Here is a 72089-nt window from a genome sequence, read left to right on the forward strand (position 1 = left end):
CAACCAGCACCCCCAGGTCCCTTTCTGCCTGGACACTGTCCAGCCACACCATCCCCAGACTATAACATTGCAGGGGGTTATTGGACCAAAATACACAACTCAGCACTTGGATTTATTAAACTTGATCCCACTGGACTCTGCCCATCCATCCAACCATTCCAGGTGTCTCTGCTGAGCCCTCCTACGCTCCAACAGATGGACACATGATCCCAGCTTAGTGTCATTGCAAATTTACTAATGAAAGACTCAAATCCTCATCCATGTCATCAATAAAGATATTAAACAGAGCTGGTCCCAGCACAGACCCCTGAGGGTCACCTCTGGTGACTGGCCACCAGCTGGATGCAGCACCATTCACCATCACCCTCTGGCCCGGCCATGCAGCCACTTCCTAACTCAGCACAGAGAGCTCCTGTCCAGGCCGTGGGCTGCAGCTTTTCCAGGAGTGTGCTGTGGGAGACAGTGTCAAAGGCCTTGCTAAAGTCCAGGTACACAACACCAACAGCCCTTCCCATATCCAGCAGGCAGGTCTGATGGTCATAAAGGGAGACCAGGTTGGTCAAACACAACCTGCCCCTCCTAAACTCCTGCTGGCTGGGCCTGGTACCTCATCCATCCTGTAAGTGCTGCATGATGACACTCAGTATAAACTGTTCCATCACCTTACCAGGCACTGAGGTCAGGCTAACTGGCCTGTAATTACCAGGGTCCTCCTTCCCACACATTTTATGAATGGCAGTCACACTGGGCAGCTCCCAGTAACCTGGAACCTCACCAGTGAGCCAGGACTGCTGGTAAATGATGGAGGGCGGCTTTGCAAGCTCATCTGCCAGCTCCCTCATCACCCTGGGATGGATCCCATCTGGTCATTATGGTTTGAAAGACCTTCAGCACCCATTCACCCATTCTGTCCTATAATTTTTCTTTTTCTCTCCAACCTATATCAAGAACATTCATGTCACTGAGATGTTGGAGGATAAATTATAGTTGAAAGATATTGCAATTATATTTCTTTTTGTTGCATATAAGAGGATAATAAAATTAACATCTAGCAGAGAGAATTACTTGGAAGAATAACATATGCCTTAAACACAGACTGAGAATGATGAAGATGGAGAATATTTCGAGGAACTTGAATAAAAGAATGCCCATCTCTCACTGAAGAGATATTTTTCAACAAGAACACCCACTATAAATCTAGGCAAAGGAGAGCAGAAGTGAATTCTCTCACCTTTTACTTGCCAGAAGAGTCTAGATACCTTTTCCCCCACAGATAAAAAACTTTCCTGTGTTTAATTTTGTCTATGCTATTCTAAATTTTAACAAGTAAAATTTTTGCCAAGCCAAAGATGAATGCTGCCATTTCATTCCAGTAAGTTTAGGATTCAGTTATTGTTTTTGAAGTGGGAAAACATGGTGAAAGCATACTGAAAGTCTTATTCTGTGCCCTAAAATAACTGCACCTTCATTTGCAGATGAAGTCCAAACTGCAGACTATTAAAAATATATTGTAAACCTTACATTATTATTGGGCAGAAATGCTTTAGATGCTTCTCCCGTGCAGAGAAAAACCACCTGTGAGAGAAGAAGGGAGTCTCAGCAAAAGCCTCTTATACAGACAGAGCTGCACTGAGCATGTTATAACTGAGTGGCAACAAACATCAAAACAAGGAGGTTTCATTCCTCATAAGCTCCCAGGTGCTCTGCAGAGCTAGGCGCACCTCCAAATTTAATGTGTCTCTTCTTTTTATAAAAGCATTGTTCTTTATAAATATAAATAAAATATAGTAAATGTATTCCTAATTTCAGGATTAAATTGGCTCTTTAACTGATTTCTCCATGTAAAAATTATTTACCTTTCCATAACAATATGCATCATGCACTTATAAGGTCTTGTACTTCAGAAAAGAAAAAGCACAAAGGTTTAGAAACTAAACACCTCCAAGGTAATGTGCTGGTAAAACCCAGAATAGCAAAATATTTAGTTATTGACAGCAATTCTTGTGCTTGAAATGTCAGTATTTTAGGCTTATTCACTGTAGGAACCAAAGAAATTGGCAAGTAGTTATTGTTCTTTGTTCCGTTTCCATAGCAGCAACAGTAATAAGTTGGGGTGGTTTTATAATTTTTTTTATTTCATCTTTACTCCTTTTTCCCTATACAATACTGGAAGTTTCTGGAAATTAGAACTTATCTATCCCCAAGCATACAGTTGCTCTACTTCTGCCTAGGAGGAGCTATGTTACAGCAAATATTGTCTTAGTATTTATAGGTATAGAGAGTTTGCCACTGTAATTTAATGATTTTCTGTAGTGACATGCTAAAGTTTGCTGTTTTTGAATCTACCACGATGCAAACATTCTCCCAGGTGCTAATTAATGTTCCAGCTTCCTTTTCCCCCTGTGGCAAGGAAGGAGCATTGTTGTCCCATATTGTATCACAGGAAGAAATGGAATGAGAATGTGCAGCTTTACAGCCCTCTCCAAAATGCCACCTGATGAAAGTCAACGTGTGACAGCAGTGTCCTCTGCTCAGCAGGGATCCTGGTCCACGTGGAGCTCCAAGGTGAGCCACATGCTCTGCCCAGACTTTCATGGAAAAGAATTCGGGCCACAGTGTTGTGTCTGGCAGTCAGATCCATTGGCACAGGGTAGAGTACAACAGAGGATTAGTATTTACAACAGCTACTGACATTAAAGACCCACTCAGGGATAACCTGCAAGTTAATATGTAAATAAATTAATCAAAACTGGGAAAAGAATAGGATGGGCCTCTGGATATAAATATTCTTTCTTTTCCAAATAGAACAAGAGATTCTGTGCTCCTCTCCAAAACCAGCTGACACAAATCTATGAATTTTTCTTATATTGACTAGCACATAATTATGTTAAAGAAATAAATAAACAACTGTGTCTGGATTAAAGGCAAGAACATAACTGCCTAGTTGTGGGAGAACAGTCTGTAATTAGGAAAAGATTTTGTATGATTTCATATCTCTGGTATATATTTCAAAACTTAAACCACATTATTAACTGTAGTATAACTTATTGAACCCCAGCATGTGCTTTCCTCAAAGCAGCCCTGCAGCTCTGAAGTGCTTCAAAACACAAGCTTAATACCAGCAGCTTAGGGAGTGGTATCAGGAGGGCTGTTTCACTGAAAAACAAGCAGCTCATATCTTCCCTTCCTCTGTGGAATCCAAAACACATCCTGCTTCAGTGAGTAATTTCCCTGAAGCTAATGGCTTTATTGACAGATGCAACTCCATCAATTCTTCTGGTTTATTGAAATGGCTCATATAAGCCAAATGTATTATATACACTTAAATTGAAAATTTCCTAGTTGTATTTGTGTAATAGCTTATACAAATGGCCACATCCTCTGTAGCCATGGTCTAAAAGGGGATCAGGAGAAGGCATTTGGCATCACTACCTTCAAAGAATCACGCTCTGAATGAAATCTGGGTAAGAGCTGATTGCTTGTAGAAAGAAGGAAAAACAAAGCTCAAGTCAAATCTCAAGTACTACTATTAAATACTGGTAACAGGTAACTTCAGATGTGTCCTGTTCATTGGGATGGGAACTGTCATGCAAATAATTCATCACCATGAGTATGAGTTCAACAGACTGCTCTAATTTCACATCAAGTGCTGGAGCTGTGCACTGGGGAAAACAACCAATGCTCCCTCATTCTTTTGAGAGTCAGACCTATGTAAAACATTTAACTCAGAGGTCTTCTTGACTTGATATTATTTACTCAAATTATTTTTTTTGCTTTTGTTGTGACATCTTTCTCTATCTTCTGTAAGCAACTTTACTATCATGGGTTATAATGTCAACACAAAAACCCTCAAACTACAATAAAAAAATATCTTTTAACTGACAGAGTTCAGTTCACATGGAAGTAATTGAATTCAGACAATGAGTGGTCAGATTTCCCCAGCTACCTCCTGCCTCATGCAATCATCAATCTAAAGAGAAAATCTGGTTTAGAATTTCTGACATTCCAGCTCAGAGATGGGAACTGAGAATTCATTTGCAATTCCTGATTGTGAAGCCAGGCTTTTCAGAGTGCTGCAGATGTGGAAGAAATATGACTGGGTTAAAGGCTTGTGAATATCTTGCAGGTAAAAAGGAGAAAAGCCATGTGTAAGCTATTCAATGAGCAGTTCTATTTTCAAGCAAGAGGTGTGTGTAATTAAAAAATAAATAGCCAATGCCTAGTCAGCTGTTCTTAGAAAAAATTCTAATCTACAAAAAAGGAAAAAAGCACAAGTTGGCACAGTAACACAACTATTCCAAAATTTCCTGACAAATTGTATTTCTTAATGTCTACAGTTTTGGTTTTGCATTTTTTTTCCTCTTTCATTAGCTTACAGGAGTATTTAATCTATTTATATTTCATAAAAACTTAGGAAAAATTGTGGAGAAGTTAATGCATTTCCACGTGTAAACTGATGATAATTTCAAAAATTATAACAAATATGCAGCTACCCAAAATTAAAAATAACATAATTCTGCAGATAATTTTAAATAGAATTAACAATAAACTCATCACATCCAGTCAATAGAAAGGCAAGGACAAAGAAGAGATATGCCTTGCAGGTAAGACCAAGTGCATGGGAAGAGAGCTCATCCCTTTGGCAACTCAACCCAGTCCCCACTCAAAACCTGCTTCTTGCTTTGTGATCGTATGCCTGGCTTGGCTTTTGCTGCTGTGCCCAGTTTGGCCTGCAGCAAAAGAACAGCCCACATTTTGCCCTCCTTCCAAGCCTTCCAAGGCTGTGCCTGAACCTCTGTGGCCTTACTGCTCTGCTCCATTGCTTATTTCATGCTCAGATATGAACAAAGTGACAGAAATGGTTGTTTCCTTGCTATAACAGGGCCCTACTCACATTCATATTTCACAGAAAAATTTCTCCCACTAGAGAAGATAAGATTAAATTTTTCCCATTTCTTTCAGCAATTTCATCACAAATGAAAAACTTTCTAATGCAGCAAAACTAAGAAATAAAACCCAAACCCTTTCACATGACAGGTGCTTTGGAGGCCAGACGTATGGCTAACATATTTCCTTGGTCTCATTTAGTCTTTAGCAATGAATTTCAATATCAAGCATTACTAAAATGCTGCCCTTACACAAATCAAGAAGAAGTAGGAGGAACATCCAAAAGGCTGAAGAATTCTTCTAGAGGAGGAAGTGCTGGGGTGAGACAGGACTAACAACAGCTGTGAAACAGAAAATGTAAGAGGAAGAAGGGGAAAAAAACCAATCCCACCCCACAAAGGAAAATAAAACAAAAGGCAATATTCCTCACTATAAATGTGACAGTAGATATACACTCCCTCTTCCTAGGAACCCTTCTGGTAAGAAATGTAAAGACATTTAATAATATTGATCTCAATATAAAAAAACAACTTGTCTAACAACACTGTCAGTTACATAAGCTCAGGGACTGTCCATCACAACCTTTCCTGATCACCCTGTTGGCATCCTCTGGCTTCAGCACAATTTTAACTGTATGTTTGTGCTCCCCAGCCCACAAGTCTCCCTGACTTGCACCAGATTTCTGGATTTATTTCACATTCAGTTACCCAAAGTAACCAAGCATGCAAAATTTACAAGCAGCTCTGGTAACTGGAATCCACTTTGGCAATTCTTACACATCCAAATAGACACATTAAAAGCAGCAATTGAGCCACTCACATAAACAAAGATTACACATCATTTCAGGAGATGCTGCCAAAAATCCTGAGAGGATGCAGGCATGTCCCTTTTTATTTCTAACTTCTACTTTTCAAATGAAAAGAACACAATGACAAAGGCAAGTGGGAAAATTAAGGCATTAGGAGGACTGTAAGGCAGTGAAAGAGAGAAGAATCTTGTCTAACGGAATAAATATCTCCAAATTAAGTGTTGTTTTCTCTTCTAACTACATCCTAAATTCTCTTTTAATCACATTGGAAATGATCCAGTCCATTTATTACTTTGGGTAAATGTTCTCATTGCTCTTTCTCTATTTTTTTAGGTTTTTTTTTTCCCTAAATACATAGCTGAGATTATTAATGTTTAGATTTTTTCCCCCTCAGCAGTGAAAGATTATATTAGAGAAACAAAACAAAACAAACCATACGAACAAACCAAAACAAAAAGTTCAACTACCGTGAAGCCATTACTAAGAACAGACTTACATTATTATCCAGTATGCAGCTCCTGAGTAAATTTTTCATTTATTTAGAAAACGTACTTTTTCATATTTGAAATTTCTTTGGAAATTTATTATTTGTGTCATCCATTCCAAACCATAGGCACCAGAAATCTCAAAGCTTTGCTGGGGAGACAAATTTGGTAAGTTTATGTAGCTTTGTATTTTTTAAAACATCACTGATATCAAATTATTTGGCAAGCTTTCATCAAAAAACCAATAAAAGTCTTTCAAGTTTCTCCAAAGTTTTAGAAGGAAAGAGAAGGAATTATTTTGGGACAGGTTAAGCCACATCATAGACTGAGTCAGAGAGAGGATCGGAACTCAGAAATCTTGGCTGTATTTCCCCATTTTTTCCATTGCTCTACCAAATGTTGCCTACAGAACTTCATAACCTCTGCAGGTTGTTTTTGGCTAAACACTGAATGAGTTCTTGATCACCTGTACTCAAGAACGACCTTTGTCTTCAACTAGATCACAAAGAAGAGAGACTTTTGCCTACAAACTACGTAAGGTTCTATCACTTTTTCCTCAAGCAAAATTCCTTTTTGGTATATTGAATGGGTGAAATGAAATGACAAGCCCATCTAGTCTTCAATATGTAGCCTCATGCTAGAGCAATGTGAGGCAAAAGCTGAGGGCTTACTGACAGCAGTACAATCTCCCTAATACTGAGATTGATCTGGTCTGCAGAGAGAGAGGTGGCTGTGGTGCATACAAATGAAGAAGCAATGCATTTGGAAAGGTTGCAATGAATCTGATCTCTCTGTCAGCAAAGCAGCGAGGCTGTTCACTAAACATCACAGTTTCAGCTTCAGAAAGCATGTATAGGAGGCAGAAAGAAGATAGGAGGAAAGATGAGTGAAGAGAAGGAGCAGCTGTGTTCTCTGTGACTGCTGTGATTAAAACACAATAGAGGAAACCCTTCACAGGCCAAAACTGTGACAGAAACTGGGTGCAAATTAAGCAATATGGACAATTGTGTTTGTGCTCTAGTGTGCCCTTGCTTCATGTACTTTAGCTCTAGACTTGAACTGAATTTATTCAATACAGTTAAAAATTCACGAAGAACTGCTTTGCCTGAAGTCCCTCCTGAAATTCCTTCCTCTTTTCCAGAAACAGAACTGGAAGAGATAGAGCAACATTTCCAGTTCCGGCAAATTGTCACCATTTTTGGGCTACCACATTTCAAAACATAAAACTGATCTCTTTTTAAAAGACATATCTTGTGGATATTTCTCTAGCAGAGCAATTTCAACCCCTGTGGGCAGACAGCTTCCTTAGTTTCCCATTTATTTTACATGTAAAAATTCACAGGAGGGTGATTTGCAGAAACACCTTGTGTCAACCATTCCATGTATCAGGAATTCAGCAGGACCAGAGCTGACCAGTGATTGCCAGTGCCCCTGTCCTTGGCACTGGCGAGGCTGCACCTTGAATCTTGAGTTTGGTTTTGGGCTCCTTATGACAAGAAATATATTGAGGGGATGGAGCATGTCCAGAGAAGGGCACTGGAGCTGGTGAAGTGTCTGGAGCAGAAGTGTGAAAGGAACAGCTGTGGGAGCTGGGGGTGTTTACTTGTAAAGAATGGTGAGACTTCACCACTCTCTGCAACTCCCTGAAAGGAGGCTGTAGTGAGGTGGGAGTCAGCCTGATGACAGGATGAAAGCAAATGGCCTCCAGGTGTGCCAGCATGAGCTAGACTGGATATTAAGTAAAAATTCTTCATGGAAAGGACATCAAGCACTGGAGCTGGCTGCCCAAGGAAATGAGAGATTCACCATCTCTGGAGGTATTTAAGAGGTGTGTAGATGTAGCACTTTTAGTTACATGGTTGAGTGGAGGACTTGGCACTGCTGGGGTAATGCTTGGACTTGATGACCTTTAAGGTCTTTTCCAACTTAAATTATTTATGATTCTATGCACTTCAATGCAGCTGTACATTGAAGTACCTAATTTTGTCCAGACCATGTTCATGGAATCATCAACTTTTTGTTTACTCTCCATGTATTAATAGAGGGGAGTAGAATGATACATACCCATTCTAAATTTTTTTCTTTATCTGGACCTCACAAATCTACAAGATCTTACACAAATCTCCAGTGATGAACAACACAATCCTCTATTTTCTAGCCTTCGGCACATAAATGTTTTATTCTCTTCAATGAAAGATCACATGGTCTATCATTTCTAAAAGGAGATCTTTTCAAAGAGGAAATGAAACTTGCTTTTACAGTAATGTGAAGAACAGCTGGAAGCAAATTGAAAGTTTCCCAGCTAGTAAAAGCTGTATCTGAAAAAACGAGCATCACATCACCCCATCACAAAAATGCCTCATTACCCTGTATTTCCCAAGTGCAATCAAAATAATAATAAAAGCTCCCTGTCTGCCAAACTGGGATGTGTTGCATGCCATCTTCTGACATCAGAATGACAGCAATTATTTATTTCAGCTGTAATGTCTGTATTATCCCTTTATAAGTGAGTTGTAGGATCAGTGTAGGATTGGTGTACAATCAATGGTGAACTACAAACACTTGTTTCACTGAACTATCAGTAGCCCTTGGAAAACCTCTTTGACTTTTAGAAGACCTCTTTGACTCTTAGAAGATATTAAGAAAATTCTTATGCATGGTTACTATTAATGAAGGTGTACAATTTTGTTCTAAATATTTGAAATTATATAATTTTGTACACAGTTTAAAGGTTTGTTTTTTAAATTTAAACTGCGGAAATCAAAAGAACTGATGATAAGAATGTGGTAAAATTTAGGTTGTCATAGCAACTGAGCTCAGTGAGTAGAGAAGCCAGAAAAAGCTAATTATCTTTTTTTCTCAATGTGCAAAACCTTTAGGATAATTTTGTTTCGCAGTCAAATAACAGTGAATCCAAACCTAAAAAAAAGAAGGAAAACAATATAATACAGGGAAGAAACATGCATGCTAAAGTTTAAACTCCAACTCAGACAAAATCCTTTTGATTTGTGATGTCACTGAATCATGGTCAAGATTTTAAAGATTTTATTCTGAGAGCCAGTACAAAGTTATTTTGAAACCAAAGAACACAAAAACCTGATACTGTTGGCTTGTTTCATTAAAGAATCAGGTTACTTTATCCAAAGGGTCCTGAATTGACAGGAAGTCTTGTCCTTAAACCAGGTAAATTATCTTGACTATACTGTCAGAATTCAAATTTGCCCTCAAAGAAGTTGAGGCAACATTTACATGTCTACTTAATCGTTTACAAAATCTTTGCTCAAAAGAGAATAGTAAAAACATTTTAATTCAGCAGGAATCATTGATTTCCTAGGATAAAAAGCTGCAGGTATGCCTACAATTTTCATATAATTTGTTTCCCTCTGTGCTTCCATTCCCACTGAAAATTAGTCCAAATTTAGTGACTGGCCTTTGTGCCATCATCTCAGTTACTCATAATCCACATTTAATAATAAACAGAAGAAAAATTTGGCTTGTCTTTTTCAGTGGACAATGTAGCAGTGCATTAAACTGGGTTACAGCACGTGCCATAAATTGTCCTGCTGCTGTATTTTGTTCACTCACTATTACAAGTGAACATCGCTGCTGCTTGTGGCTCTGCTGTGCTCTGTGTGGAGAGGAGATTTCCAGGAGGGCAGCTTTCACTGCTCCAGCCAGCCCACACTTCAGGCTGTGTGACAGGGAGCAGCTGAGCTCCCTGCGATGGTGTTATCCCCAACAGGGGAGCCCTGAGGCACCCAAATATTGCATTACATGCCAAGGCTGTCAGTCACTCCAGACTCTTCCAAACAGCGAGCACACAAGCTGAATTTATTCTGTCTCAGGCAGAATTCTAATGGGGATTTAGCTGCTTTTCTTACATAACCTACTTCTGCTCAGTGAGTCTTTCTGTGCTTGCAGTGCCACCCAACAATACATTATGACTCAACACGGTACCACACAGATGACTCAACAGATCTGCTAAGGTGACTGCCAGCTCATCAAATCAATGCACATCATCCCTTTCATCACCCCCCTAAATAAATATAAATTACTCACTTCCTTATTTTTCCATCACTGAATCTGTTTCTGTAACTCCCTCACTCACAACAACACAAGATAAAGTAAATATTTTTTAATTTCAGATTATTTTTGTTGCCAAATACGTTCTTGCTACTTCACATCTCAGTATCTCCCTCTGTGTGATCACTCATGCATCCTCTGCCCTCACTTATTACAGGGGAAATAATTTTTTAGAAAATAAATGTCAACAATTATCTTTACGAAAAATCCCATTCAGGAACAGGCATATTGTGCATATGCAGATCCTACAGGATCCTACAGGAACTGCAGATGCATTTGAAGTATAAATGCTCCTCACTAGCTTAACATGAATGAAGAAGGAATAACATATTCTTTGATGTTCCCTGGGGGAACATCAAAAAAGTGAAACAGTCACTATTGACAAGGGCCCATGAATGAGCATGGATGATAATTTTTATTTTCAGCTGATGTTGTAGGACAACACATTCTTTGAGGTTTTATCACCTTCTGGACAACTGTCTGAGGTGGGTGGATTTTCAGACTTTTGAGTTTTAAGTCAGAAATTACATTGTCAGAGTAAAATTAAATTTCAAATATAAGATTTAAGAAAAAATAAGATTAATTTAGTAGCTACAAAAATGTGCTAGGAGAGGAAAGAAAAAGGAATCATAATTCATTTTCAGCACTTCTAAGAATATTAGTAGATATAGTATTGAATGCTGACCAAGAAATCAAAGCAAACTTCCAGTTATTTCCATTCCTCCCTAAGAGGAAGCTTTTCTGACATTTAACATGGAGAAAAGTCAGTTTGGAGGGAAGGAGATGTAATTGTCTTTCTCTGTTGTTCAGTGTGGTGTCGCAAGCCCTGAGACTGCCTGTCGTTGCCAAATTCCCAGCAGGTTATCTATCCATGGCAAACACCTTCTGTGCAGACCAGGCTGGGCTGAGTGCAGCTGCAGAGCAGCGACCCTGGGCAGGAGCCAGCAGCATTGCTCAAGGCACCTCAAACTCTGCAAGTCATGGGAGTGATGGGGAGCTCAGGCTGTACATGAGATGTGGTTCAAAGATCCTGGCTCAACAGGGGAAATGACTCCTGCTGCTGAGGAAATGAAGCAGCCATCTCAAAGCCAGGTACTCGTTTTGTTAGACTCAGAATTCTAAGTCAGCAGAGGGAGAGAAGTTTCTCAGTTTCTCTTCCCTCCCTCTTTCTAAATGCCAATATCCATGCATTGATTAGAGAGAAATAATAAATGACTAAATCAAGTTTTAAATTTGTCATTGGCTAAATTCCAGTGTGTAACTCCTGATCAAAACTTATGGAAAAAAATGCACCTTGCTCCTATATTTTTCTGTACTTTGCTGATTGATTTTAATTTTTAGTTCACTTGCTGACAGATATTTGATAAAAACAAAGTTAATTTCTTTGCCCTTTAGGATATGACAGGTTTACCTTTCAGTGAGGACAGGATTTTATGGATATTTTGGACTCATCTTCAGTAAGGAAATAATACTTTTGAGGTACCAAGGTTGACATGCCTCTTATCTTTTACTTTGTCATCTTATCAGTGAATGGCTTCAATCACAGCAGTATTTTCTGTTCACAAAGCATTTAAAATATTTCCTAAATTAACATTTGCAGTGTTCCACCTGTTACTCTATTTATGCATAGCTGAGGATACTAATAGGTGAATTGGCATTATATAGTTGACTGCCAATGGGGAATTTAGATGACAATTAGTTTTTATTAGTGCTATAAAAAGTTTGGAGACAACTTCCACAAATGCACATTTGTGTATGCAGCTGCTGGTAATATAATGAGGGACTCCATTAATTTTTTTTCCAATCTACTTAGAGAACACTAATATTTATTTTATCAGCAAAATTTCAGGATAACTCAAAGCAACACAAGTAGACTGAAAACACTGTAGATTAATTACTTTGACTTTAGAAGGGCATCTCGCTCAATATACAACCAGCAAACCAACAATCCACTGTGAATCTGATGCTGGTCATTATCCTTGAACTTACTGTAAAATAGGCTCAATGCTGTTTCACCACTTTAGTTCATAGAGACGTATGCACATAAAATCTAAAGGTGTTTATAGAAGAAAACACTGATCTCTGTCAGAGGACTTGCTGTTGGGTCTGAGAGGACAGATGAGACCTGGCTGTTGGTGCAGTCCTGGCTCTGCCACCCACCACTGTCATTCCACTAGGGAAGGAACAGCTCCATTGCAAACACTCATGTACATAAGCATTTGCATGAATTAGAATTTACTCACATAAAGACATGTTGTAGGACTGGGTTGTGGTATGCCAAATGTTTCTTATGAATGGCTAGTTAAGAAAGATCATAAACTGTTGGAATTTCACGTATCACTTTTGCAATTTAAAAGCTGAAAGTTCAATTCAGGCTTATCACTGATGCTGCTTTTATGGTCTACAAGGGAGAAGCTCTTCTAGAAGCTGTATATTTGCCACCCTGATTTCTAGATGTCAACAGGACAAATCAATCACTGAAGACATTTACGTTTATCACTGCCTGCTGAGGATGGATGACTTTCTTGGACTAGACTGAGAGAGGATGGTGGCTAAGACCAATCCCTCTAAAAATGAGCAAACATGGTGGGCTAAAATTAACAGTCTTCTTTCAGTATGAATAAAGACAAATTTCTGTAGATATTAAATAGATAAGACTGATTAAGATTTTCCTTTGTGCAAAAGCATTTTCACCTGCTTCTTAGTCCCCCTTAATGATGTAAGCTAAAATTTTCCATGAATATTTTTGAAGTTTCAAGCAAGAAAAAACTGATATGTCTAAAATGAAATTATAAATGAAATTACAAAGTTATATTCCATTATATATATATATACATGTCAGTCAAGGTGTTTTTAATAAATCTTTATTGCCTTCTTTAGGAAAAGCTGTATGATATTGCACTGTATTGGATAGCCTCAGGGATATCATTGACTGCTGGTACAAAATATAGCTGGATTTGTCCAATCTATAAATCTCTGTGTTGGCAAACTGGGTTTTGACATTTTGCAACTTTAAGCACTCGAACATGTAACAATGCTACTTCATTAATGGAATTTTTAAATCCTCATCAATCAAAATATCAATGACAGTTTTAATTACTTAAATTGTAAAACACTGTAAGAACTATTGGTTGCTTCTCAGATTTCTCAAGACAGAAGAACTGATGAATATCTATCTCAGGCACATAATTGCAATATTGTATCTACATAGTAGGCATTTGAAAGATGTTCAGTTTTGATTTAAAACTACAACAAATGGTTTGCGGCTAGTTTGTGCAATTAATTGTCTTTGATTAAACTTTTATGTTTCAATATTAATCTGAATCCCTGCAGCTTCATTTTTCAAACACTGGATTCCATTACGGCTTTTTCTGCTGGAGCATTAACCATTATTATAAATCTCCCTTTTTTGAGATGCTATGTCACCCAGATCATTCAATAGAATTAATTTTCCATTCCATATAGAAAGGTCCCCTTCATTTTGCAAACTATGGAACTTGAAAATGCAATGCAGCAAAAGCTGTGTATTTTTTTTTTAAGAGGCTGAAAATCCTTTATTACTCAATTACATTTTATTTTCAAAAACATCTTATTAATCATGAATGATTCTTGATAAAAAATATAAAAGTAGCAAAATAGCAAGATTTTACTTCCCAAGGCATTAGTGCAGATCACCCACTAAACACAGAAGAGTTAAATTACAAATTGGAAAATGCCTAGATAAAGTTAAAGGAGTTGGTGATTTTTTATTCTGATGTGAGGGTCTGACTAGGAACAGCTTCCAACAGTGTATGGAGTGGCTGTTCAGTTATCAGGGATTCAAGTCATGTACCTCCATATTTAACTCATCTTGTATATTTTATTATGATATATATTTGCTTACAGAGGGAATTTTCACTTGTTTTGTCTATAATTTTTTATGTTTTTTATCTCTTTCAGTTTCAGAGAAAAATAAAGTAAATGACAACAAAACTGGGCTTTATTGCTCCTGATCCCTTGACATACAGATAATACAATCCATTTTGCAAGTCTATCCTGGATCAGTGGCTGAGCCTAGGGATAAATAGATCTCTAAATATAATATTATACAGAGATGTTTCATGAAGCACAACATTTATTTCATTCTGAGCAATGGGATAGTACAACTGAATTTATAGATGTAAGTCAAGTTGAATTACAGATAAAAAAAAGAACAATTCCTGTTCTATTGTCAGAAGTGATCCTCTACACAGAGGCCAACTCCGATTTGATGGTTTCCTTCATATGTGAATTTACCTGTCAGTTATAAATGCTGACCCTCGCAGCAGTGAGGTTTCCTCTGTAACTGGATAGAGGTTTATTTTCACCAAAACTTACAACAGTAGGCTTTGCAATTTTTCTTTCTTTTAGATTTGAGAAAACAACTATATCATTGCTAGCATTTCACTTGCTGAGGAAGAAAAAATTGATATTTTAGCTTCACATTGAAAACCAGCAGACACAGCTCTTTTAAGTGTACCTTCCAGTCCTTTCCAACTTTGAGGCACATATAACTTCACAGCAAGGTGCAGGGAAAGCAGAAAGAAGCAAATGGCTAAAAGCCCAGAAAATCAGAAGAAAAGCCCCAAAATTGTCTTTGCCTGTCTATTTTGTAAATATCCTTTGGGCAGCTGATACATTTTCCAGACATTAAATTATTTTCTATTTGCTTTTATATGTATCTCTAAATGAGACAAATCTGTTCAGATTATGGCATTACCAAAAGCAACCTGTATCAGAGTGCCATATCTGTTGCTGAAAAGGTTACTATTTTTTCACCTCTTTTCCTTGAGTGAAAAAAACCTGAATGAATGGTTGTAACTGCTGGATAGTAAAGCAGAACTATTTTTATTCATAATAGGCGGGCTGCTAAAGTGTATAATACTGAGAAGTTAAAAATATCCACATTTTATCTGTGTTCTTGTAATTTCCTCTAATTTAAGGTAAAAAATGGTCAGACTTTTCTTTTAGAATGAAATATGTCTGCAGCACAAAATGTTGCTCCAACAAGATCAAACCAACCACGCTCTGACATCCACATGGTGCCATGGTGCTGGAAATAGGTTTTAAATATTTTCCTTGGATGTACCACCATGGTATTATCAGTCTTTGTTTCCTTTTCCCAGAACGAGCTGTCCTGTAACTCTCTTGAAGTCTCTGGACTGCACACAGTTCCCCCATGTCTGCAGCACAGGCTCCACAAGCAGAGACTGCTGAAGTTTGAAGATAACAGTAAAAGCCTGACACACAGATTTTAGATTGGTTGGTTGGTTCCCCCTTTAAAAAGTGGAACATCTAAAATGTTAAATGTAAGTGTTTTCCAAGATATTTCCTGGTAAATGCAAAAGCTGATTTAAATTCGAATCAAAAGTACAAAAAAAAAAAAAAAAGGCAAAATGGTAAATATTTCTGCTTTTGTCCCTATTTTCTGGCAAGCTAGATACATATATTATACATCACACTCAGGTACCCTAGTAAAAGAACCTCAAACTAAAACAAATTACTGTGTGTTCTTCTCTAACAGGTCAGTGCTGTTAGAGATGAGTTTAGAGCTGCCAGATATGAGTTTATACCCCTAGGCACTGCCCTTGCAGGCTGATTTTGCTCAGCGTGTTTACAGACCCCATTCCTTCTTTTGAAGGCCATTCAATCAAGGAACTCATACAGCTTCTTTGCCTTGTTTTTGGTAATATATCATTGCAAGGGACACGTATTTCCAGAAAATTTGTCCTTTCCACTGATATATTACCTATGAGCTAGCTACTTCCCAAACATCTGGAAGCCCTGAGACGTTTCATGTAAACTGTGAGGTAAAACACAAACCTTATCCAGGGAAGCGGTCATGGCATTGAGTCCCTGTGACTTTTAGCAAGGGTAGGTTTGAAATTCTGCAAAGATGCCAGCAGTATGGACTCTCATTTGAAGTTACCTTTGAATTTTACTTAAAGGCTGATTTTCTGTGTGTTTTATGCTAAACAAAGCCTTACGTTATCATAACTCATTTAAAGCAGACATGATCTGAATTTTTGGTTCTCATTGTTGGTTCAAAGTTGCAATGAAAAATAGCAGTACGAGATTAGACAGAGATGAACAATGATGTGGAAAAATGGTATGAACTGAAGGATAGTGAATAGTGTATCTTTTTATTGTCTAAGAATTATCTACCAATAACATTTACTCTGAATTCCAGTAAGAGGGTTGTGACACAGATGTTGGTCAGTATATGTGGCACAGAAATACTCTACTTTACTCCTGTCAATAGAATTAACGGAGAAAAAAATTCCTCTTCGTGTTATAGAGGAGGATAAACAGGAGTGAAGTGACTTAGCCAGGGCCATGATACATAAATTCAGACTCAGGATTATTACTTAAATTTTCAAGTACAAGAGTTGCACAGATGCCAGGGGAATTCTCCTCTTATACAAAAAATAATAGTGTAATACTAAAGAACATAAGAGTAACACTTTTGCCTCTGTCATTTGAGCACTGGTATTGAAAATTTCATAGTAGTAAGAAAAAGCAGATTAATAAAAATAGTGGAATTTTTCTGAAAAAAAAATAAAAAATGACCTCACACTTCATCTCGAGGCAGCCTTTCCTCAAGCCCTGTATGCAGTGTTGGGCACCATAGTATCAGAAAAATATTAAACTGTTCGAGAGCATCCAAAGGAGGGCAATGAGGACGGGACAGAGCCTGGAGAGGAAGCTGTGTGAGGCTGTTCAGCCTGGTGGAGATGGAGGGGAGACCTCACTGCAGTTACAACTTCCCTATGAGGGGAAGAGGAGAGCAGGCACCGATCTCTGCTCTGTGGTGACCAGCGACAGGAGCAAAAAAAACCAGCATGAAGTGAGAGAGGGCAGGTTTAGGCTGGGTTTAGGAAGAAGTTTTTCACCCAGAGGGTGGTTGGGCACTGGAACAGACTCCTCAGGGAAGGGATCACAGCACCAGGACTGACAGAGCTCAATAAGTACTTGGATAATGCTCTCAGGCACATGGTGTGGTTCTTGGGGTGTCCTGTGCAGGGCCAGGTGTTGAACTTCAATGATCTTTCTGTGCCCTTTCCAACTCAGAATATTTTATGAACCTGTGTAGTTTAATTGGAATCTGTCAATATTCTCCAGAGTTGGTATAAATCTGTAAAGAAAGGCAAACAAAGGCAAGCAGGTGAACAAGACTAAAATGTTCCTTTCCTCAACAAGAGTATGAGAATCCTTTCAGTGCTGATGATTCCACACAAAATTCAGGTGATGAGAGTAAAGCTGTTTGAGTGGGCAGAGGAGATGGCAGTAGGCTGGCATGACAAGAAGTCAAACAAACACAAGGGCATACTGAAAGAAAACGCCAAGGAGTGCGCACTAAGGGCAATTCTACAGCTGCACTGGCATTTAGAAGATATCAAAAACTCCTTCATTCATCAGGGTCAAAACCCAGCTGTACTAGTAATCTGTACAGGTTCCTCTATATTTTGGTGTTCTGAATGACTTAAATTTTGCTGCATTGAATTATATTTCATACACTTGATCATTTGGATGCATTTGTTTGAATACTGTCCTGGCTTATAGACTTTCTTTTTACCAGGGAATGGCATTGGCTTTATGTTGTTCTAAAAAATAATGGTAATATAAACAGACCATTTATGTCCTTTCCTTTTGAAATGTATTCTTTTATATAGAGTACAGTGCTGAAGGATGAAACATGATGTAAAGGTACAGAAAAGATTTGAGGTCTGTTTCTATCTCTGCCACAGTGTTTTCACACCATGCAGGGAGGTTACATATTTTAACTCTTGACATATCAGGTAAGTTATGGTCCTTGCTGTTTGCAAAACTGGATCAGGGCATCACAAGATCTGAAGCTGAATTTAGATTTACTTTATAGACACTCAGATTCAGTTTTGTGTGTCTGATCTGCCCCATTTGAAAATGGAAGATGTTCCTTTTCCAAAGACAATAAGAGATTAAATGCTTCAGCACTAAGCAGCAGAAATGAAAACAACTACGTTTACTAATGTAAGTGCTTCTATAAAATTAGCCTCTCTCATGCTTTGTATACCAAATGCAGACTGTTAGATTGTTTCCATGAACTGATTATGAAATATTATCTGAAAAAAGCAGGCATTGATATAAAGGTAATTCAAAGATCTCTGCTGTGAAAAAGTCTAGTACTTGACTTGTTAACCTTTTCCAGAATTATCATCTCTAAAGCATATGACTGTATGAGGTAGTAAAGACAGTCCAAACTGTCCTGTTTAGGATCAGAATCTTGCATGAAAAATGTGGCATATAAATTTCTGAGTCTTATTCAATAGCTACTTCTCTTTCAGATTTTATTTTGGCCTTTGTTTCTAGAAAGGAATTTAAAGAAAAGCACTTGTTAAACAACACAAAATCTTAGACAGCTGAAGTTAATGCAAATGTACCTGTTTGCACTTTGAAATGAAACACCTGAACCTTAAAATGGAAATTCATGTTTAAACGCTCTAAATATGATAATGATACCTTCAGCAGTATCTCCATAGTTAACATTTCTGTCAAGATGGCCCAGGTTTGCTAATCTTTTTACCTTCAGGTTGTGAATTTCTCAGAAATAATACTTAACTATCAAATTGAAAGACTGTGAATGGCTTTTTTATGGCTTTGACTTGATTTCTCAATGGTGTTATGACCTTGGAGCATTGTAACTCAGAATAAGAATAGAGGAAGTCTAGAAAGTAAATTTGACATCAGTACTAGTTACAGAATTTTATGTACATTAGTAACCAAAGTACTGGCCAGTTTTGCACAGATTTTTCAAAGAGCAAAGTAGCCATGCACTGAAAATAATTACAACAGCAACAACAACAATATCATTCCAGTCTTATAATTTAACTTGAAATCAATGCTCTTTTATTTTCACAGGTTTTTTTTATTCCATATTCTGCTTCACATGAATTTTTCAGGTGAGTGTACTTCTCCTGGATACCATTTGTGCTAGTTATTCAATTAGCAAAAACTCTTTCACATGCAGTTTTTGTCAGTGCCAGTACATGTTTTCAACTCCAATTTTGTATTTAAGAGTTTATGAAAGTGTTGCCAGAGCTCTGTATAAAATATTTAATCACTGAGAGTATCAAAATAAAATTGATTCTCTGTTGGGGTGTTATTAGCATTAATGCTCCTGAGCTAAAAGGAGATGCTATGGACCATATTTTCACAGTGAGCTAGATGGCATTTTAATCTTGCAGTCACACTGAGTATAATTAGAGACAGGTGGCTAAAACTCCACATTCTACTTCAAAAACATTATGTTCTCTCCATCCAGATATGCCTAACAAAGCCCCAAATTCATCCTGTTATATTTTTCAACTGAACTTTGCAAAATGGAAGACATGATAGACTGTAAAGCCTGTGCATTAATTTAGCTAAGCCCACACGGATTTCAGGTAGTTTAAGATCACACAATGCATGGTTACAGTATTGTGCACCAGAAAACACCACAATGACCATCCATTCTGACCTACCCTTTTCCTGACCATAGCATTTCAGACATATTTGCAGTGGAGAGGTGATTACTTCATCTTGCAGAAGAAAAGCTGATTCTGGGGAAGATGGTATTTTGCTCATAAACTGCATTTATATTTGACAAAGTGGATAATTAAAAATGAAGCATGCATAAGATGATACATAAGAGGAATATGATATTAGACAGATTACTCTATAGCCAAAATCTGCATGATTTTGCACTGGAAATGGTTATGCATTGATGTGTCGGATGCAACATTATGACATTAAACCTCTAACACTGCTCCCTGGCAGACAGCATGGAGTAGTGATCTGTTCCAAGAAGGTGATTCTTATGTTCTTCACATTAAAAAAGACCTTATAATCAGACATCTGGATGAAGAACACTTTCTGTCCTGTGAAACAGCATCTAAAAACTGTGGGTCTGCTAGAAAACTTTGGTGCAATGTTTGCCAATTTTTAAATTCTGTGATAGAAATTTTTAAAATTACTTAACAAGGGAGACCATGTCATGTACATTATTGTTAGACTTAAGCCATCTGTTTCACATAGAAGCCATCTGAGCAGTATAAAGCCAGACAAATAATTTAAATCTCAAACATGGGAATAATTACTTGCAGTTTAAAGTCTAACAGACTTGCTTTCAAAAATCTGCTTTCAATAACTTGGCTTCATGGACTAGATATGTCTAGTAACTAGGCATTCATTTATCAAGTTTGCTGAGACCTCTTCTACCTGTCCTAGAAAACTTATATTTGATTTAGTTAGCTGAAAAACTCACTGCAGGGATCTACCTTTAAAACAGCATAAATATACTACTCCCAGCTTTTATATTATAAACTGTGATTTAAAGCACTTACCCTGAAGAAAAGAGACCAGTTGAATTCCCTTGTCAGCCTTGAAAGGATTCAAGCCCAGAATACTTCCATGGCTGGTAACAATCCTAACCTAAAGCCTATTGTTCAGGTCAGGTGAGGAGAAGCATTTAGACAATTATAGCCCAAACCTTACCAGCAAGGTCTGCAACAAGGGACAAGGTGTGCTTGGAGCCTCCTGCTCTGGCGCTCACTGTGAGTGGGTGGCAAGGCTGCATTCCAGAGCAGTTGGTTAGTTCACAGCTGTCCTATTGCAATCTGCCCCACTGTGCAGTAACACAATTGTTTTCTCCTCTGTCACATATGAATAAATCTTTTTGCTGTACAACTAACCATTTTTAGTGAGAGCAAGGCAGGATAATCCTCTGGGTTTTTTTCATTTTAGAATGACCTGAGGAAAGCATAGTCTTTAATAGATAGAGTTGGGCCTTTGAGTTTTTCAGGGCTAACAAAGACATTGAACTTACCAGTATTCTTTTGAAGCAAATGATCTTTGAAATAATATATTTTCAAACACAATAGCCAACACTTTGTTGTTATTACATTACAAAGGTTCTATTATCATTACATTGCAAGGGTTCCATATTGCCAGAGTTTGATGCCTCCTTGATGTTTCTTGCAGGCAGCTCCTCCAGGCACTGACTCTTCCTTGCCCTCACAGCAGCCACTGACTCCAGTTCCCCTCAGCCAACCAATCCACTCTTTTATAACACTCTGCTGACTGGCTGCAGCTGCGGCCTGTTAGCATCAGGCCTGCTCCTAATCCTTAGTAATTGGCTCAGCTGCAACTCTTTAGGGGGTAAGATTACATTCTATACTACCTTTATTTACTGATGTTCTATCTCCTCACAACACTTCTTTAAAAAAAACAAAGACTTTCTCATCCTCATGCCATTACTGCATGACAGAAGAGAACAGATTCCAGTTTTCCCGAGTTCCCATTTTTTGGAGTGGCTGGAGTATCGTGGACAGTATTTGTCAGGCACTTCAGATTGTCTGAAAAGGGGCCACATCTGTAATAGAACATAAACACCGTGCTGAACTGCTGGCAGAGTTCATGGCAAAACTGTGGCAGTGTAAACTTGTGCTTTCCAAACACTTCTTGGTCATTGCTCAAGGGTGAGGAGGGATTGAGGAGAGTCCAAAAGAAAGCAGACTGGATGCAATTATCCTGCTTTGGTAAGGAGAGAGTAAGCATAGCTGCCTGAATGCAAGGCACTCGGTGCTACCTGCCTGGTCTTCCTGCTATGAAAATGCAGGTGGGTGCCTACACTGGACAACTGGACAGGTTTCTTGCAAGGTGGCCAAATTCATACTTGCAGGTATGTGATTTTTATTAGTCTTTGGCCTTTGGTACATCTAGCACAACTTCAGCACAGTGAACAGCTCTGTTCCAGGAGTAAGGATGAGCTTGCAAGGTGACTGAAGGCCTTGTGCCTTCATCTGTCATTCAACTTTAGTGTTGACAAAAATCCTTGCTTTTATGTTGAGAAATGGTGATTAGCACCAATTATCTGGAATTGTTGGATTTATGTACTGATTAAAGCTCTGCTCAGTATATCTCTAATGAAAGCCTTCTTCAGCAAATTGACTAAAGCAATGTTTTCAAGCTTCCTAAGGATTTACAATGAAAAACCAACCAAACAAAAGTCAATTAGCTTTAACCCTCACTGGAAATTCTTTTATCTTAAAACTTGCTTACTGTCAGCACGTAATCTATGCAGTAATAAACAGGTCCTTACTAAATTTATTTCAAAGCTGTTTGTGTACACTCAATTTATCAGTCCCATAAGGACAAAATTCTTTCATAAAACACACACAGAAATACATTCTAAGGAATACATATGGTTTCTGACTTTACAGAGGTCAAAACTGAGACTAACTACCTGATAATAGTTTACTTTTAATGAAAAATATGCAATAGAAAAATATGTATCCATATATATACTTAGTTTGGAAATTTAGGGGAACAAATAAGACTTGCTTTGATGTGAAAAACAACATAAGCATTTTATCTCCTAGACAAACTACATATGATCTTGAGAGACTTTGAAGCTCTGTAATAGTCAGAGCACAATTTGTAGCTGTTCTGCCAGCCATCAAGTACTTTCCCACAGAGATGCTAGAAGGCCTGGCTACATATTGCTGTGCTACATATGGAGTGGGCAACGGTGTCCTGCACTTGGCAAACACAACAGATGAGGTGGGTCACACAGTAAAGGAAGACTGAGATCTCCTTTAGAAAAGGAATTCTGCTCCCATAGATTTGAAATGTTTAATTTGGATGATGTATTTTGACTTTATAATTTTGAAATTTTAATATATATATAATATAAATATATATTATATAAAAATAATATATAATATTTCATCTAGTCTGCCCCTTCCCTAAAATGAGTTTCAAAACTAAACAAGAGATGGAAAATTTTTAAATTGTCAAATGTTGAAATAAATATATTCCATTGAAACACATTCCCATTTAAAATCTGGCAGGACTCTACTTTGATTAAAGAAATGGTGCACCAAATGAATGACCATTTAGATCCCAGCATCTAGCTCATTTAAATTAGATAGTAGAAATTGTAGTGCTATAAACTGTCCATCTTCTTTCAATCATAAAATACAAATAACTCACTATGTCCCATTAAGAATTGAAAATTTAAAGAACAAGGATTTTTAAAAATCTTTTCTATACCTCTTAATGATCAGGAAGAATATATTATTTCATTTTCAGAAAACTAAAATAATGGGAGAGTTGCCAGCTCAAAGCTTACGTTTTAACAGAAACACTTTCACAGTGCAGATGTACAGCAGCAAATAAAGTGACAACATTCTCCAGCCTCTGAACTTTATTGAATTAAGTTTCAAAATTCTAATAAACAGAGGTTGTCTTCATTCTAACCTTTCATTTGAGAATATAAAACAAAAATAAAATCTTTTTGTGAGCCTGGGTCCTAACTTGCTATTCTCCTCTAAGAAGGTATGTAACTTCCTACTCATAAAATGAAAATCATCTAGATCACTCTCCCTTTTGTGACCTTAATTTCTTCCATTAATTTTCTTAAGAAATTCAATTAACAGTAATCCACATATTCTAATTTTCTAGTGCTATAGGATGCGTAGTATAAAATATTAATAAAACTATTATTATCAGGCTGGTTAACAGAATTCAGAGTTTGTGGTTTCCAGGTTTACATCACACATGATTTCTCATTTAAAAAGCTTCAAGAGCCCATTCAGTTTTAATAAATATACCATTACCTATCCTAACTTATACGTTGGGATCCTTACAGACCTTGTGACAAGCTATGTGAACAATCCCCTCTGCACAATATCTGTTCCTTATATCCATGCCATTCACATGAGACAGAGGCTAACACTGTTAAAAATGACACTACTAAAGGAACTTTATTATGTTTATACTTATTAGAAATTTGCAGCCAGTGATGCTATCTTAAGAGGTTTAATTATGTTTACATTCATTAGAGTTCTGCAAAGCTAGCTCTTCCCTAATTATCAGCAATTTACAACTTTTATTATTTTTTTTTCATCTAGAGGTCTGTCTCATTAAGGTCAAAGCCTTTGCAGAGTCACAGTGTTCAGCCAGTTCCCTAGAGGTGTCTCCAGATGAACATTTGGATAAGTTCTGTAGGTCAGAAGAAACCAGGGCCAATTTTTGAACCCCTGAGATTTTCTCATAAGTGCAAACAAGCATGTTTTAATGCTGCTTAGATGTGAAGAGTTTCTACAGAAAATATTTTCATCTGTAATGCTGCTACACAACAAATAAACAGAATATGATACTGCACACAGTGTTGCTACATATCCTTTCAAATTTCTTCATGATTGCCTATTATTTTTATTGTGTTATATAACTGTACTTCAGGACATAACTAGCATTGCAAGTCTGAAATACTATGATTCTGTAACAGCTTCAGTGTGAGCCATCTCTTCAGTAATCCCCTTCTCCCTCCCACTGGTGATGTGAGAACACCTGGACCAGGCAGAGAAATTGTTCAGAGGAACAGCAATATCAGAGTTATGCAACCCAGTAACTTTGCTCAGGACACCAGTGATTGTTCTGTCCTCATTTTGGGAACTGCTGTGCTGACTAGAACAGTAACAACAATAATAATTAAACATGTACTTTAATTTGCAGGACATGAGAAAGAAATGTAGAAATAAGAACGATTAAAGAAGAAAGTTTTAAAAATTTGTCAAAATATTGATTTTCTATGTTCTGAGTATTTTTGGCCAGAACTATCATTGTCTCAGTTTAACATTAGGAAGGAGTTCCAGAATCACATATTTATGTTAGGAGGAGACACTAGGAAAAATAGTCATCATAGCCAAAAACCTAGGGGGTTAGAATAAAGATTATGGGGTTTTTTCAGTTCTTTGATTTATACTTAAGCATCTTTCTTTTTCAAGTCTTCTTGACTTTCAAGTCTTCAAGACTTGATATCAAAGTCTTCATATAATGGGCATTAGTAACATTTTACACAATATTACTTAAAAAATATTATATCTGAGGCCTTACAGGGGAAAAAAGTGCCTCAACTGTTTCCTATGGAACTGGAGTTTCTATACAAATACCTAAGCAATTCTGGAATAAAAGTAAGAAAAATTGAGTTTAATACCAAATTAGGAGCTGAGTGACTGAGAACAGTTAGCCATTATTCCTGGAGGAGGTATTTTACACTTAAGGTGCAATAAAAGACAAGCCATATTATCACCAGCTTTTTCTATATTCAGAGTTTCTAAGGAAGCATTTCTGCCCCATCTTATTTTAATGTAAAATAAATGTACTGACAAAGATAAGGCCCTCATTGAGTGTAATCAAATTGTCCAGAAAAATGCAGTTGCAGCTAATCCTTCAGTCATGACACACATTGGAAATTGTGGCAATCCTCTGTCATAGAAGGAACATCCCTGCCCCTACTCTGGCCAAAGAATTGAATGAAAATTTAAAGTCAGAGCTCTAGACTAATTATTAAAATATCCAGTAGTAGAATTATTTGGGGTATGCCTATTGCAATAAAATGTCAAAACTCACACTGAGTACTACTTATGGAGAATTATTCAACAGGTTTTACTCATGTGCATGGTCAGAAGGTCAACTGATGTCAAAAGTTTCACAGACTGTTTAGGCTGAGTTCTCAAAACCTGGGATAGTCAGCTATAGGAAACTGCATAGTGCAAGGCTACTGATTATACTTGTAGTCACAGAGAGAGCAGGGCTTTAGAGGTGGCTACTCCTCCAAGGAGGAAACTCCTTGGGCTGCAAATGTGTCACCACCAGAGGCTGCAGCCTGTAGCCTTCCCTGGCTAATTGCTGTTCCCTCTCCTCCTGCTCAGTGCCCTCCCTGCCTTCTGCTGCCCCCTCTGCTGACCTGAGCAAGTGCTGCCCTTTGGAGAGGCTGGAAAAAGAAACAAGTCTTTGCTAGCTCAGCTTATTTTGACTGCAGCAGTGGAGGAACCATTCATAGGATAGGGAGGAGATTCCCCCAGGATCTGGGTCAAGGCAGTAACTTGTCAAGCTGCTGGGACTAATTGGGGTCTTCCCCTAGCAATCACTTCAGCTCACTCAAAGGTTGAAGTCTCTTGTCTGAAGCAAGGTTCAGACATGCAAGCACAGGACAGCCTTTATTTCCCTCTGTCCTTTTTTATTTTCTTTTGACAGATATAAGAAATTTTAAAGAATACCTAGAAATTTCCAGAAAAAAAATTGTTCATTGCAAATTAGTTGTGTGAAAACATTCAACATTCAGCAGCTCTGCTGTTGTAAATCAGGATCATTTTCTATAGATAATGTGGATGTTTCCATAACTAAATCCTGGAAAATACTATAAAGTTGACATTTAACATGGTCTCAGAGGTCTTTTACATGAGATTTTCTGTTAAAAATATACTACCCAAGATTTTATTTTTCTTCTACATCATTACAATAGATGAGACTGAATTGTCAGGAAGGAATAAATACAACAAAATCCAGCTGCTTGTTTACTGAAAACTAGTAACTTGAATGATGTGACTCTTCAGGGGTTCACAGAGCTGCAACAGAAAAATTACAGTTATGGAAGTGCATTTTTTATTTCCTCCATATAAATAAACTAGTATTCAATCCCTACCACCTCGTAACTTCTCTGGCTTGGGGGAAACTACAAATGATGAAAACATAGGAAAAAGAAGAGAAACATAAATCAGATTGATAGACTGTAGGCAAACGTAGAAGCATGTAAAAAAAACAGATAGAATAAATGCTATTAATTTTATTTTTCATTTAGTACTATGTGTTATGAGATATAGGAGTGACAAGAAAAATATGGATGAGTGCAGTGGGGAGAGGAGGATTCCTCACACAGCTGATTGATTGACGTGTCTTTCAGTGTAATCCTCTCACTCTGACCATACTGGAGACCAGAGGTATCCTAAATGCATTCTATTCTGTAAATGATTTCCTGATCCATACCATTTTCATATTTTCCATAAAAAACACTTAATCTAGGAAAAAAAAATCAATCTGAAACATGCTGGCCTTAATTTGATGAACTTCAGTATGCAATCAGGGCTCTGACTCAAATCGTGTCCTCCAGCAGTTTCCTGATTGGGGACATTACCTGAATGAGTCCTGGTGAGCCTTTTTCTTTCTTAATCAAGTGCTCATGGCAGTTGTATGCAACCTTTTGGCCCAGATTCCACACATCCTCCCCCATTTCCCACCCTTTTTCCCATCAGGATGTTCCTTTGGGTGTTCAGCTGTTGGAAATCACTCATGTCTGCCTAAGGACCCTCTGCATTAATGGGGGATGGAAGGGGAGCACACAGGAACTCACAGGGACATTTATGCAAGAGGATTTCAGGGAGTCTTAGAGGACAGCAAGTATCTAATGAAGGCTCTTACAGTGTGTCTTGGTTTGGAAAGACAGGTGTCTGCTAAGGAAGGCAGGAGCCTACCGTGAAATGGAAAATGTAAACCCCCTCCCTCCAAATTGCTATAGATTTTAAATTAAGGGGCTCTCAATCAAAAATATGAGAGCAGGAATAGCAGTTATTTATTAGGGAAGAAAATAAAATAAACAATACAGTAAACTGAAAAACACTGATAGAGTCAGAACACAACCTGACACCCTGAGCTGTGCTGGTATTCCAGAATCTCCAGATTATATCCAGTTTGGAATGCTTGACTCTCCCCCATGGGTGGAGCATCTCACAATGGGATGCTGTAGTTCTTATCAGTCATGCAGTGACATTCAACAGCCTGTTATCAGCAGATGTCTCCCTGAGGGAGGAGTGGTTGTGGAGGAGATAAAGAAAACTGCCCAATTAACAGAAGACAACTGCCACACAGATGGCAAATAGAATACAATTTGCTTGGCAATCCAGGACACTGTGGCTCTCTCCAGGCAGGTGAGAGAGGAAAGGTGGTTACCTCAGGGTCAGGAAACACATTTTAAAGAGGACTTTCTCTGTGTGGTCATAAATTCTGATGTCTGAATTACTCCAGAAGTGTGTTTTTTCTCATTTGAGACATCTGTTAGACTGGATGAATCATCAACAGATATGTCTGTTTCTTTCTATTACATTTAAAGGTAAATCTGTTTGGACTTCAATATTCAATAGCAGGGTTTTTTATTGGTAAGACCTTGATTAATTTATGATTTATTGATTTGAAGAATGAAAAGTGTAACTAGAACTGAGGTAAACATGGCAATCAGTTTTTAAATACTGTAAAGTCAAGTCTGTTTTGCCCATGACAATCACTGCTGAGTGATTTCTACCCATGAGCCTTTTGTTATATTTTGTCTCCCCTATCCAGCTGAGGAGGGCAGTGACAGAGCAGCTTTGGTGGGGAGCTGCCATCCAACCAGGGTCAGTCCAACACACACTAAAAAGTAACCCAGTAATGCTGGACCTCTTATTTGAGTAATTTATCAATCAGGATATCAATCCTTTACTCTTTGTTCTCAAATATGTACAGGCACTTTACATTAGAAATAAAATCGGGTCCTGTTTTCATGTGTAGTTCCTGGCAGGGAGATTGGAGAGGGAGAAGGAGAAGAGGGAGGTGGACATTTTATGCTGTTTCATTTTCTTCCATATTTACAGCACCTTCAATTGCAGAGATTAATCTTGAAATTGTCAAAGTTTTTGTTTTTCCAAAGGCAAAATGGACCATTAAAATGCACATTTAGAATAAATGAGCCAAGTCGCCTGCAGACCTACTGTGGACTTTAAAAATGATTAGTTTTGCTGGTGTTCTAAGCACTGACTTTCAGTTTATTGAAATGCTAATGAAATTTTGATTATAATATAAAATATATTTTTTTCCTCTATAACATTATTAATGCCATTCCAGAGACTAATGTTGCAACCAGAATGCTTCATTTTTCATTAATCCTCCAGTTCAGGGCTGAATTTACTTATAAATCTTCGCCTTTATCTAGTTTATGTCTCACAGCTCCACCGAGTTTAAATTGTATCTAAAATTTTATGACAGCAGAAGTATATTACTGCAATTAAAATACCAATGAAGTAACCTATAGCAGCATTTTCATTATTTTTTGTGCCACGCTGCAAGACACAGGACTAAAGTGAGCATGGGCCCTTCTATGATTTAACTGTGCACAGGGAGAATCCAGCCACAGTGTTTGAAGAGAAAGATCTGATAGCATTAATCAATGCAAATAGAACAAAAGCAGAACACATACTGAATTCCATTAATCATGAAATTAATTTTCACAGTGCCCTTTTCCCCTTTCCTGCCTCGGTTAGACCATGTAATGAGGATTAGTTTTGTTACCACGTCTGTATTGCCTCTAGTTCTGCTCTCACTATCAGCATCAAGTTCCTGCCAGTCATTCTTTAAGGAGCCTAACTACTCTCTGCCATCTACTTTTCTCTCTTACTCTCACTAGGCAAGGAAATGTGGATGAAAGTGTGTTTTATTCCAGAAAATTGAACTCTTTGTCAGAGAAGGATGACATTCTTCCCTGTGCTGAGTGCTTAATTTGGATGCACATTGTGGCTTTCAGAATTGTTACCTGCTATAAATCCTGCTGTGGAGTTGGCAATGTCAGTGCAGGTTGATAAAGGTTTTAGCTGTCTTACATATCCTCAGAGTAAGCTTGGGGAAAAAGTGTTACATTTTTCTTGATATGTTTCAGTGTTTTCTTCTCTAGAGAGATCTGACTTACTTTTCTCTAACTCTTTTACTTTTTCTCTGTCTCTTATTGTAGGGAAAATTGCTTGAAAACCCAAATCTATGTGGGAGATGAGAAGAACTGTGTGAGTCATGATTTGGTTACCAAGCCTTTTGCATATTAACACAATGATTCACCAAACTCCTTGACTTGTTCTGTGGGGGGGGAGTCTTTTACCAGGCATTGATACTTGATTGTTCCCTACTCCAACCTTTTTGATCAAAAACTAACTTGAGATGTACATGCACATACCTCAATGTCCTGATGAGTTCAATCTGTTCTAGAGCTAGTCAAGCTCACTGTCATGTCAGTAAAATTTGGGTAGTGAAATACAAATAATATTTTTACAGAATGAGATGTAGTTTTTCAATATCCAATGTATCCACAATGTATCTCAAATTCTGAATTTAAGCTTTTTCCTGTGTGTCTTAATGACAGATAAAAATTACCCAGATATCACTCATTTGCATGTGGGAGGCAATAGGAAGGTAAAGGATATTTGATGGAGTGATATCCATTGCCCGTCTTCAAAGTCAGACACTTGAAAGATTTTTGTAATAGTAAAGAATTAAGAGCATATGTTTTTCAGTTAGATTGAATCTTAATATTCTACCTTTTAAACTCCTGGTAGGTTTAGGCTTTTCACCTAAACCTGACAAGCTGTAATTCATGATGATGCAAAATTCTACCAGGATTTTTATTTTTAGTAACAGAAAGAGTAGCTTTTTGTTAACTTTAACTTCATTTTTTCTTTTTTTTCAGAGGTTTTTCTTTATGGAAACTAATAAATGGTCCCACTGATGCACCAAATTTGTCCTAGATCCCTCAAGATTCTGATTTAGGTTTATATGCAGGTATTGAAACTCCCACTGAGAGATTAAAGAGTCACTTTGCTGCTACCAACTGTAGGATATTATTTACGTTGCTGTTATCTGGGAGAACGAGCATATTTCCAAGATTAAATGCTGAGATGTGGAGTTATTGCAGAAGGCATTACTAACTTTATTTTTAAATATAAATCTTTCATTCTGTGCGAGGTGAATTACTGCACAGCTTTTAATGTTAATTTATTTCAAAGTGTCTTGAATGTAAGTGAGCATTCTTGGTATTTTTCCTTTCTATTCTTTATTCCTCTGTTCTGGTTCTGTGCTGTATTCTCAATACTGACTTCTGTCTTGCTTACAGAAGCTTTTGTTCAGCAACTGCATTTCATGGGACTTCAAGGCTTATCTGCAGCTGGGCTCACAGATGTTTGTCTTGGTGACCCAAATAGCCAAGGGATGCATGGTCTCTCTACTCTGTGACTGTATTCAGAAAACAAACCTGCCGCTGGTATTTCCTGCTCATGAACAAAATGCCTGATTATCTATCTGTAACACACATACGACTTTCCTCTCTCCTTGCTCAGTCCTGTCCTAAAGCATTGTCCTTAGGACCATCTGAACTACCGAGGTTTCCCAATGCAAATGTGATTCTAGAGAATATATAACTGTGTCCTTATAATTATTCTCCATAGTTTTGCTACAGCAATAGCTGCACTAGTATTGAAACCAGAGAAGAAACCTGCGAATCAAGAAGAATTAGGAAAGAAAGCAGATAAAAGGACTAATTAGGGTGGGCTATTAGAGGCCTGATAACACCATTTTGAAGATTCTCAAAATCATAATTTCATGAAGTGGGAAGTAGAGGTGAGAGAATCTGATGGAGTTGAAGTCTGAGGAAAACCCCCAATTGTAGATGTTTAATAATCCACCTAAAATCTATTAACTCAGAATGATCAACAGTTTATTTCCAGGTTTGCAGGAGTTATATTAAAAGCCAGGTGGATAAGATGAATTCTGAGGAGACAAAATAAATGTCATGTGGCCTTTAATTTTGAGGGATGAAGTAGAAGAAATCCACACTAAACTCAGCAACTGCTTCCAGACAACAGAAAGCACATGAGTAGACAAACAGATCAAAGGAATAGGATTGCTTTCCGCGGCTTCTTCTAACATGCTAAGCATGTACACTACAGAACTTTATGGAGTTCTTCTCTCAATTAAAGCTCAAATAGTAGGCTGTCAGCACCACATCATTTTATGACATATTGCTGTTGTTGTTTTTAATTGATAGATTTCTGCCAGTAAGGTAATTCCAAGAACACTTTCTGCTATGCCACTAGCAAGAGTGTCAGTGTTCTGTCAGCAGTGTAACTGCAGGAATGGCACACAATTTTTAATTCTGGTAGCAATGCACGTGCTGGGAAAATCTTGCTTGTCTGCCCAGGGAGGTGGTGGAGTCACCGTCCCTGGATGTGTTTAAAAAAAGATTGGATGTGGCACTCTGTGCCATGGCTTAGATGAGGTGCTAGGGCATGGGTTGGACTCTGTGATCTTAGAAGTCTCTTCCAACCCAGTGATTCTCTGATACTGTGATCTGAAACAGATATCATCCCATCTGGATCCCCCACTTAAGCAGGGATGGTATAAGACAGTACTTTAATGACAGACTTTTAATAAAGAATTTAGAGCCTTCAACTGAGTGTGAGCTGCTTAGATATTCTTTTTTTGGAGGCAGTAATAGATGTGCAATGAAATAGTAGGTTTCATTCTGTCTGGTCAATCTGTGAACAAAACATCCTTCTGCAATCTTGTTTCAGAGCTGCAATGATGGAAACACTCATAATTTTAATCCCCAATCTCTTTGCAGCATGAAAAAGGATGATTTAAAAATAAAGTGGAGGGCCATCACAAGAAATATCTGCAGGGAAACACATTCTCTTACACAAACTGCCTTTCAGGTCCTTTGCTGTGCAACAGATTGTGCTGCTCATCTGAGAAACCAACACACAATGGCACCCTGGGTGATTATGAGACCCACGTGACCAACTTCTCATTGCTTCAATGCCTGTTCATTGCCAGCACTTTTGACAATGAAATGTACGAATTCACCAAGTTTCTTATCATACTCTTCTCAGAAATGAATAGGAATAATATCTTCAGTTTGAGGGAAACTGGCTTTCAGTTAATGCTTTCATTTCCTTACTAGGAGGGTTTAAATGTTGTACTTAAGAATGAGCTTGTGGAGCTGCATCTGTGCAGCACCTTGTGGAAGCAGACTAGCAATATATGGTATTTATTAATACTTTGTAATTAGAGGGTTATATGAATTATTCCAGGGTCCCTCATCCCAGTGAGAGAGAAAGGAAGCTGCTGTAGGTCACGTTCTCTCTGCCCCAGTGGGGCTGAGCTTGTACTCCCTGCTGGTGCCTTTGCACACACTCACACACTCACACACGGCCAGGCACAGGGCAGCACAGAGAGAGGGATCAGCAGCCACACAAACACCCACAGCACTCACTCTGACAGGAAGATCAGAGATGGCCTCACCTGTTCCTTCTTCCAGGAGAGCTGGGAGTGGAGTCAGGGTGTATACACACCCTCACTTTGGATTCACAAACACACACCTTGAATCCCAACACACATTTGAAATCTATCCAATATCCCTGGCCCATTCCCACACACAGACTGCAGCCTTAGGTATTTCCCTGGGTGGATCTCCTCCTGCCTAAGACAGGTCTAATCCAAAGTCCAAGAACAGCTTTCACCCAGAGCTCAGGGGGTTACCCAAACAGAAAATAATTAGAATGTGTTTAACACAAAGTTACAACAGGCTGTGGCAATCAATAATCTGATTTACCAGGCTTATGCCTACTTTTCCTTTTTATTCCACTTTTTTCTTCCTGACCCAGCTTGATCCGTCTCTTCCCCTACTTTTGTTCCTTCCTTTAAATGTTTCACATGTTCTTATAGTCCCCGTGTAGACAACCCTTGGTTTTACACCATCTTCAAATTCTCTCTCTTCTCCCTCAAAACTCTCTTCTGCCTGCATCTCAAAATAAGTATTTTACCCCTTTGGAAAATCATCCCCCTTGCTTGGTATGGCATTCCAGGAGGAAAATCTTTCCTTTAGTTGTCTTTGCAGGTGGGAAAAGGGATAATGATCTAATTATTTGCCTTAGACAGTCTTAAGATATCTGATTTGTGCTCCATATTCATGTTCCAAGTTCCTTGCTGGGTGCCTTGGCCTTCTGTTGCTCCTTGGATGCTTGCTGAGTCCTTGTTTCCACTGTGTTTAGCTTTTTAAACATAACCTAATAAGAGCAGGTGGTTTCATCTGTCATCACAAAAATATATTTAAATATAAAATATATAAGTTTTATTAGAGGGAACAAAAGCTGTTATTCATCTGAGGAACATTCATTTTACCATTTTTCATGCACAATTTTCCAAGAACTCTGTGCCTTAAAATGTTGAAGACATTTTGAAAATCTTGTCCATGTGAAAGTGTTTGTCAATGTAGAAACGTGTTCTGATAATCACAGCTTTCATTTGCAGTCTCCAAAATCTTCAGAAATTGTAAAGCTCATGCCTTTTCAATTTTTAGTTTAATTCATGTTAATTTTATTTATCAGTGCAATTTCCTATATGATTAAGTTTTTTATAATTAAAATGAACATTAAATGCATCTATGTCTGTAAAATACTTATATCTCCCTTGTATCAAGCAAGATAGAATAATAGAATAAAAATTAATTGCTTCAAAAAGTTAAAAAAATAAATTTTTTCATGCCCCTTCTAAAATTTTTCATAAGTCTAATGAAATATAATAAAAATGCAAGACTGTGACTGCATAATTTCAACATGAAAGGGTGGAATAATGTATGAATTTAGACAGTCAAGCAGAAGATAGTGGCAGAAATGACTGCCATATATCAAAACAGTCTTCTCATGACTGCTGTACATCCTCTTGAAGCTCTCTTTTCTTTACACACTAATTATGCAATAGCAGCAACCTTTGGTTACTATGGAAAGGCAGTCTTATTTTATCTTACAAGCCTGAAAAATCAATCAACTTGTTTTTAAGAGTCTTAATTCAAAAATCCTTCAGCGCTTCTCTTTTTTAATTTATGCAGTGCTTCAGGATTCAGAGACAGAAAAAAAGACTGCAGTGCAATCCCCAGTGAATAACTGATATGTTCACATGCATTTAGGTCAATGAATGCTTTTTAGAATTTATGCTGGTGTAAAAAATATTGACTAAATTTAGCTGAATCATCACTTCATTCACTATTCCTTTTTATTTTTACATCAGACATAAATGAACATAGGCATTTTAAATGTGGCTGTCTTCTTTTCATAGATGTGTCTTTTGAATTTCATGCTTAATATTTTTGTCTGATGTACCTATTTTAACTTCCACTGGATAAGTACAGTCTTTAGAGGCCAAGGGGAAAAAGCCCCAAAGGGTTATAGCAATATTTTTCTTAAAAAGAAAAGATATCATCTGCAAGGTGATATATGAATACTGCCCTTTACACTTATGTTCAGTGACAGACTTTAATGGCATAATTCAGTTCAAAATTAAAATGTATAAACTTAGTTGAAGGCAGTTATGTCTTCTGACAAGACATAGAAAATTTTCTGGTCAGACTGCATTAATTTGTTCTTGTTATCTTGAACTGTATTAAAATAATGGAATTCAAAATATTTTGGGCTCACCATCAAATTAGTGTTTGGGAAACTAGGTTCACAACATTATCTTGAATTTTTCAGCTGTCATTTTATACCCCCATATCCATAATTTAGATTCACAAAACCATTTTCAGCTACCATTCAATTCTAGAAGCAGCAGATCTCCAGTTTCCAGAATTTTACATAGAAGTTATATAAGCTATTTTCTCTTGATGTGGGCATCAGCTTCATGCCCATCTCTTCAAAGTTAAAAACATCAGTATATTTTCTGCCCAAATCTGCTGACAGACTCAGTGAAGAAAGATTCTTAGAGCTTCCACACCTAACAGTCTCTGCACACATTACTGAAATGAAGATAATATATTTTGTCCAACACACTCAGTGATTAAAAGAATGTCAGAGGTGCTGCTTCATTTCTGTCTGAGACTACTGGGACTCAAACCCCCATCTCACCTTTCTGAAAGAAGATGAATCCCTGTTTCCTCCTGCAACATTAGAGAAGATGCTTAAATCCTCGTACTGTAGTTGCTAAATCTCTTTTGAAGTGAAATTGTTCCCTATTTTCATTGCTGGAAATTGTCTCTGTTCCTGGATGACTCTCCCCTTAGAGTTTCTGTGAATTAGGGAGGTTTTGCAGTAGTCATTATTGCACAGCATAAATATACCTTCTTGTATCAGCCCACAGTTTTGTTTTGTAGGTAGATAAATTAAATAGCTCAGTTTGTTCCAGCATTCTTATGTCCAAGAAATGAAACACTGAAAAAGCCATTTAGCACCATGTTGCCTCCCCAGAGCAGTGCAACGTTATTCCCTATCGAGCCCCTCACAGTATATTTCCAGCAATTAACTATATGTTCTTTTGTTATACTTGTAAAATTGGTTCATTCCAATATGCCTAACTATCCTTTCATGAAAAATATTCTGAATAGTATTTATATATCTAGAACTGAAGGATTAAAACCAAATGAATGTACTAATTTAAATTCTCATGCTACTTAAGGAAAAAAAACCAAAAAACACTGCTAATGAACTACATATATTTCTGTGCATATCTTGGAAGTATGCCTGTGGTTCTATACAAAGGATGCAAAGGAACATTTTTCCAAATGAAACTAGTTTAAATTCTTCGTAGATCAATTATTTATATAGCTTGAGTTTGGCCTGTAATCCTTTTCAGCTTTTTTTCCCCTCTTGCAACACAAGGCATGGTAGAATTAAAATAAAATTAAAAAAAAAAGCATGAGCAACTGCTGTATTCAGAAGCAGTTTCTCAAGCCAAAAAGAAGTTTTCATCCATGTCATAATGTAAAAGAGGAAGTGTTTAAATCACTCAGTGCATGAATGACAGATTGGTGACCTTTGCAATATACCAATGGTTCCACATTTATTAAATTAAGACTAAATTACTCAAATACTTCTCAAACAAATCAGAAGGGGATTAGTGTAACTTGTAAAATATTTATAATTCTCTTTAATCAGCATGTGAGAAATAGACAAATTGCTCCATTTGAGAAAATATATTCAATGACTGGTAAAACTCATTCTGGAAAAGAGCATGTTGACTGATGGGATGGAGGGGAAATATTGGTTATCTATTTTTTACAGCGATCACTCCCATAATAGTTCCTAAAATTCAGAAGGGCAGTGAATAATGTTTTGACCCTTCCTTGTCACAAATGTACATAGAAAGAGAATTAAGTGTTTCACATGGCTCCTGACTTGGCTTGAATATATATTGCAAATACAGATGTATTTATAAAGGCACGTGGAGATTGAAAAGATTCCTCTTATAAGCTTAGCACTCGATTTATGAGAGTTTAAACATTCCAAAAAAAGATAGCTCCTTTAGATCCATATAAATTCAGTCTGAAGGGATGGACTGATATCACAGAAAATCTCAATAGAAAGCTTGATTCAGCTGCCACTGAAATATGTCTGAATGCCTCATCTACACTGGGTCTTAATTACAGCTGGGTTTTTCTTTGTTAATGAAAAACAAATATAGAAAAGCTATACATGAAATTAAACCAAAATCTGTTAGTTTTATGAAATAAAGATATAATAGAATAATTTTGGTTGGAAAAAGGCCTATAAGATCAATGAGTCCAACAGTTTACCTATCACTGCCACATATACCACTAAACCATGTCCCCTGGTGCCACATAGAACCATGAAATTGCTAAGGTTGGAAAACATCTTTAAGGTCATCAAGTCCAACTGTCAATCCGGTATCACCACTATGTTCACCATTTAACCATGTCCCTAAGTGCCAGATGAGCACATTTTTGAGCACTTCCAGGAACCAAGATTCAACTCAACCCAATTTCTCTGGGCAGGCTGTTCCAATGCTTCACCACCCTTGGAATTAAGAAATATTTCCAAAAATCTAATTGAAACCTCATCTGATGCAATATGTGGCCATTTCATCTCATCCTGTCACTTGTTACGTGGGAGAAGAGACTGACCCTTATCTCACTACAATCTCTTTCTCTTCCTGGCCAAGCAGGACCTACTTTGTTGGCCTTAGTTCTTATCCACAAACACTCAACTCTATTCTTCAACACCATTAAGCTCTAGCTGATGAAAACACTCCCTAATTCTCTTCCACAATTCCTCTCACCTCTTTTGAAGAGTTTATAGCCATCCATAGCAGCACTGCAATTGCTCAAGCTAAGATCCAATTTTACATTGTTATGGAATTTAGTTGCCTAAAGATAGGTGTTCAGTAGGATTTAACCTCACAGAATTCCGAAGGATTTCCCCAGGTACCTCTGGTGCACCCTTCTCTGACAAGAGTGATGCATACACTCATTAGATACCTATCTTAAAGCAAATTAAATGAACCCCTAGGGTAAGAATAATTTAATATACCTCTGGAAATTTAAATATAAGACAACTAGTCTAATCTGGTCATCTAGACAGTAATTGGTAGTAAACAGGTAGATCAAGTGAGAGACTCATGTCATATGAAGATAAGTATTTTAGATGTGTGAGAAGAATTCCCTTTCTCCAAGGGCTATTAAGGGAACTAAAATCCCTAAATTAGACAAAATTTAGATAGTTATTTTTAGGTGAGATCAATCACTCCCTGAGAGACCAATAAATGAGTAATCTATTCTAATCTACTACTGTAATTAATTTTTATTAAATCTCTGTATTCCCTAGTCTGGATCTGGCACTCTCGCTGCTGTGGCCTGGTTGTTTCCTGGTCAGGGAAGCAGTCCTTTGTGGAGACCAACATGTGTGGGGCATGAGGAGCATGCAATGAGATTCTTCATATTCTACATCTGTCTCAGAAATGTAGTCCCTTCTCACCAACATTTACACTATACTGTCTCTGCAGATTAATAAATTCTCATCAGCTACTATCCCCTGTCCCTTAACAGATAGATATTACTCCCCCTTCCATGAGCTTCCACCACTTGTTTAGAAGGCTTGGACCCCACCTGTCAAGGCAGGAGATCAGCACAGAAGACACAGCATGTTCAGTTGTTGGGTGGAAACCCCAGCTTGGCTTGAGTTCACTTGCCCAGTTCCTTGAAAGCTCACTCTACATCTATTCAAGTGGTTCCTGCTACATTTTTGTCTACAACATGGCACCCACATCACAGAATATTTTCCCCCCAAGCTTAAATTTCTTAGAGGCACAAACTGGACCTCCCAGTCCTTCTGCATTAGTCACCAAGTGCACACGGGTCCTTGAGAAAAGACACAGTGTCTAATGATAACGCAGTATTTAACAATCAGCTAGGAATGCTCTAGGAAAAATAGAATTTTACCTATCTTCCTATTTTCTGTTGTCTGTTTCTTTGGGTTGTAAAATTACCATTTGGAAGACAAACTGATCATTCCCTCTTTTCATGTTTGTGCTTCATCCCTCCTTGGTAGATGACTTGCAGGCAAGAGCAATTTACAATAAAGGAACTAAATATCAGTTTTCATGCTTCAGCAGTTTCTATTCCACATTCTAAAGCAAATTATATCAAGATGAATCACAGAATTATAAATTCACAGAACATGCTGAGTTAGAAGGGAACCATCAGGATCACCAAGTCCAACCCCTGGCCCTGTGCAGACACCCCAAGAGTCACCATGTGCCTGAGAGCCTTGTCCAAACACTTTTCGGACTCTGTCAGGTTTGGTGCGGTAACAGCTTCCCTTGGGAGCCTGTGCCCAACTACCCTTGGGGGAAGAAAATTTTTTAATATCCAGCCTTCCAACCTAAAACTCCTCTGGTTCATCTCCCTGCCATTTTCTTGAGTCCTGTGCCTGGTCAGGAGAGTGAAGAGATCAGAGTTTGCCCCTCCCTTCTGCGTGTGAGGATGTTCAAGGCTGCAGTGAGGTCACCCCACCAGTGTTCTCCAGGCTGAACAGACCAAGTGCCCTCAGCTGCTCCTCATACAGCTTCCTCTCAAGGTCCTTCACTATCCTTGTGAGCCTCATTTGGACACTCTATAATGACTTAATGTTTTTTTTAAAATATGATTGACAAATCTGCACCAGGTCCTCAAGGAAACAGCCGTGAGGGGGACGTGGCCTTATGAGATCAGGGCTTGAACAATTCTGTGACTCTGTGTGGCCTGTCTGTACTGAAGTGGGCCTCATAATTGTCTTTGTTTGTTTGTTTGTTTTGTTTTTATTTTTGTTTTTGTTCCTGAATCCTGAGGCCTAGGATAATAACCCAAAAAATATCATCCCAACTAGCATTCTTCTGTGCTTGGGAAATAATCATTAATACTGTTGAAACTTTGCTGAAGACATACTGTCATAATTTAGTTGGTCTTTCCCATCATTAGTTCATGCTTTTCTCTGTTATCCTCAGTGGCTGATTTGTGACTGGAATAAATGGAACCAGCTTTCAGCATTCTGTTTTCTCACCAGTGAATGCCATTGATCCAAATTTGTCACCAGCACAAGGCAAAAAAAGCTATTTTGCTATTCTTTTGTGCAGTTCTCAGTGTTTGATGAAGTTATGTATTTGTACTTCAGTTCTTGCTGCCATATTTTCTTCATTGCCATATTTTAAAAACTTCAGACTTAAGAAAGAAAATCTATATTCTGTTGTTTCTCCCTTTCAGGAGAATTCCATTCCATTTCAGTTCAATCATGACACAGTGGTAGAGATAATTTGTATAATTAAACTGGCCTGAACAAAGATTCATTTGATAATAGCTTGCTAACTTTATTTCAGGTTCATCAGTAATTGTCATTCATGCCATCTAATACTTCCTCCTGCGAACTGTGCTCCAGCATCTGTTTTGGTTTCGCTTCTCTAATAGGAACAGTTGGGGTTTTGTTTCTTTATTCTTCTTAAATTTGAAACCTTTCAAGCTTGGTCATTGGAGATGGCCAGTCTTCTTTCTTTTTAGGATTTTGTGTATATACTGCATATAGCAACTAAGGGAGGAGGTGGTGCACTGTCCACAACTTTTTGGCCTTTTATTGTCACTCCAGATCTCACAGATTCTCTGCTTCTGTGAGTCAGTCTGACACTGGTCTCAGCAGCAAGACTGCACTTGTCACTACTGCTCATCTTCTATTTCAAGCCAGGGTAAATTTATGCGGAAAATGTTTGTATGCCATCCATGGAACAACAATTACAACCTGTGAGCACTCTGCTGTTGTTTCTGTTAATAAAAAATTCTGTACTTATCTAGCTGCCCACTATCCTGCCATAAAATGTTCTGGTGAGTAGCATCAATGCATCAAAGTACAGATAATGATAACTGGGAATTTACTCCCAAGCTTTCTATATGATACAAAATAAATAATCTTCCCATTTTGAAACTTCATACTTTTAATTTTTATTTCTTATCTTTGGATTCTTCCACTGTAGACAATGATCGGTCAGCAAAGTTCTGCTTTGTTGCAGGGATAACACTTGTAGTTTGGCAAGTATTTTACTTAAGCAGTTTGACATTTAAAACCACTGTAGTTCCCACTTTGTCTTCCTTTCAAACACTGGTTCAGAAATTGTGTATACAGTCATATTTTGCTTACCATTAGAAATTTGTTGCACTTATTGATAGGAGGTTAATTCAACTTCTGAGTAGGATTTGCAGTTACCTTTGTAATGCATCCTTGTTTGCAGATAAATAGATTTGGGAAGCAATGGGAAAATTATCCTGACCTTTTCAGAATCCCTTGAAAAAATACCCATTTTATGCATTAATCACAAGTGTAAGCATACTGTCCAATTCCTTTTGGTGGCAGTGATCATTTGCTTTGCCAATTATGAAGGGTTTTGATGTTTCTGTTACTTTTAATATTAACTTTGCAGGCTGCATCATTTGCTTCATTAATTTGGTGACTTCATTTCCCCTCACTATCATATTTGCTCTTTGTACACTGAGATATTCTATTCTTCCATTTTTTGTCTCCTTAGTAATTTTTCACATGCCTGAGTTATGTTTTCCAGAAGTCTTATTTTGTAGGTTTTAAAAATTTTCTGTTTAATATTTGTCTAATGACATGGTAATCCTACATTACCTTTTTTCTTGCTGATATAATGGCAATTTAAATTTTTAAAATTTTTCTTCCTGAGGCATTTGGTGTAATTATGATGTTTATGAAAAATAGCAACTGTATTTCACACACTTCATGTAACTATGCATCTTTTGACTGTCAGATCCATCTTCTCCAGTCTCAGTAGGTTCCTTGTTTACCACCTTTCTCTTGGGTTGGCCATTTTACATTTTGCTGAGCACATTTATGACCATCCCTGCTAGAATGATTATACAATTTTTGTAATATAAATAAGCATTTTATAAAACCATCATGTCTAAAGAAGTTAATTATTGTATTTTATGGGATCTTTGTATTATTCAGAGCTTATGCATTAGGTTAATAAGAAATCAAATGTGAGGGCTAGGCCATTTCTCTAGTTTATTGAAACAAACAAAGCATATAAAATGTTTTTTACGCCAGCAGTCTATTTTAACTTATTATTTGGAAGCTGCTTTTTCTTTAACACTTGAATGCAAAATTTGAAGCTATCCATCACTTTATTCCAAGTTTTCTACACTAAGATAATATTGCAACGTTTGTGTAATAAGAGCTCACACAACTCATTCAGAAATTACAAAATGTGTCATTAATATCAAATATCAGAAGGAAAAGAAGATGTTAATCTGGAGCTGACTCCAAGTTGTAGAAGACTGAAAAAAGATCAAGACAATTATGCAACTCTGTGCTTCACTGGTTAAGACATTCCACCAACAGTTTGTACACCTAAAACAATGCATATGGAATTATATGGTCAAGGTGTAAATTGATAATATCTTATCTGACATATGTGGCTTTTTTAAACCACTTTGCAGAGCCAAAATATTTAAACCCTGCCTATAAGCACCTGCTTCACAGTATAGCTTATAAATATATCAATTTTATTTTATCATGCTGGCATTTTGTGATTATTTATATTAGTGAAATAAAGTAAAAAATAAGTTTCTGTCTAAGCCTTATTAATTCTGTTCCATCACCATGATATTCCAAATACTTGTTAGTGCATGAAACATCCAATTTTTTTCAGTTGAATGCATGCCTTAGCATCTTAAATATTTTACCTCAGATGGAAACTATTATATTTTTCCCAACTCCTTACACTGTGATTAAAGTATATATATCTATATCTATATCTATATATGTAATCTGTATGAGATGTAACATTCAGGAAATGTGTCAAGAAATACAAAAGTATTTCAGTCCATGCTCTTTTCAACAATAAACACTGACTGAAGAACAAGCCAATGACAAAGGAGTTTTATGGCTCCTCTGCTTACTCTGAGGAGCAAAACATGGATTGTAAAATCCTTACCTCTGTGTTACCTTGATGTTCCCTGTGAAATGTTGTCCATTTTTTCCCTGAAATTGGCATATTTCTTCAAATACACAAGTTCTTAGGTGGGTATTTGTACACATCTGTAAAGAAAGACATGACAGGTGAAAGTGACATTGTGCGACTAACATGGGACACCCAGTGCTTTACTAGATAAGTGTCTATCAATCCCTGGAAGATCTGAGGTATGCTTAGCAATATTTAAGCTGTAATTATTCCTCCTAGATTAAAAAACCTGACCAATGTGTGTGCCACATTTTATTTTGTAGAATAAAAAAACGTGATCAATGTGTGTGCCACAATGGTGGCAGGAACACTGTGGAACATATTTACCCAAATCTGAATAAAAAGACCAATTGCTGAAATCTAAATTCATGATGCCAGAACATTCCAACTGTCAGGAAAAAGATACAAAAATATTGATCAGGTGATGCAGCATTTGATGGGAAATGATTTATACACAGTCAGTTTGATGCTGGGGCGCCTGGTGCTTGCAGTTATTAGTCTCCATTTTTGTTGCATAGAGCAATGAGAAATGTTGCTAAAAACCTACCTTTTTTGATTGTGTGAAAAAAACTGTATGAGAAATTATAAAAATCTGTCAGATTTCCTATCCACATTAAATATTATTTTTCATTCTTCACAGCCTGCATATATCTAAAATCTTTGAGACAAAACTTTAAGTGGCTGTAATAGCAAATGCCTGCATTTCAGCATTACTGCATAAACACTAAAATTTCACAACAGCAATATTCATAAAATGCTTCCTTCATGATTGAAGACATTTGTAGATTCAGCAAGCAAAATGTGTTGCTAAAACAAGTTAACCTTATTTAAAAACCTTTTGGCTTGTAGTATCTCTGTCTCCAGGCATGCTGTGAACCCAGAGTAACTGGCTCTTACTTGGTAAGCACTGATCCCTCTGCAGGATTTTCCTACTATGGAATGCCTGACGTTATTTGCCTTTTATACAGAGTCCTTTGCTGTCTGCCCTTACATAGAGCTGACTTGCTTATTTCAATCAGTTAATTGTCTCCTTGTAATTTATTTAATATTATATTAAGAAATAATCATGCTTGTAAGCATGTTTTCATAAAGTATTGTGTTTATCTTATATCTCTTCAAGCAAATATAAATCTTCTCCATTATACATGGCATTTTTTAAGGTATGAGCAACTCTAAACTGTTGCAATACATATCTTTGTCAAGTCTCTTTTTTGGATTTATTTTTGTTTATCATTTTATCAGTTGTTTATCTCAATATTTTCAGTGTATTTCTGTGTTTATGTACCTGACTGATATAGAATTCCCCAAGTAGCTAGGTAGGTTCAGATACATTGATTCAAATAAATCAAAGCAATGACAAATTCTCATCACTTCACAATTCTTCAAGTCAAGCAGAAATGTGCTAATAATACTTGTAAACATTCCAGTTTCACAAGTATGACATCAAAAAAACCCCTTATCTTGATTAAATATATTTGAAAAGTCAAGGAGTAATAATAATGATGTTGTAATTGTAAATATAAGGAAAAATATACTGATACTTTTTTTTTTGATAAAATAATTGTAATACATTTGTTGCAGCCTTGTTTTACACTTAGTTCCATCTTCCTCACATGGTGCTCAGACTGAATGCAGAAATATAATACTACAAGCTGACATTTCAGGAGATTTCAAGAGTGTTGTACAGCTTAGACAAATCAGATTTTTCCAAGATGCTATAAACTAAAAAGTCAAACTGGACAAAAATGTTACTATATATGATTCAAAATATAAATAATTCTATTACTTTGTCTGTGTTATTTATCAAATTTTCTTTTATAAGAAAAGTATGGTTTTTGCTATCCTGAAACTTGAAATGAAGATTGATTTTACATAAAAGAGAAAATTTGTTTTCCCAGGAGATATACAGAAAAGTCCTCATCTGAAACCCTTTATAAGTAAAATAAATGCTCAACAAATCAAGTAAAAGAAATTGTATTTTTATTTGTAACATAAGTTGTATTTAGGCTGAAAAATACATGCTGCAATCTAAAATTAGTGCTTTCCAATTTATCTCTAACCAAAATTTGATCTAAAAATCTCTAACACTGAGTTAATTAGTATAATTATCTGTCTCAAAAAATTATTTTTATTGCACGCAGATATCTGAGTTATGGATGATTTATTTAATGAAACAAATTTTTAAGTTACTAGTCATAATTTTCTGTAAATATTTAATTAAATTTTTTTTTAAAATAATATCAGTATAAAAAATGACTGCCCTGCAGTCTTGCACTGATAACAAGATCAGGTTACAAAATGTGAGTTTTCTATTTCAGACAAACTAATCTAAGATGAACTGAAGAGTGTCATATAAATCAAAACTTAATAAGATTTCATCTCTTTTCAGATTTGAAAAATGGGACCCAGTTTAAATTTCACCAGTTTTCAAGGCAGTTTGAGACATAGGTTTATCTTTCTCCCTGAGACAGGGAATTTAAATCTGGACTTAATTCCATAGGCTCATTTAAAAATTTTATTGTTTGACATCTTTCTTGTGCCAAACTTTTAACACAAATAATTAACTCAAAGTAGCTCAACTGTACGAGCTCTGTGAGCCTTTACTGTACTTTGAAAGCCCTGCAATTAGTAGACATTAATTTCCTATGCATGTATATGAAAGGCTTTATCCAAAGCTTTATCAAATGTAATGTAAAAGTTCACACTAACTTCAGTGAAAATTGAGGAATGCTCACAAAAATGCCGACGTGAGCAAGTGTGCAATTAATGTGAGATACATGAATAGCAACATTGAAGGCAGAGGAAATTGTTCTTATTCTTGAAACAAGTATGTGCTGGAAGAACAAGCCTTACACTGCTTTGATCTTCTCTAGGACTTTGAGGAGCAAGTAAAATGATGGCATTCTGAAAGAAGGCATTGATAGGATGAAACGTGCAGATGCCCTTCAGACCCCATTAAAGCCTGTGTCACACCTCACCAAATACATGGAACAACCTTCCCTTGATAGAGGCTGGGAACAACTCTCAGGGAAGCTCCACAGCCATGAAGTTACATCAGTCTCACTCTCAGCCTTGCTCAGCTGAGCTGCTGTGACAGCACACACAGGAGTAACTCCAGAAAACAGCAGCTCCTTCATTCATTCATTCATTCACTGACAGTCCATCACTGTCTCCCACTGCTGCACAGTTGTGCCTTTATCGTTTTTCCACAAAAATTGACAGGATGTACATGTACCACAAAAGATTTAGCTCAACTGCTTCTGTTGCCTTGTGCTGGGATGCCCTTCTTGACAGCACATATCTGTGACAAATAGCACTCAGTGTCTTAGGGTATACTTGTGGAGCAGTAGAAAATTTTCTTGAAAAAAAAAGTGCTGTAAATAATATGTACACATAGCAACATTGCAAGTGACTGTCAGGCAAAAGAGGCTTAGTAGCACCTTTTAATTAACAAAAAATCAGACAACAAAACCAAACTAAACCCAAACCAACCAAACAAAGAAACCCATAAAAGTAAAAAAACAACCAACCAACAAAACAAACAAACCAAAAAAAGAGAAAGGAGAAAAAACAAAACAAAACAAAAAATCACCAAAAAAACCACCCCAACCTCCAAACCCAAAAAGTTAAAAGTGGTCTCTTCCCACTGAAATGTTTTCACAATGTTGGTTATTTGCCTGGAATATGGTTAAACTTAGGCTACAAACTGAAGAATAGAGGAGAAAAAAATAAGACAGCTATAATTAGTTACTGGAAACTTCAGATTATTCCTTGCATCTGTTGTGCAATTCTTCATGTGCTCAGCCTTCTTAGGTGAATGTATGCTCTCACAAGTATCAGTACTCTCTAGCTCTAATAACAAGGTACAGGCCCATGATGTCTTCTCATATTTATGATCAAGACAGGCTGGAGCAGGCCAAGGCTCTTCTTATCAGTCAGGGAAAAAGAAAATGCAGCTCCAGGGAGCACAGCAGCTCAATAATAGATGTCACTGAGGAGACACTTGTGTCTTCTAGATCATCATCATCCTTTATAGCTGAGTGTGGCTGAATGCAAACAGAATAGAAAGTTGGCAAAATCCTGAGGGCATTTGACAAGACTGAATTTACCTTTTATGAAGCTCATACACATGGGCAAGGAGCATGACTGAACCAAGTCTCAGTAATTAAGAAGAGATTGGTGATAATGACCTGAGAAGTAGCATTTATTCATGAAATAATAGATGCTTGTACTCTTGGAAAACAGCAATATCAATTTAAACAGGCTGTTTTCCAATAAAGTCTATAGTCTTAATATGCATTAATATGCATGCAGTATTGTTAACTTCTCCCCGACCAACCAACTAAAACAGAAAGGCCAGGATGTGAGAAACAACTCAAGATTTTTTTTATGTTTTTCTCAAGATATATAAAAAATACATGCTCTATATAATATGCATTTATTTCCTGCATTGTTTTCTCCCAGATTTCCTCATTCAGAATGGCCAGAAATTCTCTAAGCACTGTAAAAAGCCTGCTGAGTAGTGTAGTCTCCAGTGGAATACCAAAATGAGTTGATTCGTCACTTGTAAATTTGCCAGTTTCCACCAGAAATTTCAAGAGAGTAATAAATGTTTTGCGTTTTTGATTTTGGCACCTCTAGTCTCACAAAGGGAGACAGGAAGAGAAAACAAGAACCAGAGATCAAAAAGAGACTTCACAATTATGATGTCTTTTCCACAGGGACACATAATACTGTCCCCACTCCCAGCACACTAATGTCATTAACATAACTACACGGTCTCTCTGGTCCTGCACAATTTCATAATCATATTTGGACAGAGTAGAAATTCACACATCACCCTAATATGAATAAAATGTAAATGAAGGCATTAATCATTGAAGATCCAGTATAGAAGACCATATGCTTGTGCAAACCCACATAAAATCACACTGGGTAGAAAGGATTTACCCATTCCTTGATTGCCAAAGGGATACAAAGATAAATGTTACTTAGAAATCACAAAAGAGCTGATGATCAGATGAAACATAGAATCATCCAAGCCCATCAGGATCAGCTCCTACCTCCTGTTCTCATCCTAACCATCTCTTTATCCCTGAGATGCAATATGGGAGTGTGAGGGGAGGTGAGAGGGCTCCTGTGTGGGGAGAGCTAAAGCCTTTACTGTTCCAACAATGCATAGTCATAGTATTTTGTTTGTTGCTAAACAGTAGGACAGATCAGCTCTTCTCTCTCCTGGTGTGGTCAAAAACAATGAACCCACTGCTAGCAGTTAGCCTAAAAAATACAGCATTGCTTCCTCTCCTCCCCACTAGCACAAGCAGGCATCACTCCCAAATCTATCAAAGATATATTAGGAGACCTGCAGGGAAGGAATTTTCAGAGGAATTTCTGGCTTCTGAAAGAAGAATTGTTAGCACTGATTTTCCCCATAGCCAAATATGTGACTATACAGCGCCCTTAATGCTTCATTTGTTCTGTACCTTTGGCAGTTTGCTGCAGCAGTGTTCAGAGTGATGCATAATGCTGCCAGAAGGAACCAAATTTTCCATAGAAATGATGAATCTTTAGCACAGGAAGCTTAAGGTTTTGAAATGCAATTTAATATTAGCTACTGATTTCTGCTGACCTCTTTGTGCTCTCTTGGGAAAGAAATAAAGCTCGTAGAAATACTTCTTGTACTACAGGGAAAAGCAGTCCCCTGGAAAAGGGAGCTAGCTTTGACTCTCAGTGCTCCTGGTTCTTTTTCTCTTTAAGCCAATGACTAAAGAAATTAATCCTCTGTCACTTTCAGAGTCACGTATTTGACATCAATTGAAGTTTGCAGTCATAGGTGAAAAAATAAAAGAACAAACTACAAAAGTAAGAGGGCAGAGAGCTCTGAGGCAATTTATTCTCTCAAACGAACAAAATGACACAGAATATTTTTAAGGCAATTACAAAGAGCATATTGATTTTTAGTTTTAAAAAGGAGGAATAAGCAAGGTTCCTGTAGTTTCATTTTTGTGTATGTGTTTAAATCTACATAAAAGCATTTTACTTGTTTGGATCCTGAAGAATGGAGCTGTTTTTCCTCTATCTGTGTCTGGCTATTTCTCACCTTTTGCCTCCCACCTTTCTTCTGCTAGCTTTTCACTGCAAGTTGATCCAAAGAACATCAGCTTCAACAGAAGAAATTGCTGGTACAGCTGCATGAAATTTAGACAGTGACCAGATGTCATCCTCACCGCTCAGTCTTTGCAGTTAGCCCTGGTAATGTCTTTTGTTTCACTTTATTAAGGGAGATAAGGTTGTAAAAGCTTCTTAGGTAAAGGGTAAATAATGTATCTGGCTGGAAATGGATAGCAGGAGCAGAGCAACAAAAAGAGCAGAGCAACAAAAAGAGCTGTTTTGTTCTTTTCTTCTCATGAACCTGTGGAGGAAAAACAAAGGTGTTGTCAAAAATGATGATGAAGCAGTTATGTGTTTCTACAGACAATATAAACCAGTATTTTTGAAAAGGACATAATGCAGGTTTTTAAAATTACATGTAATATTGATACATATAAAAATACATACAGTTATTTATATGCAATGCCAAAATAGATATTTGATAATAAATTTGCATTACACTGGATTCCTTCTCTTCCAATTTAGAATCTAATTTAATTTATATCACATTACAAAGAGGTGCCAGATGCTCTGGCTTCCAGTTGTGGTTGGGCAAATGATGGACTACCATTATCTTTCTACAGATAGAAAGATTTTTTTTATTTATTTTAATCAATACTTTCCAATTATGTTTATATCTAAGCGCTGATTCATATCCTTCCTAAATAAGTATTTTTATTGACTTTACTAACTAAGCAAGTCTCACAGTAACAATGTGCCCACAGAGCACATGGGATTTGGAGTGGAGATTGTTAGACAGGCCTGCATTTCTGCTAGACACTCCCACAATATTCTAATTAGGTTAAGCGAGTAGATATATAAATCTTAAACTGAAAAATTACAGGATAATTAGCAGAGCTCAAAATATAATGAGAATGAAACCCTCTTCATCTACATTATGTGCTGCCCAAAGACAGTACAGGAATTAGTTGCTGCCCAAACCCTCTTTTGACAAATAAGTTGAAAGAGAATGTAGGACAATGACTAACAAAGACAGGACTGTTGAGCCACTGAGTTATGATGTGAGGACCCACAGACATGAAGGCAGATTTTATCAGTTGGAGGCCAGTTGAAGTCAAATGCCTCAGAAGAGTCATGTTGAAATTAAGGAGCAGGTTACAAAACTGCAGTGCAAAGGGCATGGTAGTTAATAATTGAACAGTGTGAAATAAAGACCAAGGGAATAGCACAAGATAAAGAGCTAGTTTTACATATGCTGGTAAATAAGGAGATGTTATTTAAGGATTGCCTCTACTACCAAAAGAGAAATCTGGCTCCTCCTCTGCAGTGTTAATAACATCCTACTGCTCCACTGGTACTAACTAATGCTGCAAGGGATCCTAGCCAGGCAGCATTGATATCATTCTATTTTACTATGCCAGAATCTGTATTCATTGAAACAGGGCTAACTATTAATAATTTCTATGCCTGCTCTTCTGTACGTTTTATAATTCCCTGACATGAAGTAGCATATGGTGGGTAATATTTTCCAATTACTTTAGTTAAACATTGTAAAACAAATGTTAAGAGATGACGCTTCCTGCTGCTGGACAAAACACATCCCCAGCCTGGGAATAAATCCTAGGACAGATGTTCTATTATAATTGATTAAAAATTTCTGGGATTTAAGATAAACTGTTCTGTGTCTTCTGACAACAGGTTGTTATTTGCCTCTGGTCTCAAAACTGCATCCAAATATAGAGACATTTTCATACCCTCTCCAGGGGTAGCTGTCTCCTGACATCTGTTAGTTGTTGCACCATTGGTTAGGTATGAAATTTTGTTCTGCGTCACAAATGTTCTACAACTGCTAAGAACTAAGTTTCACTAACCTTCATCATTATTTCAGAACCTCTAAACAATATTTCTGCACTTATTACGAGCTGGTGTCACCAACGCACAGGCTCTTTATTGAGTTACACCTATACTTAAAATAATTTTCTCCTTCCCATTGCCCCGCATATCTTTGCTTTTGTTTTCCAAGCCCTACAATTAAGACAAGGAGAAGATCATTCACATTTTGCAAGCCAGGCAATCAAATATGATTTGTTTGCATTCACCTTCTAGCCTTTTTTTTTCCCTAGCTGACAGCATCTTCCTGACAGCATTATTCTGAGGAACATTGTAACATTGTCAAGTGCAGTAAATCAGGTCTAAAAGGCCAGAAAGAATGTATTAAGTGAAACAGAAAACTGAATGACACAGAGAAAATTGCTGAAAAGCTTTTTTTTCTTCTTCATTTTTTTTCCTGAAAATTCTGGACATCAGAAAAAGTAAGTGCCAGAATTTTAAAATTATTTGTTGTATGGGAGTTTGAAAGTTCCAAACTGCATGCCAAGAAGTTGGTCACTAACAAAATTGAATTTTAATCCTTGTTTCTGAGTCAGTTTTAAATATGGTCTTTATCACTCTTAGTGTGATATGCCTACACATTTTTCTGTATGACACATGTTGTGGTATAATTCTTGTGTGCAGGGCCTGATCAAGCTTTTCTTAAGCAGAACTGGGATTGCGGCAGCAACTTCACATGTTGAAAATTTCCAGTACAGAAATGGAGCTGTACAAGCTGGGGAGAAAGTAGATACTTAATATAGCAGAAGACAGAAGATACAACAGAGTCCCTTGAACCACCTGACCATGTGGCCCTCACATGGTTTGTGGTGTGGCATTTTGCAGCTCTCACATCCCTTTAAAATTAGAGGACTGTTTAGGAAGGTTCATGAGGTTTAGGAAGTCCACTTCAAAATCTACTTAATGGACACTTTCAGTCAAAATATAAATGTGAATGAGATATGACTACAGATATGTAATGTGAATGAGGGCATTGAGGTGAGAATAAAAAAAAAAAAAAAAAAGAGAGAAGATAAAAAATAGGTCTATACAATAAAATTTATGGGAATGTTATATTTCTATACCCAAGTCTGTATTCCATAAAATTTTTGTAATGTGAATTCCTAAACTTGAATGTATGTGAACTCTCAAAGTACCTCACTGAGTATGTTGAAAGGCCACTTTTCATCTGTAGTTTTACATCTAGCTACACTCAAAGTCACCTCACTCTGTAGTAGGGCAGCAAACAGAGACTGAGAAATTAAGCAGTGTGACACCTTTGCCTGCTGAAGACTCTGTATTGAGTAAGTACTAGCATTCACTGCAGCACAAAAACTTCAGTGTCATCCACTTTTATCAGAACAATTTCTTCTATGAGAAGTGAGCTAGTGGTGCCTGACAGCCTATACATGCACAGGAGATGCCCCCTGTGTACTCTGTATTCCTAATGCTGTAATTCTAATGACAAACTCCTTCCTATAATTTTTGCTAATACTTTACCTGTCTCCTCCTTATCTGTTGCTTACCTTATTTGGCTTGCTGCCTGATGTTGTTTGGCATATACCACAACTGCTTTGGAATCACAAGGTCCTCACTAATGGGTCACGTTCTGCCAGTCTCAGTAGCGCTTCTTTAAGCAAAGAATTTGGCAGAGGTGATTTGTAGTAGTCAGCATGGATATACAAAAGGGAAATAATGCTTAACCAAACTTATAGCTCCCTAAGTTGATATGTTTGGATTGATTGGTGTCCACTGGATTAAGGCTTTTTGGCAGTTTCCCACAACATCATGCGGAGAATCTGTTCAAATGCAGGTGAGGGAAGTGAGCAGTGAGGTGGACTCAGCTGCTGGACTTAAAGGGTTGTGATCAACAGCATCAAATCCAGCTGGAATCTGGGCACTAGAGGTGCACCTGAGGGGTCAACAGTAGAGCCAGGACTATTTAAGACCTTCTTTAATAATTTGATTACGAACCTCAGCAGTTTTGCAAGTGATACAAAACTCTGAGAATCTGATGACACACAGGAGGGATTTGCTGCACTTTAGAGGGGCCTTGGCAAGCAGGATGATTTGATGAATAAGGATCTCATGAAATAATAAAACTAAATAACCCCAGGCACTAGGGCAGGCTGGAGGCCAACCTGTTGGAGAAGATTGTCAGAAAAGGAGGATTGTGATAGTCAAAATGGTGACCAAGGGCCAGCAGTGTGATCTCATGGCAAAGATGGTCAACAGCAGCTTCAGCTGCCTGAGGAAGATTATCATGAGCAACTCAAGAGAGGTTACAGCTGTGGCACTCAGCCTGGGACGGTGTTTAAGTCCCTCTTTAGAACTGGCTTGCAGGCTGAGGCTACATCTATCCTAGTGAGCTGAGAAGAGCTGGGACCCATTCCCTGGGCCAGCTGGCATAGGCAGGCCACAGCCATGTAACTAAATTCTTCTAACTTCCTGTAAAAGGTATGCTGAATGCAGGATTTCTATTAAGAATGGTTCCTTGCCCATCATAGCCCCTAATCTTTCCAGAAACCATTTGGGATGCAGTGATTTGCCCACAGACAATGCTGTGACAGGGATTGTTGTAATAATTAAACAGTCCAGATGGTGGGCACTATTTACTCTATGGGTACTGCAGTGGAACAGATGTAGTCTCAAATAAATTATTTTATGTAATTTCAAGACCAAAGCCTAAACCAATCACAAGAATCTCCCTTAACCTAAAAGGGACAGTAGTAGAAAAATCTCATTTTAGGTTATCCTGTTCTCACCACTGACTGTGGTGCAATTTAGGGTGATTTAGAGTGATTATCTGAGATCAGAAAACTGGTTGTTGTCTGTTAATCAGGGAAAAGTCACATGCTTGGGGGCAGATTTGTCACAGAATATTAAGGTGTCAGAGATGTGATAGATGATTTGTGAGAGCTTAAGAACAGACAGATCCCTTACATCTACCCAGTCTCCTATAATCATTGCTAAGGAACAGCTTCTAGAGAATTGTATCTTGGATTGAGCATGAATCAGAAGTAAAAACATATCATGGATCACAATTAATCAGTGTTTCATTCAGAAACGACACAGCTAGAAAATAATGTGACTTCGATCAAATTTGATTCATTGCAGGCCCAGAAAATAAGTTATGTGAATGAGTCTGTCAGACTTGCATAAGCAGTGATAGAAAATGTTATTTGTGTTGGTCTGCCTCAAATTCCATGAATGAATAAGGATTGTCTGAAAATGCAGGGGGGGTTATAACTGACAGGGGATTCATTTCAGTTTTCTTGATAAAAAGCCCAAACAAAACCAATGACAAATTCATCTTCATATGTCACATGTTCATTTTATTAAGCAGAAAGGATGATCCCTGAATATCTTAAAAGGTCAGATTTACAAACAACTTCCTATAAAGGCCATTTGTCCACAGGTGCAGAGAACTGATCCTGTTTTGCTGGGAAACATGTTTAGAATGTTTCCAGGGGCCCCATGGCAAGTAAATAAATGTGATGATGGAAGTAATTGTATAAGTATAAATAACTCATCATTTGTTTCAACTCTCAAGGAACAGCATTGTGATTTCCAGTAATGGATCCAGATTCTCCATTCAAGAGTTATCTGAGAAAATGACAGAACCATTACTGATAACTAAACTCACTCCTAGGTATGAAAGGTTTGTCATATGCACATTATTTAATTTAAAAAGTTATTGCTATTTGGGGTTAGAATACTGACAGTTCTACTTTTCTATCAGTATATCATGTTTGAAAAAAATTGTCTAATTAGTAATGACTTTTGCAGCTTTTCAGGAAGAAAATTTGAAGTAAATTCTTCTCTAGAGTAATTAATTGAAATTTGGAGTGATACTATATGCAAATAGGATTTTTTCCTATTAATAAGAGTCCTTAATTACTTTGATCAGAGAATTTATTATACCACTTCTGGGAAGTCACGCAAATAGGGAAAAAAATCCCCAGATTTGAACAGGCCAGTTATTCTAGTATCAAAAGCCTTTTTTTCCCTTGTTCATCCTTATAACATTGAATAAAAGCTTTATTGGATCCAGTTCTAAACTCCTGTGGAAGTAGATTTCATGCCTGAACCATACTGAATCTGGATTACATTTTTAAAATATATTTTAATGTTGTTTTGTTATTTCCCATAGCAAGAACAGAACATCAAAGCACCTTAGAATTTATGGGTACCAGTGGAGACAGCAGCCCTGTGAGGGAGACAGAATATTAAGGTTTGGTGATCTATATTTAGTTTCTGCCAGACAAAGTTTTCTTGTGAAACCTCATATTACCTACTTAATATTTCTTTATTTGGCCTCCTATGTAGAAGGATAAGAGCTTTCTCTCTCCCCTTCATCTGAGTTGTCCTGTGAGAATAAAGCAACAAACACAGCACACTTGCACAGGGGTTTGTGCAGTGGCTCAGAGCAGTCTTGTGTAGAGAAAAAGGGCAGGGCAGAGAGGTCTCTACAACATTGCAGACAAATGGCAAACAGAGCAGGAAGCTAAACAGACAACTATTTCATTAATGTGCTAATGATATCTTAGTGAGGCCTTAGATTGCCTTAATTTTTATATGTACAGTTGTGCATCCCTTGTAAAATCTTAGCATGGATGAGTTATATGTGAACACAAGACAGCAGCCTTCCAAAAGCTGTACTTAAATCCATCTGTAGATGTGTCTGTGTGGTTAATATTCTTTATTAGGATGGGAGGGGAAAAAAAAAAAGATCTGTGTTCCAGGATATTAGGAAAAATAAAAGGAAAAACCCCATAATTCTGCTGTTTTGTATAGTCCTTCACAATACTGAAAACAGTACCCTATTTTTATTTCAAACTAGTTCTTATTCTCTTCAGTTGCTATTATAAAACGTGTTATCCATGTCATCCAAAACTATTTTTCTTTTAAACCTATGGCTCCTGTTAATCCATCTTGCAAAGGTCTGTAGTCCTTGTCTGCATTTTAATGAGGTGATCTATGGACACTTGAAATTTTGCTGAATATAGTCAGCAGTAATGAAAAGGCTTTAATGTAGTACTTTAAGGCAGCACAGGTATCTAAATGCTCTGGAATTTAATGTTCACAGGGACTATGACATTAGACCAGATGCAAACCTGTTGTTTTTCTGTTGTGATCACAATCCTTTTCTTCTGAGACAGCCCAAAGGTTTACTTATCTTTGCTAAAGTATATTTTTCTTAATTTTTATGTCAAGGGGCAAATATATGGTTATGATGTGAAGGCGAAAATGTAAAGTGCATTTTAGTTTTGCATGAAATTATATAGCAAGCATAAATGCTAATTCTCTGTATACCAAATATCCGTATAATGGCTTAAAATTTTGGAAATTTTTTCCTTCACATACAATGTGTTTAATTATACATGATCAGCCAGAACAAAACAGCTGTCTCTGCCAAGCACCAGCTGTGTACCGTTATCTTGAATTTCACCAACCATCCTTCGGTCATTAATTCTGAAATGTTCTGATTGTGCTTCTGAACTACCAGATAGCAAATTTTGATCTAGGTTATGGTGGAAAAACTGGATCCTATTTAGTCAGCAGAGGACTTGTAGCTAGGGTTTGAGACTTTAAACTTTGACTTTCTTTGTTTTTATTGCCCATTAGCTGGAAGGGATGCTGAGATAGGTACAGAAGCAGATCTTACATTAAAAAAAGAAAAATTTTCTATTTCAGTCAGTGGCTCCCAATCTTTTCTAGCATTCTGGCAACATCACCTGAGGAGAAATATCCTGCCAGCAACATCTGACCTTGCTCTCCATAAATATATTTCAGCTTTACTAGCAACAGCTTCTGTTGGCCTCTGGTGCTGGAGGATCATGCAGAGAACATATTGTCAATAAACTATATTTAGAATCATTGATAAATGTAAATTTGTTTTGGGCTCATCTAGCACTCTGCCTTTTACAAACATGAGTGCTAAATTCCTGTTTTGTTATACACTAGTCAAAAAAGCTCCAGGGTAATCACACTCTTTTCAAAAATAAAGTCAATGATGAGCAAAATTCGAACATTCTTTTTATATAGCCTGGGAGAGCAAAAGGTGAAGTGTTCAAAGTAAAACTCAAATAGCTGTAATTAAAATCAAGTGTTAATTCCTTCTTGCTTTGTAGTCTGCCTCCTTCAAATATTTTATAATACATGCATGTTTTCCCAGAGATTTTGTTTAGTTTGAATTCAGAGCAATATTTATTTTCTGCACTGACTTTGGATGCAAAAATTTACCACAATATGTTATTTCCCCCATTTTTTTTCTTTTTACATCTTCAATGCAAGTATTATCTCTGAACAGTGCTTAGATGCCTTCAGTTATGCATAAGTGTGTTGTATCTGGTCACATGTGTAAGTATTTTCCTAAATGGGGAAATATGTTGAATATAATAAATTGCACAATTGCTGTAGAATTAACAGGGGGTATTGACAATACCTTAAATATAGTCATTGATTCCCTTCCAAAAAAAAACCCCAGCTTACATATCCTGAATTTTTCTGCAAAAGACCAGATTTAAAGCTGAACCTTTTTGTTATTTTTATTCATTGCAGACAAACCTAATATTGTACATGGTAGACTGTAGCTACAGAGGAGTTTAAATGAGGCCAAATCTCATTTCATGTTTACAGTTCAGCTGGGCAATCAAGCTAAGGCCTCTCTGCACTTTGGAAAATGTCACGGGACATGTAGGGCTTAAAGTAGCCAAGATTTGAATTGTGGAGGTCTTCCAAAGTATTTGCTGTCCTTCTGCTGCAGTAGCTGCAGCTTCTGGGATGAAAGCACATTTCACTTAACACTGGTAATTGCCACTATCTCAGTGGAAATGGCAGCATCCATCCAAGGAATAGGAAACAGTGGAGAAACCCCAACATTGCTCACACTCACAGCAGTCAGTGTCAAAGGAAGATAAAAAGGGGCTAAGCAAAACCCCTGGGTGTATGTCAAATTTTTTGATCAATACATTTTCAATTTTTATTGAATGTCCAACAGCCATGCAGCTAATAAAAATATCTGTGATACCCAGTGCATTCAAGCAGTTGATTTAATTATTGGATCATTCAAGTAGCTGTCAGAAAAATGGCCAGTATTACATAACAGCCTCTTATTCTAGTTAGAATTGTGTAATTAATAGTTTATATATATATATATTTATAGTCTTTACCTATGTATATAAAAATAATTTCATGTGTTTATACAGAAATATATTAAAAGTTTAGGTGCTTATTTTTATCTTAATTAAAGTGTAAGTATTACAAATCAGTGTGCACCCCTGTATTCAAATTTGGATGTGCAAAACAATCTAACTGAATCAAAAATCTTTGCCTCTCTTTCATTTAATGACTGTCAGCAGTTTCATTTCATCAGCAGACTGCGAACATTGTTTATCAGATTTAAAGCCTTAGAAAACTATATCTACATCTCAAAAGGATTATAAAGATAAGAAAAGTTAGTCTTCCAGGATTAAAATTTCATGATGAGACCTTCATTTGCCCTTTCTTTCATAGGTTTGGGTTTTTTTAATTTTGTAGTTTTTCATATTCAGTAAATTGCTTTTTTCTGATGATCGCACATGAATATCAACATGGCAGCATCAGAAGGTATTGCCTAAAATAGGAGATCAAATGATCCTCTTGATTTTGATATGAATGGTAATAAAGTAGCCAGTTCTTTATGAGAAAATAGGAACTTAATTTAGATGGTTCTGCCTCCCTGCTCAAGGTCAAGGGCAAACCTGAAGGATTTCTGATTTAGTTTTTATAACTAAAAATGTATGCAGTCACTTGAATTTTTTTGGCCATCGGCATATGTAATCTGTAAAACAAATATCCAGATGCATCTCCAGGGTCCTCATGGTTTCTGCTGTTTTTCCTCTAGATATATGGGGACAGAGACAAGTGTTACACCTAAGGGAATGCTCCCTCCTCCAAGCCTCTTGTCAGACACATCTTTCTGTGGAAAATCAAGTGGAACATTGTCACTAGGAAGCACAGGCTGAACCAGGACAATTGAATTATCTTTGGCAAAACATGCAAAGATGCCCTAGAATGTAACTGCTATTGTTGATGCTTTTGACACTTCAGTTTTCTACAAGAAGGAAAAGTTATTTTTTTTAAACAAGTAGATTAATGTATGTGCATGTAGATGTTGGAAGTCATATTCTTGTTAGAAGAAGATTTAGCTGGTTAAAACAGAAAGAGTAAGTGATTTACAAAGTTTGGGTCTTTTTCTAGAAATGCTTTTAGTTGTGGTCCCTTGCAAGGTTGTGTTGCACCTCTAACACAGTGTTAAGGAGTAAGTAAATAAATGAATGGAATCATAGAATGAATCAGGTGGGAAGAGGCCTCTAGAAACAGTCTAGCCCAACTCCCCAGTACAGGATTCAAGTATTCAATATTCTAACTAGTAAAATGTATCTAGAATGGGTAAGTTTGAAAAAATGAATACACAAAGTAGAACATCCACTTTGCCAGGCTGTGTTATGTGAGGCAACAATTAAAAAGTAACGCGTGGATTTTGTCTGTTGCAGCTGTTGTACCGTTTAAATAAAGGCATCTTATATCTCACACTCAGCTCTGAAAGCCTGAAACTTCCATGACAAATTGTTCACTCTCTGATCAGAGAAGTACTTAAAAATGTAAACTGTTTATGTAATCCTTTTCTTTCTGATTCTATCTTCATAATATGCAATATGCAGTTATTCATAGTCGATATCCTACATTCTTGTCAGTCATTTTATTGCCAGATCTGAAATTGCACTTCCAATCCTATGACTTGCCTGATCAGTTATAGCTGTGTAAAATAAAATAATATGATCAGTTGAGCTGGCTTAAACATAACAAAGTTATTATCTTTTTAGGACATTGATCATAGCCCCTGTTGTTTTTGCCATCTTTTTACTGAAAATGAATGCTAGACCTTCTGTGCGTTGGTATCTTTTCTGAGATTATAAATTGTACTCTTCCCAACCTGATAATAACCACACAAGGGTTATTATATTTATGTCAGATTAATTATTAAATTTACTTAGTCACAGAGTCACCTCTCTGATTTTAATACAAATGTCGAAACCCTACACATTTTCAAAATAAAAAATCTTTACTGAAAGGTGACTGCCTTCTCCTTTTTTTTTCCTCTTATTCCACTTACATTAAACAAATTTTATTTCAGTTTTTTCCTTCTTAACCTTCCGACATTTCTTTACTTTTTTCTTCTTTTTTCTCTTCCCCTGTTCTGGTGGGGCTAAAGGGACAGGAAGTGATAAAGCAGCTCAGCTGACCACCAGGCTTAACCCTAACAACTATTTATAATTGTCACACAGAAATAAATATAATGTCAAACCATCAGTACTATCAATAAAAAAATCACGAACCATACCAATCATTTGGAAAAACACATGGTTCCAAATATCTGTAGACATTATATTCATTTTCACTAACTGGAGCTCAGATCTCTCTATAATACTCTTATTCATTTGTTCAATCTCATACTGATCTTTCATGAATGTTGCATAAGATGAACTGTATGTCTGTAATTGTTGCAATAACAATACTCTGAAAGCTAACAGAAATCTTATTAAAGATGCAATAAGATGGTTTTGCATATTTTTAATGTAATGCAGAGCAATTAATTTATGGTTTATATCTATATATGGGAAAATTATGTTTTCTTGAAAAATCTCTTGCTGTTCAAGAAAAAAATAGTTCCAGTGAGATTCTTGTATCTTGAATATATTTGGCATACTTCCTATTTGGTTGTTCTTATCTAGTGCTTTGAAAAATAGGTGTTTGATTAAATTGGTTCCGCTTAATAAAATCTGAGATCATATGCAGAAAACCAAGAAAATAAGAAATAACTGTTTATTTTTAGAAAAAAGTGGTGAAAAACAAGATAATGAATCAATTACCTGTGAAAATTTGAAACTGTGGATCTTCTGTCTGTGCATAGGTCTTGCCAGAACTGGACACACTCTTTACAGCTGTCTGGACAGAGTTGTGATAATGGCTCTGTTGTTCCTCATTTAGAGCAGAGCATTGAACACACCTTACAGTCACTGGGCCGGTGAAAAAAAGCAAAACACTTTGGATGGAGGTCAAAAGAAAGAGCAATATTTCAGACCCAACTGCATATTTGCCAAAGTTGTATCATTTTCCACTCCATTTAATTCCAAATTTGTGTTGGGAACTCCTATCTGCCCCCCTGAGGAAACTTGTCTGTTGTAGTTAATAGTTTCCACACACTGCTTGCATATCAACAGGAAAGTAAAGGTGCTTACTTTTTTTTTCCTCCAAGGCCTCTAAGAATTGGATAAAGCATTGAATTTGGTGAGATCTGGCATTAATTATGCTAGTTCAAGGCTTGAGTCGATTAGTCAATCTGCTAAAAGGTTTCCTTTTGAGTCAATGAAGGGAAAAAATAAATAAAATACTGCACAAGAAGATTCCTCCCATCCTGAGAAATGTCTGTCCCACAAGATGAACAGCCCTCCAGCAGAGCCTCATTGACTTCACTGGCAAGGGAAAGATCTATCATGCCTTGCTTTAACAGGATGCTAACATTTAGTCACTTATCTTTCAGTGAGAGAAAGACCATAGGAGTTTCTGCCTCTCCTAGGCAGCTGACTGGTTGATTAAGTACCTAATTATGTTTGAAGTTCTGCTCCTTGGGTCTTGGAGTTTCTACAGGTAAAACATTTCTGGAAAAAATTATTTTCCAGCACTGCATCAAGAAAGTACGGTTTTCTATAAATTTTTAAACTTATTATCATGCATGAATAATTAACTTAAGGCTGCTTTTCTTGCCAAAGAACTATGAATTGGCATTGTTGACTTAAAAATTAAACAAAATATATGCACCTTATATATATGGACATACACTATCAACAGAGTATTTTGCCATCAGTTCTAAGGGAACTCTTCAAGCTCTGCCTTATGGCAGATATGGAGGCTGGATCTAGGTATTCTGTAGAGAATCAAGATCTTATATAAGATGTTATGCATTCTTTTCAGAGCATGAGGCAAAATAAAGAGAGACTGTTGATATTTACCTGGCTTCATATTCTGCTTTTAATTTTGACATTATAAGAGTGAGATAATTTTTACTACCTTAATGTTTTGTATATATTGATAAAATAAATTTTCTGTGATGATATTTTATGAGAAGAGACAAGCAAACTTGATATTTTCCTAAAATTACTTGTAATTCAGCATGTATCAGAACTGCAGAGCAATAACTCTCCCAAACATGGAAGAAGATCCTCCTTTTCTGGCAATAGTGTATAATTAGAAGTGCCCATGTTCCAAATAAGGGACTTTTGCCATCATCTTGTTCCTGTCAAAAACCAATTGACAAATGTGAGTGAACAGAGTAGAGCAGAATAGATAAGTCTAGAATATTTTGTACATGGCCTACAGCAATCATCCAGTCCAACTAGGACCTCTCCAAGGCTGACCAAAAGTTAAAGCATGTCCTTAAGGACTTAAACACTGACAGGTCTGGAGCTCTGATGATCTCTCTAGGAAAGCTTTTCCAGTGTTTGCGCCCCCTCCTAGGAAAGAAATGTTTCTTCATTAGGACGATTTTAATCTAAACCTACCCTGGTGCAGCACTGAGCCACTCATCCTGTCACTCGGAACAAGTGACAAGAGCTCAGCACTGCCCTGTCTGTTGGAATCCATAAGGTTAGAGGATTTTTAAGAAATGGTTAAAAAAAAGTATGTAGGCCTTAGATTGGAGTTTTGTTAGCATTGCAGAAAAGTTTCCCATGCAAGCAGAAAAGTTTCCCATGCAAGCAGAAAAGTTTCCCAAGCTGTAGACGTGACAAAGAACAATAGGCCTCTGTAGAATTGGCTTTAGGATGGCAACAAGGTTATTTAATGTATATCTTTAGAGGTTAGCATGAATAGAACTTTGTTCTTTGTTTCTTATGAACCAGTCTTTGTTTTAGCTACGATTACGTATGTTTTATAAGATTGGATAGAATGCCTGTCAATATGTGTTTTCTGTGTGTAATTGGCTGAAATCTAGACTGAGATGATTTTATGTATTTCTGTATGAGCCCTCCCGGGGAGGACATTTTGGTGTGGATCAGTGAGCTGTCATGTCTCCATTTTGTATTTTGAGACTGATGTGCTGGAAATAAAAGCAAAAATCTCTTCACTGGTCTGGTTACAATGTTATCCATATTTGGATATTTTGCCGCGGCCTAGTGGGTTCCTTTTTTAAGACGTGGGTTCCTGATACAATTGGACTTATATCTACCCTTCTCCCGCACTGTCCATCTCCCCTTCCCAGGAAGCTGCACAGAGCAATGAGCTGGCCCTTGGTTTCCTTTTCTCCAGACTGGACAAGGCCAGAGCCCTCAGCTGCTCCTCACAGGACATTCCTTCCAGCCCCTCCTCAGCTTTGTTGCCCTCCTCTGGTGGTGCTCAAGGACTTTCATATTTTACCTAAGTTGTGAGGGCCAGAACTGCACAGAGTGCTCAAGAAAAGGTCACACAAATACTGAATGTAGGTGAAAAATCACCTCTTTTTCTTTTTTTTACTGGCTGGTTATGCCGTGTTTGATGCACCTCAGAATGCAGTTGCAGACCTCCCCAGACACCCAAGGCCCTGGGCAGATGATTGGGAGGGATTGTGCTGTAACCTCTCTTCACTGCTTCAATACTCTGGGGTGAATTCCATCAGGCCCTTAACTAATGCAGCTGTTCCCTTACAATTTCAGCATCCACGAATGAAAAATCACTGTTCCTGTAGTTGTGGTCCTTGGAGGACTGAGCCGCCCAAGTTTATCTGTATTATTAAAGACTGAGGTAAAAAAAGACCCTACAAAATGCCTCAGGAAGCCTGAAAGTCTGCCTTAGATTTACCACATAATCTAGATGAACCATGAGGGAAGTTAAAGAAAATAAAAAGAGACTCGGCTTCCCCTTTTTATTCACCATGCAGATGTGTGCTATAGATTTTTAGCATGAATTACTAATTTAGAAGGCATTTATTTGTCCATTGGTTCTAAGAAGGTGTACTTATTATAAACTAAATCTAAAAGTATGAACATTTGTTTTTAGTGTTGAACTCTATGCCTCATAAGGAAACGAATTACTGTCTTGCAAGGTGTTCACAAAAGATAAAAATCCTTGAAAAGAATTACATCTAGGAAGTAGAATTAGTACATACTTTTCCAATTTAATGTAGAATTTTATATTGAAATTTTTTCATAGTAATAACTGCAAAGGAGTCAATGCTCTAGCATTTACATTCATGCCAAATTCTAACAGTGATTGTGGATTACCTAGGCATTACCCTTGCATTACCTCCTCTAACATATGTTGCTTTGTTAATATAGAAAAAATAATTGCTAGTCTTAAACATTTTGCAAAATACATAATCTTCAAATGATAATGCTGCTTGCCTAATACTAATGTTTCCTGTTCTGCCTGAAAAGCTACATTTTTAGTAGTTTTCTTCACTCAGAAGGCAACTTGTTTTCATTTAATTTATTTCCACTAATCTGTTGCTGCTAGGGATTAATTTTTGATTGATTGTTTTCTCACACTGACATACAAGTTATCATGGGAAAAATTCTACAGCAAGTAAAAGACATTTTAAGTAACCCTTTTAAATTAAATGTGAGCTATTAATGAGTTATACTAAGTTTGGAAAGTTTTGTGGCTGTAATAGAAAATGTAGAGAGAAATTTATCTCAATTCATGTGTTTGGAAGTTATAGCAGTTTTTGTTGGTGGAAGATGTAAATCCTGCTTTATTGGATCCAGCATAGCCCTGGATGATTGATTTTTTTTTTTTTTTAATTCAATACCATACATGCCCTGCTCTAAGTGCAGGTATTCAAGTATTTGGAGAATACCTGCACAGTTCTGTAACACAGTTACAGAATAGTTGTCTAAAACTTAAAGGGAATTAGAAAAAAAAAAAAAAAAGAACTATATATTTTGAATAACTTACAGTCTTTTTTATGTAGAAATTTTCAATTGCAACAGTATAAGGCATTTCTAGGGGAAATATCAGGTGGGCAGGAGGAGGGAGAAGTCACTTTTGTTAGCTAAGAATTCTGCTTAGAGATCCTTATATTCTTTGAACAAACATCAATTGGTATTTTTGAGTTTTACCCTTTGGCTGCCATCTCCCTTTCCTGCCAGGGAAGTCCAGGCTCTGAATGAGCAGGACTGCTGTCCTGCACTGGAAGATTGTCAGATACCTCAGGTGGCTATTCTCAAAAATTAGTTTTTGGAATGCAGATTTGGTGACCTGGGAAAGTGAGCTGCAAATTTAATGATTATCAGATTAAATGTATGGAAGTTGCAGCTAATCCTTTCACAGCCCAGATGCTGGATTTTTTTTCTCCTTAGAGAAAGAAGAATTAATATTCTTAGACCTAATTTTGCCCTAGTTTTATGCAGGTTCATAGTGTGTATTAGCAGGAATATATCTTTTCCTTTCTCACAGCTTATGCCAGTGGGATAAAATAGGATCTCAGAAAAAAAGACCTACTGCAACCAGATATATACAATGAGAGCTGTGAAACATTATCAGGTTTGATATTTTGGGGGGGGGGTTCATTTTGTTTTCATATTCCTGTAGGGCTGACTCTGCAAAAAGATGTGGATGAGCAGAGAATCATATCAGTGCTTCATCTGTGCACTTCCAGAACTGCAGGGAGAATACAAGAGCAAACAGCCTCACAAAATATGACAATGAATGCACTGCCTACCCTTCTCTGTCAGCTTTCTGATCTTGCAAGGCAGAAACCTCCAAACACTCCTTTCAATATGCAGAGGGAGCCATAAGTCAATAAAACCCACAAGTAAACAACCTTTCTTACCTCTCCTGTCGGATTTGCTTGAATATTTTCAGTGGGTGGGCTCCCAGTAGTTAGGTTAAGGGTAAATATAATTGTTTCTTCTATGAGAGAAATATGACAAGTAATGTGCTTTTAAAATGAGACTTACATGGATCATATTTTCTTGGAACCTTACTGAAACAATAAAGCTTTTGAAGTTAATCTAAATTGTTCTTTAGCCTTCCAAAGTATTTGCAACATCAGAATTTTTTCTTGTCATTTGTTTCACTCATGAGGACCCATAGATCTGTCTGTCCAAGGGAATGGAATGGACAGTTAAATTTGAAATTATGAAATTACATTTTCCCCCTCAGCAGCATTTCTCATTTTTTGGTCATGTTTAATTTTGCAAGGTTTGCCAGAGTGACTTATCTTAAGGTCTTGACTGTCATGTCTAAACAATCTGAGAGAATCGACTGAGATTATAATTCTCTTGGTAAAATATTGATGTGTAGACTCTCAAGGCAATTAGAAACTCAGTTTTGCCAATCTAATATTTGATTCTTTCTCATGTTTTATTAATAAACAAGAACTAGAAACAAGAAGAGAGAAACTGCAGCTCTTTTATTATTCCACAGGCACTTAATCTGCTTGGGGTAGCAGAAATGATTTACTTACTCTGAAAGGTTTAGTGCCAGGCCTTATGTGATATGTGTCTCTCATTTGGAGAGCAAACAGACCTAGTACTTATTGTGCTTTTGAGCTGTGGTTTCTGGATAGTTTGGAACACTTGTGAGTTTACAGAAAATTATGGGTGTGACCTCCCTGTCACCTTCCACAGTTCTCTAATATTTATGTTAACTTTTGGCGCCTGGTCAAAGAGTCCTCCTGAGAGAACTGTTCAAAGTCTTTTTACTGTTGGTGAGAGATATGGTCATCATTGACAGCTTTTGTTTACTTGCTCAAGTTGAGCTTTCTAGGCTAATGAGGAAATTTTATCATTATGAGACTTCAAAGACATCTCCAAAGTCTGTCTCCATTTGTGTTTTCCTGTTATCTGGTCTGGCTCCACAAACAACTTTTATTTTCCTTTCCAAGTATCTCCTTTCAAGTGTCAAGTCTCTTGTATATATGACAGAATATAATATTTTTTTTTAACTTTTCTTGACCAAGGAAATATTAATAAAGCTTTTTAGGTTTTATAAACACTCTCCTATAAATATCACAACATGATTTTTATCATCACTGAAACATGAATTTAAAATGTACTTACATGCACATTTGGAATTAGACAAGGCATCCATCAAAACTATACCTATAAGTGATGCTTAGAATTCCCTTTCAACTTCATAAACTGCCAGTCACTACAACCATTTAGTTCCTAATATGGGCCAAACCTTAGTAATGCTGCTTATTTATTTTGCAAAGGAAATAACCTTGTCACCTTCATATCTCAAGGCTATCTTTGCCTGGCTTTGCTTTAAAAATTCAGCAAAACACCATAAAAATGAAAAGAACTAAATAAAGTAATTTCACCTAACCAAGACTAAGGCACATCATTTGAGACGTTTCTATAGAAGGAGGAGAATTTCTAAAAGATTAAGGAGGCAGCTAAACAAATGTCATGAATCTTGTTCCAGGGCTACATCTGTTTTCCCATGTTCCATGGAAAGGCTTTGCCATCCTAGAAAAAGAAGCCTTAGACACATCAGGTGGGAGGAGCCTTCACAAGCGCTTGGAAATCTCAAAGATGTGTACTTTTTTACTTATAGCAAGAAATCTAAATCCAGCTTCGTTTTTTCTTTCTTAAAATATTACTTCTTTTATATGCTGTAATGCATAAACTGACTTCGCACATATTGTGTCAAAACTGTCAACTTGTATTCCTTTTTAACAGGAAAATGGTATGAAGAGAAGCATGGGAAGGAATTTAGAATTTCACTTGAGTATGGTTTGCTGATGCTGTCTTAAATGATTATAAAATATTTTCTTAATTTTGGATAATAGTTACTAATAATTACTTACAATAAAAACAGTGTAGTTAAATGTTAAAATCAAGTACCTGGGTAAGAAAATACAGGGAAGAGAAAGTATAAGAATCCCAACCTGCAGGTGCTACCGCACAATCCCAAGTAAACTGAAGACAGTTAAATAAATATATGCCATGTTCATTAAAAAGAACAGACATATAAGAATATTATTGTCATTAGTATCTTCAAAAATGTCTTTTAATAATTATACTTTTCTACAATTTCCATATCAAGTTGATACTTCAGTCTGAGAGCTTGCCAATATTTTGATTTGCTGATGCCACATTTCAACTCTAAAAGCTTTAACATTATTGACTGAGCAAAGTCATCCGAGGCAAAACAATCATAGCCTGAGTTTTAGAGGTCTTTCTTCTGGTGTTCACTGGATTTATTAATCATGTCATTTGCTACAGCTCTTTAATAACACTTGGAAGACAAAGGAGAGGTGTTGAAGCTTTTCCAGCCTTTCAGTTCCTTCAGGTTCACAATATCCCATGCATCTGAGGATTCACAGCAGTTTTTACTATTTTATCTTTTAGCAAAAAATCTTTTTGGTATCTTACTTTATACCATGACTAAAACTTATGGTTTCAGAGATATTAGCAATATTACATGAATATCTGTCTGTCTGAGGTTTATAGACATTTTAACAGAAGGCTTTTAAAGCTTTATTTTGAAAGCAGTATAAAAATTTATCGTGAATAATGATTTCTCATTCTGTTTCTGTGTCAGATTTTGAATTAGGAGTATTTAAATAATAGTAAGCTCTCAGGTATTTCAAGAGAGGCAAATGATTGTAGGAAAAAAAAAGAAAAAGCCTAAACCCTCTATATTTATTGAAGAAATAATTTTAAAAATTGGATATTCTACTTCAACAATTTTCATATTTTTGTCAGTTTGAAAAGTATTAAAATTACTTGAAAGTTTGCTATGAATTTCCTTTTCTTTCTTTCATTTTTGTCCTTTCTTTAGGAGAAAACACAGGTAGAGAGAGAAGAAATGAAAATGGTAGGGAAAAGAGGGATCAAGAACAGATTCACTCAAACCACAAACCAAAGATTTATTATTTCTGTTTCAGTTTTAAAGCTGAAATATGAAAATTAAAATTTGACAAACATTTTCAAAAATATTTTTGGATTAATTAATTTTAGAGAGAAATAGAAGAGGCAGAAAGGCCTTTCAGAGAGATCTGGACAAATCAGAAAGATGAAAATTCACCAATCCTATGGAGTTTCACAAGGGGAGGTGCTGGATTCTGCACCTGGCACGGGGTAACCCTGGCTGTGTGCACAGAGTGGGCAATGAGAGCCTGGAGAGCAGTGCCGGGGAAAGGACCTGGGGGTCCTGGTTGATACAAAGTGGAACACGAGCCAGCAGTGCCCTGGCAGCCAGGAGGGCCAAATCTGTCCTGGGGCATCAGGGACAGCATGGCCAGCTGGGCAAGGGAGGGGATTGTCCTGCTCTGCTCTGCTCTGGGGCAGCCTCACCTCCTGTGCTGGGGCAGCTCTGGGTGCCACAAGGTAAAAATGACATGAAACTATTGCAGAGTGTCCAAAGGAGGGAACAAAGATGGTGAAGGGCCCTGAGGGGAAGCCTGTGAGGAGCGGCTGAGGTCACTTGGTCTGTTCAGCCTGGAGGGGGCTGAGGGCAGAGCTCACTGCAGTTACAGCTCCTTGGGAGGGGAGAGGAGGGCAGGCACTGATCTCTGCTCTGTGGTGACAGGGACAGGATCCAAGGGAACGGCCTGAAGCTGTGTCAGGGCAGGTTTAAGTTGGACACCAGAAAAAGCCACTGGAACAGGATCCCCAGAGAAATGGTCACAGCACCAAGTCTGGCAGAATTCAAGAAGTTTGGACAGCACTCTAAGGCACATGGTTTGATTCTTGGGATATTCTGTACAGGGCCAGGAGCTGGACTTGATGATTCTGATGGTGCCCTTCCAGCTCAGAACATTCAGTGATTTTGTGAGATTCCAGCATTGACTTGCTATATCTTCTGTTAACTTTGGTTTCCTTATTTGGAAGATATTGGTTCTTTTTTTGATTTCCTTCTTTGGAAGATATTATTGGAATAAAATTCTTTCTACTATAGGTTTAAACCTCTTCTGAAAAAATATGGTTTCTGAAGACCTCAAAAACAGTTTTAATATTCATGCAACTGTATTCATGTTTCCTTTCAATATCTTTCTAAGGAAATAAATTTGGAACTGATATGCTTCCCTGGAATATATCAATGAGAAATTTCTGCCAATCTTTTCTTTCTCTCTCTCTTTCTCTCTCTCTCTCTTTCTATTTGACATAGTGTTAGTAAATTTTGCCAAAAGTAAATTTTACCAATTGAGGAGGAAGCTCTACATCCTCTCTAACTTCTCACCCAGTCATTAACCTCATTTTGGAAATAGTCGTTCATAAAGTTCAATTTAGAAATCAAATGCCTCAAGAGGAATAAATTTTGAGTCTCATCTTCATAACAGATGACTATGCCCTTTTTCAGCCATCACAACCCAATTCACCATAAACAAATTGTTTCTCCACCTATTCACTCTTCCCTTTGTAGAGATCTTGTGCTTACAGCTGCTGAAGTTGATACATAACTGAGTTAATCCATAACATTTCAGAACCTCTTTAAAAGAGTTTGGATATTCTGCAACTCAGCCATTCTATAAATTATTATGATAAATATTTAAATATATACAGTACTTGTTTATATAAGACATAATGACTTTAAATTGGGCTGTTTATATATGCCTGACTGAATGTATGTTAATAATTTACTTTCCACCAATTTGTTCCATTGCCTGGAGGGCTCTGAGAACACTAAACCAAAAATCCTAAAATGTTAAATAGGAAAACAGCTCAATTTATCTGAACAATGCATGTTAGTTCAAAGTAAATAAACACACTCGCCTTCATAATAGATTAATCTGTTCAAAATGCAAACAACCAAATAATTTGAGATAAGACCTCTAGGCAAACTATAAGTGAACAACAGAAGAAAGAGGGTTTAAGTGAGTATTACCTTTTTAATACAATGCTGTGAACAGGATTTTACCCAGAGTTTTTGACCAAAAGTTTTTCTGCTCTCTGGCAATCTTGACATATACAAAATGAGTCAGTCAGAGATTTTCTCAAACACAAAGTACCTACCTTCATTTCAGTTAAAGATTTTCCATTCTGCAGTATGTACAGCTGATCTCATTAATTTTGCTATTCTGAATAAGCCACACTAGAAACTTTGAAATGTATATTTATACAGAATTCCTTCGCATTAATATAAAAGTGGACTAAAAATTTCAAGTAGGAGATCATGTAGTTCCTGACAAAAATTCATTGCTGCTCAGAAGTACCGGTCTCTGGTAGCAAACTATGCATCTAAAATGAGGATGCTTGTAGACACTGTAGATGAAAGCCTAATTTTTCAATTACCATGAAAAAAAGCTATATGAATAATAATATTGGCTTTTTTCTTGCCATGTCTTGTAGGTTTAGCTCCTTGTGAATCCACCTGGAAGCATTACTGGGCACCGTGTGTACAGTCACATTGTCACTTGCTCCGTATCAGAAAGCTCACCTGGCTTCCAACTGATTTCCCACAAATCCTGTGTTTTATATGTGAGTCCCACCCAGAGACGTTTCACATCCTAAAGCATTTCATGTGCCATTTCAGATGTGTGCTGGAAACAGATGTCAGCATTCACAAGTTATCAGTCAATGATCAATACAGTTAATGAGGCCAGTGTTCATTGCAGCCAGTCAGTGACAAAAGGCTCAATTCAAGTGCTGCAGCACAGATGCACCCCTGGGGCTGGATGTGTGGAGAGCCTGAATTCTCCTGGAGGCTGCTGAAGGCCTGGAGAGATGCTGTCAAATATTTACAATGGCATTAGCTCCTAAGTTAGAGCAGGGAGTTTAGTTTAGGAAGCTAAACATCTGTGTGTGAATGGTGGCATTTGTAAATGTGCCAAGTGTCCAGAAAGGAGGCTGGTTCTGCATGAAGACTCTTAGGGATGATTCTCAGAGCTCCTGTGACATTGTGTGTCAGCCCATCTCTCT

The sequence above is a fragment of the Melospiza melodia genome, chromosome 3 (genome assembly GCF_035770615.1).
Source record: "Melospiza melodia melodia isolate bMelMel2 chromosome 3, bMelMel2.pri, whole genome shotgun sequence".
In the NCBI taxonomy this organism is placed as follows: Eukaryota; Metazoa; Chordata; class Aves; order Passeriformes; family Passerellidae; genus Melospiza; species Melospiza melodia.